Source organism: Loxodonta africana, chromosome 12 (genome assembly GCF_030014295.1).
Source record: "Loxodonta africana isolate mLoxAfr1 chromosome 12, mLoxAfr1.hap2, whole genome shotgun sequence".
NCBI classification, from domain to species: Eukaryota; Metazoa; Chordata; class Mammalia; order Proboscidea; family Elephantidae; genus Loxodonta; species Loxodonta africana.
The window spans coordinates 86,576,826-86,647,856 of NC_087353.1; the positions used below are offsets into that span (position 1 = coordinate 86,576,826).

A 71,031-nucleotide genomic window follows, 5' to 3' on the forward strand; every position below is an offset into this window, starting at 1 on the left:
TTCTCCTTCTTGCCCCTGGGCTGGTGTGATGTTTTATTTTTAGAACCCTCTGTTAGATGCTAGAGATATATAGTAAGAGTCATTTATTGATCACTTTTTACATGCGAGGCACCTGTACAGAGGTTGAAAAGTCTGCTTCTAAGGGCTCAGTCTAGTGGGGTAGTCCTATGTGGAAATAGACCATGACAATGTGGTGTGTTCTGGGAAGTGCTACTTGAGCCCAGAGGAAGGCACACCTTATGGGTGTACTTGTACAGGTAGGAGATTTCAGGGTATCCAGAGCTCAGGAGCCAGCGTGTGCTAGGGCACCAGCTGTGAACAAATACTGTTGCTAGCATCATGGAGTATGTGAAAAGGATAATGGGAGAAGAAGTTGGATAGGGTCATTAAGGGCCAGACTGGAAGAGTTTAGATGTCCTACTGTTAAGAGAGAGTGAGTCCATACCATACCCATGAGTTAGCTTTGATCACTCAGGACCTTGGAAGTAGACAAGAAGCAAGGATTACCAGTTAGCAGGTCTGTTGCTGGTGATACACTAGGCATGAGCCAAGTGGGGGCAGTAAAGTTGAAAATAGTTGGATGTAAGTTGGAAGAGCTAGACAGAACTGTGGCTGAATCTGGGCATTATGAAAGACACTAGGATTTTTTCTGAGTTTGTGTTTAGGCTGCTGCTGTTGCCAAATGTCAAGATAGATGGTAAAAGAAAGGCAACTTTGGTTTTGAAAATGGTTAGGTCCTTGTGGATGTGTCTTACCTAGTGCTGCTATAACAAATAGCACAAGTGGATGGCTTTTACAAAGAGGAATTTATTCTCTCTCAGCCTAGAAGGCTAGATGTCTGAATTCAGGGTGTCAGCTCCATGGGAAAGCTTTCTCTGTCAGCTCTGGGGGAAGGTCCTTGTCATCAATTGTCCCCAGCTGAGCTCAGCACAGGGTCCCTGGGTCCAAAAGATTAGGTATTCTGGGTCTTGTTGTTTGTGGTATGAGGTCCCCCTGTCTCTCTGCTCATTTGTCTCTCTTGTATCTCAAGAGATTGACTCAAGATGCAACCTAATCTTGTAGATTGAGCCCTGCCTCATTAACATCATAGAGGTGGGATTTACAACATATAGGAAAATGTTATCAGATGATAAAATGGTTGACTATCATACAATACTGGCAAACATTTTTGGGGGATACAATTTAATCTGTAACATACCACCCTTTGGCCACTCAAAAATGCATATTCTTGCCACATATAATACACATTGACTCCATCATATCATAGCAACAGTCTTAACTCCAAGTCCAAAATCCAAAAAATAACTGTCTTCAGAAATCAAGAATATAAGTTATCTGCTTCTAAAGTACAATGGTGGAACAGGCACAAACTAGACATTTCCATTACAAATGGGAGAAATTGAAGGGAAAGAAGGGATAACAGGATTTGTAGGGAAAAAACATCACAAAGTTTCGTAAAGCAAAAATTTTATTTGGGATGTATTGAAAAAGGCAAAAGTGGGAAGCTGACAAGCATACTGCTGGAGCTTATGTCTGCCCGAGTCCAAGGAAATTATAGATAAAAAGTGGGAGAACGGACAAGCATGCTGCGAAAGCCATGTCTGCCTGAGTCCAGGAAAATTACAGAATAAGAATGGGAAAATGGATGTATATTAATGTTACAAATGGGCAAAACCACTGAAAGCTTCACCTTTTCACAGGCTAGAAACTGATCCGACATTTTGAATTGTCTTGATAATTGGTACAGGTTTCAATAATGACAGGAGGGCCCTCATCGGTCCAACAAATTTTCTATTCACTAAATGCTAATAGAAAAAGATAGGAGTGGAAAGTTTTTGTGTTCTGTTTGTTTGGTTTATGTGAAAGTTTCCCTAAAGATATTTTACAAGATTATCTTAGCTATTTATACCTCAGGTCCCAGTTGATGTGTCCTTGTAAGTCCAGCTTCAGCTGGGTCACATTTTAGGACAGGGAATAATGATTCCAATATTATTTCCTAAATCACAGGCACCAAGCAAGTCAGCAGAACACTCTACATTAGCTCTCAAGGCTTAAAAATAATCCTCTGTTCTCTTGAGACCATTTAAGACAATGGCCCTGCCCTCCAGACTCTAGGAGTTGGCCACACTCTTCAGATTGTGAGTGAAGGCCCCTTGACCTTGGGCTTCAGTCCGTCTTCCAGGCCCACTGAAATGGTAACTCTGTCCTCTCGAATTTGGGTGGCCCCATTCTAGTCAATCTGAGTGGTGACTCTACCCTTTGAGACCCCAGAAGTTGTGGCCCTACTCTTTGAGACTGAGGCAGCTCTGTTTCCTGTGTTCCTTGTTTCTTCGGCTTCTGCTTCCTGGTTCCATGGCTTCTTGGCCCCTCGGGCCTTACCGCCTGTGTCCGCCCTGCTGCGGTGAGTGTTCCAGAACTCTGTAGCTCTAACCATAAGTGCTTGGAGGTACCCACTCCACCAGTAAGGGCACTCAGCTCTCACTCCATGGGTCAGCTCCTGAACCATCTAGCACAGGTCTCCTGGTTCTGCTGCTGCTGTTTTCCCTGCTGCTGCGTTTCTGTGATGTTGCTTCTCACTGCCATCTGCGCCATCTCCGTTGTAACAGCTCTCCACATTTTCTTGAGTCATCACTAGAATTGTCTGATGTCCATAACTCCAACAGTAGTCCTGTCAAGGCAATCTAGGCTTTTACTGTTAAAAAAAAAAAAATTTTACTGTTAGGCCGCTTTAAAACATCCAGCTTCCACCCATCCACAGTTTCAAAACCACTTCCACATTTTAGGTATTTGTAAGAGCAGCATCCCACTCTCTTGGTACCAAATTCTGTCTTAGTTAACTAGTGGTGCTATACCAGAAATACTACAAGTGGATGGCTTTAACAAAGAGAAATTTGTACTGTCAGTCTAGGAGGTTGGATGTCCAAATTCAGGGTGCCAGCTCCAGGGGAAGGTTTTTTCTGTCAGCTCTGGAGGAATGTCCTTGTCATCAGTTTTCCACGGTCAAGGAGCTTCTCAGCGTAGGGACCCTGGGTCCAAAGGATGCGCTATTCTCCTGGCTCTTGTTTCTCGGTGGTATGAGGTCCCTGTCTCTGCTCACTTCTCTTTTATATCTCAAAAGAGATTGACTGAAGTTACAACCTAATCTTGTAGATTGAGTCGTGCCTCATTAACTGCCTCTAATCCTGCCTCACAGGATTTACAGCGCACAGGAAAATCATCTCAGCTGACAAAATGGTTGACCATCACAATACTGGGAATCATGGCCTGGTCAGGTTGACACCCATTTTTCAGGGACACAATTCAATCCATAGCAGAAGCATCTCAGGGAATTGAACGAGGTTTGAATTATAAAATGCAAAAAAATTTGAGAGAAGAGGGTTGAAGATGGCATGGGGAGCACCAAATTTTATTGGCTGGCTGGCTAAAGAAAGATGAGCCCACAGGATACACTAGTGTTAGGGCCGATTCCCCTTGATGAGGAAGCTCAGCCTTTCTCTTGGAGCTCCAGGTGGCACCAGGAGCAGTCCCATGTGGTCGGATCGTCCTCCTGTAGCAAGCTACTTGTTTCTCCTGTCGTTCTGGTGATCCAGTAGATTACAACAGGGAAAGGGTTACACAGACTAGAACCGCCCTTGTATTTCTGGAGGAGTGTAAGCACGCTGCATTTGCTAGTTTTGTGTGATCTAGTTGAGCTGTACAAATAAGCTTTGTTCATTGTGGGCTGATGTAGCATTGTGAATGGCACAGAGCTGAGTGCCTTGCATCCTCACACCTGGATCCTAAAGAGAGGATGTTGGGTCTGCTTGATGCCTACTTGCTGCTTTGCATACTATCCTGCCCATTCAAGGCTAGATAGGGTTTGGGTGCAACCCCTGGTTCCTTCAATAGCGTCTGGAAAGGGCCCTTAAGTGTTGTTTCCCATAAATACTCCTGTTTCACCTTCTAGGCAAAAATTAATTCCATCAAGAAAAGAAACGAGCTGTGGTTGGCATTTTTCTGGTCGGAGTAACTTATATAGCCTCTTTCTCTGGGAAGTGGGGTGAAGCAGAGGGAGCAATAAGTCTGCTGATGTCAGTGCCAGTGCCAGAAGGGACCCTAGAATTGGTAGGTTGTGTTCTTTCATCCTACATGTAGGTAATAGTCTTTCTATTGCTCTAATTCAGCAAATTTATTTTTTCCGTGGCAAAAGTAAGGTAGAGAAGCTATGTAGACTAGTCTATTTCCAAACGCCCCTGACAATCAGCCCTGTATGGTTATGTGGCAGGGTGGGGTGGGGGGAGCGCTGGTAGCGCAGTGGTTAAAGCCCTTGACTCCTAACCAAAAGGTCGGAGGTTTAAACTCACTAGCTGTTCGGGGAGGGGGGGGGGGAATGTAGCAGTCTGCTTCTGTAGGGATTACAGCCTTGGAAACCCTATGGGGCAGTTCTACTCTATCCTGTAGGGTCGCTATGAGTCGGAATTGAGAGCACTGGGTATGGTTCCTGGCATGTGTGCACGCTTCCACTTTAAAGCTTAGACCTGCACCATAAGGATGTTAAAACTAAAATCTCAAGGGGGTACCTCTCAGGGGTAGTACTGGAGGGGCCACCAGATGATGAATGAGGAGGAAAGAGTCCATGGTGACTGAAGCAGAAAGGATTGAGGAAGCATGGTCTGGGGAACCTGATGCCATGACCTGAATCTGCAGTCTTTGGGATTTTAGCTTAGTTCTTTCTTCAAGTGCTTTCAGGCTGGAAGGAGGAAAAACACACACGAGTACAAACTGGTTTTTCATATATTGTGTATAAAAAAATCAGACTCAGAGTGAGTTAGCTGGAACTGCCAGGGGCTGGATGTGGGACCGCTGCTGGGGAAGACACCTCAGCTCTTCTCCAGGTCAGACACTAGGAAGGGCTGGGTGTCCCTCAGGGCCTGAAGGAGCAGGTCCTTGCAGGTCAGGTTCCAGGCAGGAGTAAAGCTGAAAAGCTTTCTCATCTTCATCGGATTGGTGGCCTCTGCCAGCACTGCCTGGTACTGCTCCTCGGTCAGAACCTTCCCATACAGGGCATCCAGCACCCCATCCACTGCCGTGACCCGTGTGATGAGGGCTGCCCGGTGCTGATCCACAAAGTGCGATGCTGGGGGTGGGAAGGAGAGCATGTGAGCTGGCACCCAGGCTAGGTGCTGGGGTCTGTCCCTGCTGAACACCGCTTTCTTCAGAAACTTCTGAACACAACCCTAAGGGGGTAATCCCACCAGGACTCCAGAGATAAGTCTTCCTTGCTCCCTCCCACCAGGCCTGGCTCAAGGAGGTGTGTGTGGTGTGTGGGTGGGTGGGAAGGGTTAGCCCAGCCTTGGTCTCTCCTGGTGTGCCTGGCCTGGCATTAGAAGACAGGCTGTGCACGAGAGTGTGTGGGAAGGGGCAGGAGAGAGTCCAGGCAGGTGAATTTGGGTGTGGTGGCCTCACCTGTCTTGACTGCCATCTGAACAGGGGCTGGACGGGCGGATGCAGCTAGTGCGGCTGGTGCGGCTCCAGGGCCTGTAAGAAAGTGTTAATTGTTCCCTTCCTACAGTATCTTTCCAGTCTCTGGTGTCGGGTCCTCTTTGTAAGATGCCAGGTCAGGGCCAAGGGCGGAAAGCCTTCCTTCCCAGCAAGAGGAGCCGTTTTTTGAGGGTAGGAGGAACAGGAAGTGAAAGAGCGCGAGGGGGTAGACGTTCGGGTTCTGCAAGGGGAAAAAGTTTGCCGCAGAAGGGATACTGCGGGAGGCTTGGGGGCGGCTTGGGGGCCTGGACTCCCGCCGGGTGTGGGGAGGGGCGCTCACCGTTGATCTGCATCTGCAGCTGCTCGGCGGTCTCCCGCATACCAATTTCGCGCAGTACCACCGCCGTGAGCTCGGCGCCGTACTCCTCCAGATAAAAGCTGACAATCTTGTCGGTGAGATCCACGGCGTCCATGGGCAGCAGCGACCCCCGCGGGATGCGCCCGTAGCCGTCGCGCAGCTGCACCGAGAGCAGCTTCATCTTGAACCTCCTGAGCTCATCCGCGGTCAGGTACTCCAGCGCCTCCAGGATGGCGTCGCGCGCGCGCCACATCGTTCCGGGGTCCCCCGCCGCTGCCGCAGCTCACCCGACCTGACCGAAGCTGCCGTCGACCAGGAAGTCTTCTCCGGGGCGGGTCTTGGAGCTCCCCGCCTTCCGGGGACTCTTGCCTGCGCCCCAGCCGGTCACCCTAGGGCAAAGCCTACCCTCGACTATACCGTTGGTTCCTGCCCACTGAGGCCTCCGGACTCGGGACCCTGGCCATTGGGGGGCGCCAGTATCCCATTCTCGGCCTGGTCTGCGAAGTCGGCCTCGGAGCCGGGGCAGAGAGGAGGTCGTGGATGACACTTGAGTCTCTGGCCATGACAGCTCTCAAAGACCAGGAACCTGGACTCGCTCTCACCGAGCTTCTTAGAGCGCCAAAGCTTAGAACCCTGGAATTCTAGAACCCTGAAATCTCCACGTTTCCCTGAACCTTAGCATCCTCTCTCACATGTTATAGAAATCATACCAGCCAGAAAAATGATCTCCCCAAATTCTATGCACGGGGTGGCGGGGGGGCTGTGTTTTAGCTTTCTGAGCCTTAGTTTCCTCATGTGTAAAACGGAGATAATGACACCCACCAAGCTGACCAGGAGGGAAAAGAGGCCAAACAGAAGGCAGGTGCTACATGTGCACCTCTCACCTGCTCTTCTGGGTCAAGCCCCTTGGGCCCAGAGTGGCTGTCCATCCATGGCTTTCCCTCCAGATAAGAATTTTCCCAACCATTACAAGTGGTTCTTGGCATCACTTCCCAAGAAATTTAGCTTCTGGGATCAAATCCTGACACCCCCAGGAAACTTTTGGTAAGGTCTCAGTAGCTATCAGATACCCTGAGTGAGTGTCCATCCCTTGACTAGAATGTGAGCTCTATGTCCTTGTCCATCTGTCTTGTTCATTGCTGAATCCCCAGCATCAGGAGACTGTTGGCACATAGTAGGTGCTCAGTAAAGTTTTGCCAAGTGAAGGAATGAAGGAGGTTGTGATGCAGCTGTATTCAAGAACAGCCCTTGTGTGTGTTGTCCCACACAGGCTGGGGTAGTACTATATGTCAACATCTTTACCATGGGTGGCACTCGTGGTCCCACAGCCAGTGTCTTCTGGCTCATGTTTGTTATCATGCCTCTTTACTGGTGTTTGCCCTTCCAGAATCTCCAACTCATTCCATGTGCTGCAGTCAGAAAGATAACACCTTCCTAACCCACACATAGGATCCTGGCCCTCCTCGTGCTCAGAAACGGCCTCAGTGGCTCCTCAGTGCCTCAAATCAAGTCAAAGTTTCCTGGCCTGGCCTTTAAGGCCCTCGTCAACCTCCTCAGCTGCACCTTCCACCCTGTTGGCCTTTGGACCCTTGCATAAGTGGCACCTGCCCTCTGTTTGGCCTCTTGTTCCTCCTCGTCTGCTTGGTGAGTTCCTGCCTATCCTCTAACACTCATCAGGAGTCACCTTTTCTGAGAAATAATAGAAATAATTTGAGCCCCTGTTTAGGATGTGATCCTTCTCATGCGTTCTTTCTAAGCCTTTCAACAATCTCTTTGAGTTAGGGGATATTGTTACCGCCCTCAAGTTGGCCCCCGACAAAAGTTACTTTGTTAAAGACTATTGGCAACCCCATGCACAATGGAGCAAAATGCTGCTTGATCCTGTGCCATCCCCACGGTTGGTTGTGGATTGGACTGTGGTGATCCACAGGGTTTTTCATTGGCTGGTTTTTGGAAATAGTAGCCTCACTTTACAAATGATGAGAAAACTGAGACTCAGAGAGGTTGAAGGGGTTGCCCAGGGTCACATAGCAGGGGTCGTTTAGCTTCTGAGTCTGTCCTCTGTGTACTTTGTCTCCTCTGAGCAAAACTAATGATTCCTTGGCCATCCCCCCAGGATGCCCCTATGATGCCTCTACCAAATTTGTTTACTTGACTGTTTTCCCACCAGACTGGGAACTCCTTGGAGGTAGAAACCAGGCCTTGATGCTGTCTGGTCCACCATACCCAGTACAGGGCTTGGCACAGACCTGGCCTCGATAAGCCTTATGGAATGGCAGAAGAACCCTCAAACCTAGAATCACAGAAACCTGCTGGTTGCACGTTTAGTTGAATCTTAGAAGCTTTGGCGTTTAATTCACAGAATCTTAAAAATGATTGCCGAATTTAACCCCTACACAGAGCAAGGATCCTCTCTGCCGCTTGGCCATTTGACTGCATTTCCTGAACACTTTTGTTCAGGGGTGGCCTTTGCTTTAAATAAAATCAATACAACGTATTTCAGCAGAATCTTTGGGGCTGCAGGAAATTGCACCTAGGGGAGTGTGGCATTCCAGCTTCCTGGGTGTAAGAGAGGTGAGAATGTGTGCCATGGTGGGTACGACACTGTGCCCCTTCTCTTCCTCCTGGGTATCCCCACCCACGACCTTTCCTTTTGGGCCCAGATTGCCCCTGGCATGTAGCCCCAGTCATACTGTTCACACACACATTCAGATACAGACTCAGAACACCCTGGCTGTGATTTTCCCCCTTGATATCCCCACAGAACAAGTGCTAGCACTTTGATGTGACAGTACAGGGAGGCAAGGGACAAAAGCTGGGGAAATGCAGCCATTTCTCTTATAGAGCTGGAAGCCTTACTCCTGCAGTGGTTTCCGGCCGGACCGCAGTGTTCTCAAGCAGTGCCTTTTGGCAGGAGTGCAGGCTCTATGAGCATGCTGTAAATTCTGAACTCAAATGAGTAGAGAAGGGAAGAAAGTCTTTGGAGAATCTACTTTATTCTAAAAAGCTGTATTAAGGATATATTAGATGCCCAGCCCCATGGTAAGTGCTGGTGAGAGATGGTAATAATAATAACTTTAGTTTCCAGTTTTTGAATCTTATTACGTTCCAGGCACTGTGTTAAGCATTTAACACACGTAATCTCATTTAATTCTTCCGACAACCCCATGAGGTATGTGTATTTATCCCCACTTTACAGAGGAGAAAGCAGGTTTTCAGAAATTACTGTGTTAACGTGATAGTGATTTACAGATTGAATGAAATGTTGATCAAAATTCTAACAGCCTTCTTTACAGAAATGGAAAAACCAATCCTCAATTTTATATGGGATGGCAAGAGGCCCCAAATAGCTAAAAGAAATTTTAAGAAGAACAAAGTAGGAAGACGCACACTTCCTGATTTCAAAATAGACTGCACAGCTACAGTAATCAAAACGGATGGTACTGTTATAATAGTAGACACATAGACCAATGGAAGACAACTGAGAGTACAGAAATCACCCATCTGTGGTCAAGTGATTTTTGACAAGGATGTTAAGACCATTCAATGGGGAAGAGCCTCTACAATAAATGGTGCTAGGAAAGTTGGATTTCCAAATGCAGAAGACTGAAACAGGATCCATGCCTCACACCATGCACAAAAACCAATTCAAAACAGATGAAAGACCTAAATGTGAAAACTAAAACCATAAAATTCATAGAAGAAAATACACCTACTTTTCACTTACCCTTTATCTTTTTATCTGACATTTTGCATTTATGATGATAGTAAAAAAATCTACTATCCCACTATTTTGCTCATTAATGACGTACATCTGGCAGTAACGAACTCCAAGGTGTGAGGCAAGAGTAATGCCGGCTGTGATGGTTAAGGTTATGTGTCAGCTTGGCTGGGCCATGATTCTCAGTGGTTTGGCACTTAAATAATGATGTAATATGGCAGTTAAGTAATGATGTAGTCATCCTCCATTTTGTGACCTGATGTGGTCATCCTCTATTTGTTGCATAATGTTGATTTTCACATAAAGACCTGATCTTTGAAACCTAACCGTGTTGATAAGTGAGGAGTGGGTGTGCAGGGGCATCGTTTTTGGGTCTAGCTTTTAACAATGGATTATCTACTATAATAACAAAAGCATGAATAGCAAAAGAGAAAATAGATAAATGAGACCTCATAAAAATTAAATACTTTTGTTCATCAAAAGACTTTACCAAAAAAGCGAAAAGACAACCCACAGATTGGGAGAATATCTTTGAGGACCATATATCTTGTAAGGGTCTAATATCCAAAATACATGTAAACTTCTGCAACTAAACAAACAAAAAGACAGTACAATTAAAAAAATGGACAAAGGACTTTTAGACATTTCATCAAAGAGGATATTCAAAAGGCCAACAAACACATAAAAAGATGTTCAATGTCTTTAACCATCAGAGAGATGCAAAGTGTAGTACAATGGATAGCTTTTATATGGACTTTCTTGCCATTGTCTTTTACCTCCTACCAAGTGACTGGGTGGGGCTATGCAAATGAGAAGCTTGTGGCCCACCAAAGGGGATTGGATAGCTTGCTACTAATACAGATAAGGTGCCTGGCACACTTGTAGGGGTGGGACCATGCAAATAAGGTGTATGGAACCCTAATGAGGGGATTGGTTAGTTTTGTCATCCACTAAGAAAATGAACCATCCCAAAAGTGGAAAGGGGGGACCTCACTACAATCAAGAAAGAAGAGCTGGGAGTGGAACGCCTCCTTTGGACTCGGGTCCCTGCACTAAGAGCCTCCTAGACTCAGGAAAGGCAGAGAGCTGTAACATGGAAGACAGAGAGAAAAGGTGAGAAGCAGCAGCAGAAAAATGCTGGCAGCAGAGACAGCAGAATCAGGAGACTGGTGGGAGATGGTGTGGTGGGCTTCCTGGCCCACAGAGTGAGAAAGCAGAGCACCTTCGGGCAGGAGACTAGCTGGTGGAGTGGAGTGCCTCTGGGCACTTGTCAGTGCAGCTAGTCTTGCCGACCATGGGGTTAGAGAGCTGAACGCCTTGGGGCTGAGGCTTACTGGCGGAGTGGGGTGCCTCCAGGCACTTATTGGCAGAGCTGAACAGCTTTGTAAAACTTATCCTAGAAGGGCAGAGGCTGGGCCATCCCAAGAGTCCTGAGGAGCTATGGGGCCAAGGGGCTAGGGGCTGAGGGGCTGAGGGCCAGAGAGTGGTGTGCCTGCAGGTATGGCTGAGAAGAGGCTGTCTTGATCAAAGAACTGTATCCTCTGTCTTCCTGACCCTGAGGTGTAACCTGCTACTTCCCTACAAAACCCCATAATCATAAGTATTGTTTGTAAGTTCTGTGTGGCCTTGCAATGAATTGTCAAACCCAGCAAAGAAGTAGAGGATGCCGTAGGAGGGATGGCTGGTGTTAGAACTGGTAAAAAAATTTAGAGAGTGGAGGTGTAGCTGACCTTTGCCTCATAGGACTCAGCTTTGGGCTGTTGGTCTTGATTCTCCTTCCTCCTCGTGAAGTTAGAGGATCTCTGATGCAACCATGCCATTTTTATACAAATCAAAACCACAGTGAGATACCACTTCACTCCCACTAGGATGGCTATGATAAAGAAAGGAAAATAACGAATGTTGGCAAGGATGTGGCAAAGTTGGAACCGTTATTCATTGCTGGTGGGAATGCAAAAAAATTGTTGTGGAAAACAGTGTGGCGGTTCATAAACAAACTAAAATAGAACTAACTGCCATATGACCCAGCAATCCCACTCCTAGGTGTATACCCAAGGGACTTAAAGCAGAGATATGAACACACATATGTATGTCAATGTTCATTGTAACATTATTCACAATAACCAAAAGGTGGAAACAGCCTAGGCGTCCACCAACCAATGAACTGATAAGTAAAATGTGGTATACACATACAATGGAATACTCAGCCAGAAAGAGAAATGAAGTCGTAACACATACTACAACATGGATGAAACTTAAAAATGTTGAGTGAAATAAGTCAGTCACAAAAGGACAAATATTGTATGATTTCACTTATATAAAATGATAAGAATAGGCAAGTATATAGAGACGAAAGTTTTAAGTGGTTACCAGGGGCAGAAGGGAGGGGATGAAGGGGAGCCATCGTTTGGGAAGCAGTGAGTTTCTGTCCATGGTGATGAGAAATTTGGCATTGATTAAAGGTAATGGTCGCACAACTGATTAATGTGATTGATATCACTAAGCTGCCAGAAATTCAAGTTGGATTTAGAAGAGGACGTGGAACCAGAGATAATCACTGCTGATGTCAGATGGATCTTGGCTGAAAGTAGAGAATACCAGAAAGATGTTTACCTGTGTTTTATTGACTATACAAAATGCATTTGATTGTGTGGATCATAACAAATTATGGATAACATTGCATAGAATGGGAATTCCTGAACACTTCATTGTGCTCATGAGGAACCTGTACATAGACCAAGAGGCAGTTGTTTAAACAGAGCAAGGCGAAACTGCATGGTTTAAAATCAAGAAAGATGTGTGACCGGGTTGCATTCTTTCACCATAGTTATTCACTCTGTATGCTGAGCAAATAATCTGAGAAGCTGGACTATGTAAAGAAGAATGTGGCATCAGGATTGGTGGAAGATTCATTAAAAGCCTGCAGCATGCAGATGACACAACCTTGCTTGTGGAAAGTGAAGAGGACTTGAAGCACTTACTGATGATCAAAGACCACAGCCTTCAGTATGGATTACATCTCAAATAAAGAAAACAAAAATCTTCTCAAGTGGACCAATAAGCAACATCATGATAAACAGAGAAAAGATTGAAGTTGTTAATTTAATTTTACTTGGATCCACAACCAACGCCCATGGAAGCAGCAATCAGAAAATCAAATGACATATTGCATTGGGCAAATCTGCTACAAAAGACCTCTTTACAGTGTTAAAAAGCAAAGACGTCACTTTGAGGACTAAGGTGTGCCTGACCCAAGCCATCTTCAATCTCCTGATATGCGTGCAAAAGCTGGACAATGAATAAGGAAGACTGAAGAATTGATGCCTTTGAATTATGATGTTGGTGAAGAATATCGAATATACCACAGACTGCCAGAAGAATGAACAAGTCTGTCTTGGAAGAAATACAGCCAGAGTGCTCCTTGGAAGCAAGGATGGTGAGACTTCGTCTCTTGTGCTTTGGACATGTTATTGAGAGAAACCAGCCTCTGGAGGACATCATGCTTGGTAAAGCAGAGGGTCAGTGAAAAAGAGGAAGACACTCAATGAGATGGATTGATACAGTGGCTGGAAAAATGGGCTTAAACACAACGATTATGGGGAAGGTGCAGGACCGGGCAGTGATTCCTTCTGTTGTACCTAGGGTCGCTATGGATCGGAACTAACTTGACAGTACCTAACGACAACAAGCTGTATACCCTGAAATGTGTTGAATTGGCAAATGTTGTGTGATATATATTTTTACAACAACAACAGAAAAGGGCAGATGCTGATGCTGATGCTGCTTCTGTATAACCAAACACCTCATGGGATTTATTTTCTTGGTTTAGAGGTTTAGGGTCACGGCTTCATGAGAATTCCAGTTAATTGGCCTAGTATCATTTTTAATGCTTCTGTTCTACCTCCTAGTTCATTGTGTAGCGCCTGGGGCCTTAAAAGCTTACAAGCAGCCATCCAAGTTTCAGTAATTGGTCTGTATTTGCCTGGAGCAGCAAAGAGAGAAAGTCAGGAATAGAAGAAGGAAATGGAATGTGTGGCTAATTGCCTCCATAAACAACTGCCTCCTTTGCCATGAACCCAGAAGACCGGGATGGTGCCTGGCTACCATTGCTGAATGTTCTGATCAAAGATTCTATAGAAGAATTCTGATCGAAAGAGGGAAAATGTGGACCAGAATTTCAAGTTTTCATAGAATCCAGAATTTCTGGAGCCACTGAGGCTGTGTGAACCCCACAACCATAGTCCTGAGATAATCTTTAAACCTTAAACTTGAAACCAAAGCTATCCCCTGAAGTTTTCTTTAAGCCAAACAATAGTTTAGCTTAATTAGTAAAGAATGTCTGCCTGGAGCACTGTGTTCCTTTAAAGAATTATCTATATGGGATCAAATTGACAACAGCAAACTTAAAAGATTAAATGAGAAGCTTAGGGGGCAGTGAGTATACGTTAATTGTGGCGGAGTAATTTGGAAAACGATGGCGAGACTGAATGTACAACTTGAAGAGTGTAATCCACGTCATGGAATTCTACGCGTAAAAATTGTTGTATTTGTGTAGGTTTTGCTGCCTGTATCTTCACCCCCCCCCCCCAAAAAAGAAAGAAATTACTCTGGAAGACTACACTGCTAGTAAATAATAAAAGACAGATTTGAATCCATGTCCATCTGACTCCTAAACTCAAATTCCAACCAATATCCTTTTTTTTAATTGTACGTTAGGTGAAAGTTTATAGCTCAAATTAATTTCTCATTCAAAAAGTTATGCACATATTGTTTTGTGACATTAGTTGCAATCTCCACAAGTGACAACACACTCCCTCTTTCCACCCCAGGCTCCCTGTGTCCATTCAACCAGTTCCTGTCCCTACCTGCCCTCTCATTTGGCTTCTGGACAGAAGCTGCCCATTTGGTCTCATGTATCTGATTGAGCTAAGGAGCACATTCCTCATGTGTACTGTTTTTTGCTTTATAGTCCTGTCCAATCTTTGTCTGAAGAGTGGGCTTCAGGAATGGTTTCAGGTCTGGGTTAACAGTGAGTCTGGGGACCATAGTTTCAAGGGTCCAACCAATATCCTAAAAGTTTCACTCTCTGCTCTCAACAATCAACAAATTACTTGTAGAGATTTGCATATAGGAAATATGTGCCTCCTTCAGACTCTCCGCAAACGCTTTTAGGAGGCTAGGTGTTGCAATAATGGTAATAATAATATTAACTTTCTCCTAGAATTTACAAAGTGTATTCAGAAAATTATGGAATAGTGGAGAAAGCAGGAGATGAAGGGTGTCAGACACATCTGGGTGTGACTTCCAGACCCTTTCCTTCCTTGCTGTGTGACTTAGGCAGGTCACAGCCTCTCTGAATCTGGATCCTGTGTCAATAAAGTGCCCACCTCACCAGCCCGTAGGGAAGTCAGAGCTCCAAGAAGGGCAGTGACTTGCCCACAGTCCCCCAGGGATGGGGAGACAGAGATTGCCAGGGTGGTTTCCACCTGGGGAGGTAGAGAATGGGAGCCTGGGGCAGCTCTCCAGGAAGCCACTGTAATCCCTACTCCCCTGGCCCCCCTCTTTCAGGGTGAGGTGCTCAGAGCTCTGACTTTTGACTCGGGCAGGACAGGACCTTGAGGGCTTATCTCAGGCTCACCCCTTGTCGCTGGCTGGACTAGAGCTAGATAAGTTGGTGGAGATAAGATGCTTTCTGGGTGTGACCCCCACCCAACAAAGTAATCGTTTGATTGCTGGAGCCAGATAGCTCCTGCTGGAATCTGAAGGATCATTGGCTGCCAGGACCTTGAACAAGTCACTCAACTTCTCTGTACCTCATGGCTGCCCTGTAAGACAGGAACAGTGGTGGAGCTATGATGTCTACATTGTGATGGTCTTGGAACAGGGTCTTGAAAGCCCTAGCTTCCTGGGACTTTTCATATACTATGGGAATTAGATCTGTAGTTCTTTGTATACCTCTGATCTGAAAGAATAATAAAACTCTTATATCTTCCTGAGAGGGCCAAAGGGTTACAGGTCAGGCAAGGCTCCTAGGTTAAGCCCCCAAGGGGCCAGGAAGACTGGAGTAGCTCTCTTCCTAAGTGGGCCAGCATAAGCATGAGATATGAGCATGAAGCCAGCAAGAGCTGCATTTCAATAAGGAGTAAGTGAGCCTCAGCTCTTGGAGACAAATCCTAGAACACAAGGGGCTATCTGGTTTCCGGGGAGATTTTATTTACGTACCAGAGAGTTGGACTAAGGAGACCCTTTTAGCAGGGAATGGAAACAGCTGTCTCCTTCCCCTTTATAAGCAGGGAAAACATTTTTCCTTGTTGCTCACCTATAGGGTGTCTGGCTACTGGCTTAGGACAATTGATCTGGCTCCTCTTGTGCTGCCCTCGGGGCAACAATGAAGACAAAGTGGGACTGAATCATTTACTATTTACTGCAAGGTATTTAATAAAAAAGTCTGTCTCTGATCCAGAACATCTTGTGTGCATAAAAAAAAAAAAAATTCTGGTGTAAATGAATAAAGTTAAATATTAAGAAATCAATAGAGGCAAAGAGAGAGTCCAAAGGGGGAGATTAAGAGACTGGAACAGAAACAGAAACTCAGACCAAGAGAGGCCGAGAGCAAACCCAGGTAAAGGCTGAGGTAAGCTGAGAGAAAGAGCAGGTGAGAGAGCAAAACAGAGGGACTGAATGAATCTGTATGTTTATTCATTCATCACAGCTATTGTGCGCCACACACTTTATTCGAAGCTGGAGACAAATAGTGAAAAAAAAGCTTATAGTCTGGTGAGAAGAGACAGACAATGAACCAATAAATAAATAAAATATATTGCATGTCAGTGGCGTGGTGGTTAAGTGCTACGGCTGCTAACCATGAGGTCGGCAGTTCAAATCTGCCAGGTGCTCCTTGGAAACTCCATGGTGCAGTTCTACTCTGTCCTATAGGGTCACTATGAGTTGGAATTGACTCGACGGGAGAGGTTTTTTTTTTTTTATTGCATGTCAGATGGTGATAAGCGTTATGGAGAAGAATAAAGGAGAAAAGGGAAATGTTGGGGAGATGGGAGATTTCAAATCAGGGAGTTAGGAAAGGCCTCATGGAAAAAGAGACATCTGAGTAAAGATCTGAGGCAGGAGAGGGGGAGAGCCATGCAATAAGGAAGGACAGCAAGTGCAAAGGCCCTGGGCTGGAGATAAGCAAGGGGGATAAGCAAGGGGGAGAGGGGTGAAAAAGGAGGTCAGAGATGAATGGAATCAGGGAAGACAGGACCTGGTTGGCCACAGTGAGGACTTTGGTTCTCATTCTGAACGCAATTTGAACTGAAATCTGAAGGATAACCTTGAAAGCCGGAGGCTCCGGGGGCAGGATTGAGCTCTGGGCTGCAGGCTCTGAATTTGGTTCATTCATTCATTCATTCAAGTGTCCCTCTATCATTTATTCCCCAAGCATTTTATGAAAGCCAACTTTGTCCAGGGCTTGTGCTAGGCACTGGGGAGAACAACATGAAAAAGACCCTTCCCTCAGCCCTGGAAGAAGAAAATCTTTCAGGGTGGGGTGGGATCCTGCCCTCCTGCAGATTGGGATATGACTGTCAGGGTGGCCTGGATGAGCTATAAGCTTGGGGAATGAGTGGGTGGAAAGTGGGGAAGGGGCTCCACAGGAGGAGGAAGAGGGAGGTTGGAGAGTGTGGGGGTGGGGGGAAGGGGGAGAAAGGGAAGAACAATAGGAGTCATGTTTCTGTCTTTTTGGTGGTGTGGGAGGCCCTGTCTCCTGGCTGGCTCTGAGCTTCGGCTTCAGGCTGGACAGGGGAGGAAACCGTGGGATGTGCCAGGACAGGTGGCCCTGACATGTGATGCCTGCCTGCTGACCACTCAGTCAACACTTCTAGAATGGTTTCCAGAAGTGATGTGAAGGGGCAGGCAGGGCAGCTAAATATAGTTCTGGGGCCATGCCTCAGGCTGGCTTCCTGTCTGCTGGTTCACTATGTGCCCATCCCCCATGATGTCCACTGCCAGCTGCTCCTGTGAGCCTTGTCCTCCAGTACCCATCTCCCCCTGCTCTGAGCTTGCTGCTGGATCTTCACCTGTCTTCAGACACAGTTCTGACCCGCCTGTGGCTAGGCCTGACCCTGACTCGGCCTCGCTGAAGTCTTTTTTAGCCTAAGGTCCCCAATCAGACCTGTGAGTCTTGTGGGCCTGGAGATGTGGGGAGGGAGGGCTGGGAAAGCTGGAGGGGTGGGTGAGAGGAGAGGTGGGGGCTCTGGAAAATTTGGAACTGTGGCAGGGCCTAGGACCAAGGCCTGTGTCAGAGGTTGAGGCCTGTGGCTAAGATGGGGTCAGTGGGTAAGACTGTGTTTGGGACGCAGGTTCGTGCTTAGGAACTGGAGTTGAGAAAAGGGGCCTGATAGGGGCCATTTTGTGTCAGGCAGAACTGCAGTTGAGGCTGCCTTTGGGATTGAGACCGAGTATCCCTCCCCCCCTTGGCCAGAACCAGAGTCCCTTCCTGTATGGGATGTGAGAGGGCCTTATGGCCTGGCCCTTCTCACTGCCGGGGGCTGCAGACCAGGCTTGGGGCTGGGCTCGGAGCTGGGCTGGGAGCGCGACCTCGCTGGGCTCCCTTGACCGACCCCTCCTCCACCCAGACCCGCCATGTCGGCTGCGCCCGGCCTCCTACACCAGGAGCTGTCCTGCCCGCTGTGCCTGCAGCTGTTCGATGCGCCCGTGACGGCCGAATGCGGCCACAGCTTCTGCCGCGCCTGCCTGGGTCGCGTGGCCGGGGAGCCGGCGGCTGACGGCACCGTGCTCTGCCCCTGCTGTCAAGCACCCACGCGGCCGCAAGCGCTCAACACCAATCTGCAGCTGGCGCGCCTGGTGGAGGGGCTGGGGCAAGTGCCCCAGGGCCACTGCGAGGAGCACCTGGACCCGCTCAGCATCTACTGCGAGCAGGACCGTGCGCTCGTGTGCGGTGTGTGCGCCTCGCTCGGTTCGCACCGTGGCCACCGCCTGCTGCAGGCCGCCGAGGCCCACACGCGCCTTAAGGTGCGATAACCTGGTGAGATCCTGCGGGGGCGGGGCCAAACAGGACTGCTGGAGGGGGCGGGGCCCGACAGGCGTGCCTTGAATTCTGAGCATCAGGCGTGCAGGGGCTTCCGGGATTGAGGGGGACGGGGGCGGGCCCACGTGGCCAGGGAACGCGGTCACAAGACCTGAAGGCAGAGAAGCTGAGCAGAGAGGGGTGTCTTGAAGAGCCGCGCGTTGCAGGTCTTGGGGGTTTAGGGGCGGGTCCTGGCGGGACGCGCGCTGCGTAAACTTGCATTTCCTCGCTTCCAGCGCTCAGATGCTCCTGGAGATGCAGGAGCAGACCTAGAGGAACTTAGGGCGAAGCCTGGCCGAGCAGGGAGGCAGTCAGTGCGTGCGACCCACGCGCTATTGCGTGGGCTGGGTGGTCCTGCCAGGTTGGCAGGTCTGCTTGGCCTCGGCCACGTAAGTCAGGCGGTCGGGTGCGGGGCTCTCTGGGTCTAAACAGCTTCAGGGCATAGGTCCAGGAGCCTTCACCTGGCGGTCGCCAGGTGGTGCCTCACCAAAAGGGTGGTGAGGAGAGGAGGGCACGGCTGGACCTGCTTCTGTATACGTGGGAGACCCAAGTACAGGCTGTTTTTCTGGTTGGAGCTGGAAGTTCTTAGCACACCACTGTGTGTGCCCGGAGGTTTGAGATCCCCGCAAGAGCCCAGCAAAGACACCAAGTCATTGGATAACGGAGACGCGCCCGCATCTCTGCATATACCTCCACACTTGCAGTTGTGTGCACGCGCACTCACGGATGCCTCAAACGCACGCCACAAACACGGGCACACACGCATGGACAACCCTCCAGAGGTCTCCAAGGACACACAGGCACACCCTGATGTGTACGCATCCCACGGGTGGCAGACGCTGGTGGACACGCGTACACATACATGTAGACACGGCGAGTGTGCGTCCATGAAGACCCAAGAAGGTCTGTCATGAAATACTTATTAGACTGTGGAAGAATAAAGGACAGGTGCAGGGACGGGAGGGGCGGGATCAGCACGATGGAGACCCTGCCGTCGTTTCCCGGGGCTGGTACTGAGGCAGGCTTCTGGTGGGTAATCTTTGCCCACACGCATCAGCGTTGCACTGCTCCTCTCCTTGGCCCCTAGACCCCTAGAGAGGGTAGACCCTGTCCTCAGTTTGGCATTAGAGGCACCAGACTCTCCTAGGGCCCAGCATCGCTGTCCCTCCCGCTCCTTTCTTGCTCAGTCCAACCCCCAAGCCTTGGCTGGTGGTCTCCTCGCCCAGCGCAGGAGACTCCTCCTCCCAGAACCCCTTCTAGCCCAGGCTCACCTCTGCTGACGATCCCAAAACGCCTAACCTCGGCCGTCTTTACCTGCAAAGAGAGAGCAGAGCCCGTGAAATGGGACCGGGTGCCAGGAGGTCCAGGACCCTCGACGGGGCAAGTAGAGGTGGAATATAGCCCGCCCCAGGCGGCATCAGCCCATCTCGAAGCTGTAGTAAGGAACAGGCCTGAGGTGTGTAGGGGAACTCCAGGAAGGAGCCCGAGGAAAGAGAGGGCAGGGAGGGGCCTGGGGCGGGAACCAACGCCTGGATCCTTGGTGTGGAAGAGGGCTTGGGACCGGAGACCAGGTGCCGGACTTGGAGCTGTCTAATGGGGACCCGCCCGGCGCTGGGGACTCACGCGACTCCCTGAAGCCACACTGCCTCCTCCTGCATGCCCATGTCGATCAGCACGGCTACCGTGAGCTCGGCGACATAGTCCTCACGGTAGAAGGCGACCAGTTTGTGAGGTCCACAGCGTCTAGCGGCCCGAGAGCCCCCCGCGGGATGTTCCGAAAGCCCTCACGTAGCTGCACCACCCCCAGCTTCAGCTTGAACTTCTTGAACTCATCCGTGGTCAGGCTCTCCAGCGCCTCCAGGATGGCGTCGCGCTTCTTTCCCATGGCTCAGCCCTGTGGCCTCTGGACCTCCGAATGCCCGGCGCAGTGAGCCACCAGGCCTGCCCTGCCCCGCAGCAGGCGGGGCTGCCACCTGGGAGGATGTCCCAGGGAGGAGACTGACCTGGCCGCCGGCCAGGAGAGCCCTTGGTCCAACCCAGGGGCCCAACGGAGGGGGATTCAGCCTGGGCAAGCAGTGCTTTGAAGGGGCTGACTGGTGTCTCCCAGTTTCCCCAGGGGTCAGGGGAGTGTCAGTTTGTCACAACTACAGGTGAGGTGGGGCTTGATTGCCCTTCCATTCTTCAGAGAAGGAAACTGTAGTTGGAACCCATGGAGGCAGGACTGGAACCCTGTGCTGTCTCATTCCAGGGTGGGAAGCCTTTCAGCAAAGAGTGGCTTTGGCAGGAGCTATTAGGATTTCTCCTCTACCTGGCTAACAGGAGTCACAAAAAGACAGGCCTGGGCAAGGACCCTGCCCATAGATGTGTTTGGTTGGTCAGTGCAGCAGTCACTGTTAGTAAATTGTCTCCCCTCAGAGTCCATGAGTTTTCAGGGAGTGTTCTGATGATGTACTGCCCTTAAGTATGGGGTGAAGGCTAAGAACAGGGAGGTCGCATTTCTTCTTTCATACACCCTCCACTCACCTCCCTGAAGCCTGGTGTGTGTCAGGCCCTGTGATCTCCCAGCTGGTAGTGGAGGCTGATAATGACCACATTTGTCATCCTTACAAGGACCTGTGCTGGGGGCTGACTGCTGAGGGGATGGAATCAGGAAAGGCCAGGCTAGGGAGGCGTTAACAAAATAGACCTTGGGGGAAGGGCAGGCATTCCAAGCATCAGGAATGATCAGTTGCCAGCCTGGCTGGAGGAAGAGCTGGCATCGAGGCTGAGCTGGAGAAGGTAGGTTTAGGGTGGGAGGTGTGGGTTTGGGGGGTGGTATCCTCATCACTTCTTCACGCACCACCCCCCAGACGCAGCTCCCCCAGCAGAAGCTGCAGCTGCAGGAGGGACGCATGCGCAAGGAGAAGAGCGTTGCTGTGTTGGAGCATCAGCTAACGGAGGTGGAGGTGAGGGCACAGCCTGGCGGAGTCTGTGGACTTGGGGGCCCAGGCTGGGAGTCCCCAGCCAAAGTGCTTTTGCCGTCTGCCCCCTCCCCAGGAGACAGTGCGTCAGTTCCGGGGGGCCGTGGGAGAGCAGTTGGGCAAGATGCGGGTGTTCCTGGCTGCACTGGAGGCCTCATTGGACCGAGAGGCAGAGCGTGTCCGGGATGAGGCAGGAGTCGCACTCCGGCGGGAGCTGGGGGGCTTACGCTCTTATCTGGAGCAGCTGCGGCAGATGGAAAAGGTGCTGGATGAGGTGGCCGACAAGCCACAGACTGAGTTCCTCATGGTGAGTGATTAGTCCCCAGAGACCTCATTCCATTGTCAGAGGCCCAGAGAGGGGCAGGGATGAGCTAGGGTCACACAGTGAGGAGGGGTGGGCTCCAAGACTGCCATTATGGTTGTTTAGGTTTAGCACTGCACAAGGACACTATATTTAAGAGTCCACCATTTGCAACAGAGACATAGTAAATTTGTGTATGTATTAGGACAATCTTCTAACAGGTGGAAATAGAGTTTTTTGGGAAGGGGGCACCTTTTCTAAATCACACAGAAGTAAAGGGCCAGGAGTAGCCTCTAGTTCTGAGTTTCTTTTGGCTTCTCTGATTCTTCCTGATCCCACACCTCATCCTTGAAGATCCCCAGTATCCCCCTGCCTGCCTTACCTCTATTCTCTATTTCTCTCTCTCCAGAAATACTGCCTGGTGACCAGCAGGTGAGATCAACCTGGCCCTGCCCTTTTCCCCAAATGGTCCCAGTCACCTAGGGACACCACTGTGCCTGCACATCTTCATTCAGTCCATGGCTATTTCACTGTACCAGGTTTTATGTTGAACACAGAAATGAACCAGAACTGGTCCTTACCTTCACGGACCTCTTGGACTCTGGGCAGGGACATGGGCATCACTGTGTGCTCCACGCTGCTGTGAAGGGAAGGGGTGGGCAGGGAAGGCTTCTGAAGAGGGACCCTTGCTTGAGTGGTACCCTGGAGAAATTACTAGGAATTGGCTAAGGAAAGAGTTGGAGGAAGAGTACTATAGGCGGAGGGAACAGCAAGTGCAAAGTCTGGTAAGTGGGAGAGCAGGTGAAAGTGGTGTGGCAGGTGGGGGCAAACTGTGCAGGGCTGAGGAGGTTGGACCTTATCTCAAAAGAAGGATTTTTAAGTTGGGGTGTGATGTGGACAGGTCTTGGAACTCCACCATAGCCCTGCTCCTCCTTGGGGTACTTATTCCTGCTCCTCCTCCAACTTCACCCCCTGCCTCCTCCAGGAAGGCTTCTCACAGACACCTTCCCCCACCTTCTCATTCTCAGGCTACAGAAGATCCTGGCAGAATCTCCACCACCTGCCCGCTTGGACATCCAGTTGCCTGTTATCTCAGATGACTTCAAATTCCAGGTGTGGAGGAAGATGTTCCGGGCTCTGATGCCAGGTACTGGGAGGGGCTGGCACCAGATTTGTGTGTGTGACTGCACGGTTGATGGGAGGCTCCAGCCATACATAGACAGGCCTCCCAATCTTAACTGGGGAAGTTATCAGAAGGGTGCCCTTTGCTGCTTTACCTCTGGGGTCCCATACTCCTTTCCCCTAATCCGTGGTAGTGCTCAGAAGAGAAAGACTTTTGAGAATGTGGGGTCTACAGGTGGGTGATTGACATGGAGACGATGCTCCTTACCCCAGGAATGCTGCTGCTGGTGGAACTAGGCATGGGAGACTGGGGCCTGGGTTTGATTCAATGTGTCATCCCCACTGACTTCCTGTATCATCCATGGTAGATGATAATCCCTGCTAGTTGAGGGCTGAGAATTTGCAGAGCTCCTGGGGACTGCCCTGGGTCAGACACTGATTGTGGTGGCCTGTGACTGGGGAAGCCTGAGGGCTTAGCCTCCCCTCCTAAGAGCTAGAGTACATCTGGTGCTATGGGTTACAGAGCTCTAGGACATATATCCATGGCCCATGGAACCCTCATTGCCTTAGGGAAGATGAGAATGGAAGAACCCCATTTTATCCAAGAGGAAACTAAGGTCCAGAGACTGGGTCAAGTCTAGCTGAGGTCACACAGCCAGGTGGGGCAGAGGCTGGCCTAGGACCAGGGTTCCTGACTCGATTCCTGCTCTGTGATCTTGGGTCTTGGGGTGTTTTTGGGCCTCAGATGGGGAGTTATATGTATCAACCTAATCCTCCCCACAACCTGGAGGGAGGCAATTATGACCTTAGTTTACAACTGAGCAAACTGAAGCTCAGAAGGGTGCAATCTGTAGCCCAAACCAGTAAGCAAAAATCTCACCTCCCAGAGATGTTGGCAGGATTAGAGAAGATAAAACCAAAGAAACCCACCTCTGTGGAGTGGATTGTGATCCTAGCTACCCTATAAGACAGAGTAGAACTGCCCCATATATAGCCAAGGAATGCCTGGAGGATTCCAACTGCTGACAGCTCTTAACGGCCACCAGGATTTCAGAGGAGATGAGGCTAGCCATAACTCAGAGTAAACTTTGGTTGGAAAGGGGCACAACAAAGGCCAAGGTGCAGGGGCCTGACAGTTGTCCTTCTGGCAGCGCTGGAGGAGCTGACCTTTGACCCGAGCACAGCACACCCGAGTCTGGTGGTGTCACCGTCAGGTCGCCGCGTGGAGTGCTCTGAGCAGAAGGCGCCGCCGGCTGGTGAGGACCCGCGCCAGTTCGACAAGGCCGTGGCGGCGGTGGCGCACCAACTGCTTTCTGAGGGCGAGCACTACTGGGAGGTGGAGGTGGGCGACAAGCCGCGCTGGGCCCTCGGCGTTATTGCTGCCGAGGCCAGTCGCCGAGGCCGGCTGCACGCTGTGCCCTCGCAGGGCCTCTGGCTGCTCGGGCTTCGCGACGGCAAGATCCTGGAGGCACACGTTGAGGCCAAGGAGCCGCGCGCACTGCGCACACCGGAGAGGCGGCCGACGCGCATAGGTCTCTACCTTAGCTTTGGCGAGGGCACCCTCGCCTTCTACGACGCCACCGACCCTGACGCGCTCGTGCTGCTCTTTGCCTTCCACGAGCGCCTGCCCGGGCCGGTGTACCCCTTCTTTGACGTGTGCTGGCACGACAAGGGCAAGAATGCGCAGCCACTACTATTGGTGGCGCAAGATGGGGAGCAGGCCTGAGCCACCTGGCCAGGTTGGGGAGGGATGCCGGGTCCTGGCAGTTTGGCGCTCAGGCCTTGTTCCTCAGGTCTGGGGGGAGGCAGACAAGAGCAGATGTTGCCAGGGCTGAAGGCTGTGCCAAGGGGGCCAGGGATTAGGGTCTCCAAGAGCTCTGGGAAGGGTGGGGGGCTGATTTCGGTAAGTGCTTGGAGTGAGGCTGTGAACAGGACCCGGCAGGGAAGGGACATCTGAAGGTAGGTCAATAAGGACATCTGAGTTTGGGGGCAGGAAGGCCCAGGGGTCCAGGGGCCTGGAGTGGGCAGTCGGGGAGGCTCCCAGGGATTTTAGGAGGAAACTGAGGTTAAGAGAGGGAGGGAAAAGGGGCAGCTCTGGGGAGGATAGAGGGAAGAGCTTGAGAGCTCTGTAGAGTAAGTGGTCCCTTCAGCCTTAGACTCTCCCCCTCTCACCCTGCAGTAGCATTGAGGCAGGGTGTCCAGACTCTGCCATACCAAAAGGCCTTCACCTTGACAGTGGTTCTCCAACTTGAACATGTATTAGAATCATCCGGAGGATCTATTAAAGCACAGATTGCTGATTTTCTGACTCAGTAGGTCTGGAGCAGACTACACATTTGCATTTCTAACAAGTTCCAGATGGTGCATGTCCAAGTCGAAGAACTCGGTCCCAGGGTCACACTTTGACAATTGCTGACTCAGAGAGCTCCCTGCCTGTTTAGTTAGCTATCACTGTGGATTGAGACATAGAAAATCCAAAATATGTTCCTCCATTCAACTGACATTTTTAAAATTTGCCAGACCCTATGTTGAATGCTTCAGAGATGAATTAACCTACCCCCAACTTATTCCCTTTGCGTCTGGAATATGTTTACCGAGTGTCCTGGACACTGAAGAAATTCCCCAAATTGTCAACTCAGAGAAAGTGCCTGATGCTAACCCCACCCTGGGCGCTACTGCTTGTGGAGGATAGAAGGTCCCTCTCCTCATGAGATGGCCTCTCACTGCTTACTTGCTGGTTCACAACTTCTTTGGTTTTAACTCAAAGGCCTGTTTCTTGGTTTTTGGAGTAACCATTGAGGCCCAGAGTAAGAGTCCCTCTCTCTTGGAGGGAAAGGCCTTTGGGGATTCTGGTAGGTAGGACTTTAGTCCTATCCTCAGGGCAGATGATGGCATGGGGTCATCTAGTCTCACAGGGTTGTTGTGCTGTGCTGTGTGAAAGGGCCTGGAGACCCCTGGCAAGAGGTACCTATGTGGGGATTTTCATGGGAGGATGGTGGGGGACGGGACTAAGAGATGGGGCAAAAGGAAGGTGTAGATGGGTAAGAAAAGCCTGGCTGGAGTTGAGGGTTCCTGACTGCATCTTCTATAGGAAAGCCTAGTTAGGCCCCTGGCCCTTGGTGACAAAAGAGAGGATTATTTTGAGTAGCTTGTTTATGCTAGAAAATAAAACAATAAAATTAAAGGATTATTTGGCTGTAAAATTCAGCACTACTAATAAAAACTGTTGTATTCTGACTCCTTCATTAAATCTGTGTGAAGACACAAGTGACCTAACGCCAGGTCTCTTAATTGCCCTCCTAGCCTTCAGTCTTGCCCCATCTAATCTTTCTAGAAGCACAAAGTTAGATAGGTGACTCAGTTGCTCAAAACCTTTCAGTGACTCCCTGCTACCTGCAGGATAAAGCCTGAAGTCTTTGACTTTGCGTTTGAGGCATCCTCTATTTCCTAGCTTCATCTTGTACCACCACTCTGTGTGTCTATATTCTGGCAATTCCTGTACACACCACACAACTCTGCTAGGAATCTCTTTTTCCCTCCCACTCATCCTTTAAGACTCTCCTGAAACACCACCATTTTTTATTCTCTCCCAACCTCTAGTCCCCCAGCTAGGATCTCTCCAGCACCTCCTTTATAACATGCATTGAATTGTCTACATATAGGTCTCCTTGTCATGGACATCTGGGGAGGGGTGGTGGTGTCCAAGAGCCCAAAGTTTCCTTCTGAGGAAGTGAGCCCTCTGAGATGCAGATGCCAGGACAGGGTTAAATGTTCAAGGAGTTTATTAGGGAAACTGCCTGTGAGAGAGAAAACTGGGCGGGGGGGAGGTCACTAGGGGAGCCGTCAGATTGTGTGCAAGCCAGGCCATGAGTGAAGGAGAGAAGGAGGGTAGGTTGGGTGGAGGTGTCTTCGACTGTTATGGGGAGTCTTAGTTATCTAGTGCTGCTGTAACAGAAATTCTACAAATGGATGGCTTTAACAAACAAATTTATTCTCTCACAGTTTAGGAGGCTAGAAGTGTGAATTCAGGGCACCAACTCCAGGGGAAGGCTCTCTCTCTCTCGGCTCTGGGGGAAGGTTCTTGTCATTAATCTTCCCCTTGTCTAGGAGTTTCTCATTGCAGGGACCCCGGGGCCAAAGGACATGCTCCATTCCTGGCTCTTGCTTGGTGGTAATGAGGTCCCTCTCCTCTCTGCTCAATTCTCTGTTTTATATCTCAAAAGAGACTGACTCAAGATACAACCTAATCCTGTAGATTGAGTCCTGCCTCATTAACATGACTGCCTCTAATCCTGCCTCAATAATATCATAGATGTTAGGATTTAGAACACATAGGAAAATCACAAAATGGTGGACAACCACACAGTTCTGGGAATCATGGCCTGACCAAGCTGGCACACATTTTTGGGGAACACAATTCAATCCATAACAGAGCCCTCGAGCCAAAGCTGCCCTCTTTTAGGAGTCATGTGGCCTGCCTTAGTGTTGTGCTCAGTTGTTGGCTGGCAGCCGCCCATGGGAACTGCGGGTTTCACAGCCTTTCAGCTGTGGCTCTTGGGAAGTTATGCCAAGTTGGAGTTATATCAGGAAACAATTCTTTTCACAGCTGCCACAGGCACTTTCTGCATAAAGTTGCCCTGGATTGAGCCATGTGCATTGAGGGAAAATGACCCTGTAATCTTGTCTGTGGATGAATGGCTGAGGAATGGGGTCCCTGAGCCAAACTCATGGTGGGGTGAGTTTGTTGGAAACTCCATCTAACCAGGGTGCTCCTAGTTGGATGATGGCTGCCGTATCAGGCAGGAATTACCAATGCTGTTTTCTTTCTCAGTCAAATGAGGATACTGACCATTAAAAAAAAAGAAGGTAAAACAACCAGGAAGTAGCAAAGCCAGTTCTGTCTACCTCAGAGCCAGTTTATAGCTCAAGGTCCTGAGGTGAATTCCATCTCCAGATGAGATGTTCTACCAATAATGTTGATGTTGTTAGCTGCCATCAAGTCAACTCCAACTCATGATGACCCCAAGGACAACAGGATGAAACCCTGCCTGGTCCTCCATTGGCTGCAGATTGGACCATTGTAATCTATAGAGTCTTCACTGGCTGATTTTCGGAAGTGGGTCACCAGGCCTTTCTTCCTAGTCTGTCTCAGTCTGGAAGTACTGCTGAAACCTGTTCAGCCTCACAGCAACACACAAGCCTCTATTGACAGATGGGCGGTGGCTGCACATGAGGTGCGATGGCAGGGAATTGAACCCAGGTCTCCTGTATGGAAGGCAAGAATTCTGCCACTGAACTACTACTGCCCCCACTTCCAGTGATTAGTTGATGGTTTTACTGGGACACAGACTTGGCATCCATTAGTGACTCACATATGAGACTGTTCTCTTTTCAGTACTCCTATGATCCTTCCGATTCAGTCCATGAGAAGATCTCCGTTTGAGATTCTTTGGCCTTTACACCTCTGTGACACTTACTAATCTTTTTAACAGAGCAAGAGTGCAAATCTCAGGCTCAGAGCCTTTGGCAAGGAAAGGTTTCTAGGAATAGTTTAATTTTGCTCTTTATATTTATTTTTACTGTTGTTGTTAGGTGGTGTCAAGTCGGTTCTGACTCATAGCAATCCTATTCACAACAGAACGAAACACTGCCTGGTCTTGTGCCATACTCACAATTGTTATTATGCTTGAGCCCAATGTTGCAGCCACTGTGTCAATCCATCTCGTTGAGGGTCTTCCTCTTTTCCACTGACCCTGTGCTTTACCTAGCACGATGTCCTTCTTCAGGGACTAATCCCTCCTGACAACATGTCCGAAGTATGTAAGACGCATGGGTAGAAGACATTTGCGGTGATGACCAGGGCCAGGAAGCCTGGGGATGCTGTGTGATTTTCACAGTCAAGTCTCCTCTCTGAGTCTCAGTTTCCTTACCTGTGGTGGGGAGGGGCTGGACTAGATAATTTTCTGAGATTCCACTGTCTTAGTTTGGGTCGCCCCAGAATCAGATCTTCAGACAAAGATTCCAGTGAAAGCAGGCTTATTTGCAAGGTGCAGGAAACACTTGCAGGGGAGTAGGGAGGCGAGACCAGAAGGGGAGGCCACCAGCGAAGGTACAATATGAAGAAAGTGTCGAAAGAAAAATATCTGATGAGTAAGTCACTTATGTAGCCTTAAAAGGTTATTGGGTGGAAAAAACTGTGAACAGGGAGTATCTTTCTGGAGAAACGAGCTTGTCATGTTACAATCTTGATTAGCTTATATAAAGTACAAACTCTTAGGGTGTTCCCAAAAAGACATTTAAAATGATTGCTTGTCATTCACTTAATCAGCAGGAGGCAGCTGGGATTGGTTTATTAAGGTTTGCGTGTCTGCATTCTATAGACTGTGGTTGTTGTTGTTAGGTGCCATTGAGTTCGTTCCGACTCATAGTGACCCTATATACAACAGAACGAAACACCTCTCGGTCCTCCACCACCCTCACAATCATTGCTATGTTTGAGACCATCATTGCAGCCACTGTGTCAATCCATATCTTTAAGGGTCTTCCTCATTTTTGTTTACCCGCTACCTTCCGTGTCATTAAGGCTGACTCTACTTTGAGGAGGCAGATCTTCCCCAGTGGTATTTTGAGTGCCTTCCAACCCTGATGGTTTAGTGGTTAAGAGTTTGGCTGCTAACGAAAAGGCTGGCAGTTCATATCCACCAGACGCTCCTTGGAAACCCTATGGGGCAGTTCTACTCTGTCCTATAGGGTTGCTATAAGTCAAAATTGACTCGATGGCAACTGGTTTTTTTTTTTTTTTTTTGGTCCAACCTGAGGGGCTCATCATCCGGCAGTATGTCAAACAACGTTTCGCTGCTATTCATAAAGTTTTCACTGGTCAGGTCCTTCTTCCTACTCTGTCTTAGTCTGGAAGCTCTGCTGAAACCTGCTGGTATTTGAAATACTGGTGGTATAGCTTCTAGCACCACAGCAACACTCAAGCCACCACAGAACGACAAACCGACAGATGCAAGGTGGGTTCTATAGACTAGCTAAGGCTAATCTAATTATTTTAAACTTTTCCCAGAGCTGTCTTTGTCACAAATTTTTAGTTTCCTTGAAGGGTTAGGAGTTAAGTTTAAACAAGGTGGGCCATATTCTTTAACACAGGTTAGCACTGTAGGAGATTGAAACTTCATTCTACAGAGAAAAAGTGAAAAAGACACGGGCTTCATCCCACCTGAGGGCAAGCGATCTGGATTCTTGTCTTACTCATCTAGTGCTGCTATAACAGAAATATCACAAGCGGATGGCTTTAACAAAGAGAAATTTATTCTATCACAGTCTAGGAGGCTAGAAGACTGAATTCAGGGTTCCAGGAGAAGTCTTTCTCCCTCTGTCGGCTCTGGGGGAAGGTCCTTGTTATCAATCCTCCCAGGTTGAGGAGCTTCTCCATGCAGGTACCCCGTGTCCAAAGAACATGCTATTCTCCTGGCTCTTGTTTCTTGGTGGTATGAGGTCCCCAAACCAAACCAAGGCTGTTGCTATCGAGTCAATTCTGACTCATCGTGACCCTCTAGGACATAGAACTGCCCCACAGGGTTTCCAAGGAGCAGCTAGCTGGTGGATTCGAGCTCCTTACCTTTTGGCTAGCAGCAGAGCTCTTAACCACTGTGCCACTAGGGCTCCAAGGACTGCTCCAAGGGGAGTTAATTCTGCTGCACTTCTAGCCTACTCTTCACAAAGGCAGAGTCAGCTTCTGAGGCTTCAAAGAAAGGGCCCAGGCAGGGAGAAGCAGATAAGGCAGTGGAAAGTCCCTGGAGCACACAGAAATGATGAAACCCAAGGGATATGGGTGGGGCCCGACAGTGTCAGTCACAGCCTCCAACTCTGATTTGCTTAGTCTCCAAGCCTGAAGGTGGAGGCAGCAGAAGGGCCCCCAGAGGACTCTTAACTCCATGAATGTGAGCAAGACAGAAAGGGAGAGGCTGAGGACAAGTAGAGCTGGCCTGGGAGGGCACAGCACCAAAGCAGGCATCCCTGTTGAAACTGAGTAGCCCCGGAGAGTATGGTGCTTTTTCCCTACTGAGGGCCAAGCTACACTCTTTCTGGAGCTGCTGGGGCCTGGCCTTGCCTGTACCTGAGTGTCTGGAGTAACATTCGAGGGTTGGAGAAGGGAGTGTGTAGGTGGCTCTGTGGAACATCAGCCATTAGACTAGATTTTTTAGGGACCGAAGCCAGAATGGATTTCCCAAGCATGACTAGCAGCTAGGCCAGAATGCCTGGGTTTCTGAATGGGGAGCACGTACAGCGGAGTGGGAGGGAGCCTGAGGGGCAGGTGTTGGGTCTGGGGCCCTAGGGGGAACGGGATGAATACCAGTTCTACGAGAGAGAAACCAGGAAGGAATGGAGGCCAGACCCACGGTCCTGGAAGGAGGAGGTGGGTAAGAATCAAAGGGTGGGCCCTGGTGGAGGAGATGATGGGGTGAGGGATACAGGAGGGCTGGACATTAGATCTCTCTGCTGTTGGGAGGGGCTGGAAACCTGTAACCAGGGATACCTGTTGTGTTTTGTCCCTGCCCAGTATTCAGTCATCCTTCCTCTCTTAATAGGAGCTTCACCAATAATTTGGCTTAAATTACTCATTTTGTTGGTGAGGAAACTGAGGTCTAACCACAGGAATTAGTTTTCAAAGTAATGAGACAAGTTAGTGACAGAACCAAGGTCAGGAGGCAGATCTCCCAACTCCTAGTTCAGAATCCTTTTTGGAACATAACCCTCACTTTTAGGAGAAGTGTAAGATTCCCAGTGCAGATACCATACACTTTTTTTTTTTTTAATCCTTTAGTGCACAGAATTGGATTAAGCATGATCTTTCGTCTCCACAACATCAATTGGTCTATGCTTGCCCTTGTTTTTGAATTGTATAAAAGGGACATGACAAATACATTGTCATCTGGGACTGGCTTGCTTATTTTAAATAATTTTATTATATTTTCAAACCCACAAAACAATGAAAGAATATCATGAACCTTTATATACGCACCACTTAGCTTCAGCAGCTATCAAGATTTGGCCACATTTGCTTCATCTATCACATTTTTCTTTCTCTTGAAATATTTTAAAGCAAATCCTAGAGATCTTATTTCACTTGCGCGTACGTCATACTCACCTCTAAAAACAGTTGACATTTTCTTATATAGTCATCATTATCATACCTAACAAAATCAACACTAATTCTTTAGCACCATCTAATCCCAGGGACCTGCTAATTTGATTTACCGTTATGAAACTAGAATTCATCTGTGGTGTCCTGTTTGGTTGTAAAATATTCTACTTATCCATTGTGTCCGTCCATTCTCTTGTCAATGGGCACTTGGGTTATTTCCGTTTTTTTTTCTTTGCCCTTATGGACAGTGAGTATTTTTGCATATATATGTCTCTTGGTGCATATATGCTAAAATTAATTTTGGATGTTACCTAAAACTGGAGTTGCTGGGTCAAATATTGTGCAGTGTCCAAACCTGTGTTTTCAAAAGTGGTTCTATCAGTTTTGACACTAACCAGCAATATATTCAAAATCCCATTGATTTACAACCTCTCTAATACTTGCATGTGTCTACTGGGTTGTAAAGTAAAATTCATGTTTTTACTGTGGTTACATTCAGAAAAGTTTGAAGAACATTGGTTTAAAGAGTCAAATACTTACCTTAGGTTGTTACAAAACCCAGCAGTCCTTGGGTCCTCCTTCCATTCCCCACTCCCCAGAGACAATCACTCTCAGCTCCTTTAACTGTTTATTTTGTATTTATCTCCGTAACTCTAAATAACACACTTATAATGTTGCTTTTTAATTTTTCAGTTTCAAGTGCTGTTTGTTATTCTTTCTACTATGGAAGATGAAGGTTTCTGCTCTTGTTTTACCACTCCCTCTCCCTTTCCTCCATCATTCCTGTATAGTTCAATCTTTATTTTCATTAATTCGGTGTTCCAGGTTCACATGATTCCAAGTCGAAGTCAGTTGCCGTTGAGTGGACTCCAACTCGTAGCGTCCCTATAGGACAGGATAGAACTACCCCACAGGGTTTCCAGGGAGTGCCTGGTCTATTTGAACTGCGGACCTTTTGGTTAGCAGCCGTAGCTCTTAGCCATTACGCCACCAGGGTTTCCTTACGTTATTAAGATTATGTAAATGCAATCCATGGCTGAGACGTGTAATATATTCTGTTTTCTTTTCCTTTCTTGCGTAACTTTTTGTTTTCTCTACAGTTAATAATCATCTTGTTTATTTGGTTTCTTAGTTACCTTAGTAAACTACCAGTCGCCTCTGAGTCGACTCCTACTCATGGCAACTGCATGTGTGTCAGAGTAGAACTGTGCCCCATACGGTTTTCAAGGGCTGGTTTTTCAGAAGTAGATTGCCAGGCCTTTCTTCTGAGGTGCCTCTGGGTAGACTTGAGCCTCCAACCTTTGGTTAGCAGCTGAGTGCGTTAACCATTTGCACCAACCAGGGGCTCCGGTTACTTTAGTAGTTACCAATACATTAGTTGCAAAACTCTCTGCCAGTTGTCTAAATCACCTCTCAATATGTCCAGACACACCAGGTGTTCCACCCAGTGAGCTATTTGTCCTTTTCGTCTTCTCTTCTCCTTGTCTTCCTCAGTCCCAGCCCCCAAGGCCATCACCCCTCTCTCTCTCTGGTGCAGAGATCACACTACTTATTGTTCGAGCCACTGCAGTCTGGTTTTCACACGTATCACATCTTTCTCAAGGTCCTTTTTGTATTTCTAAACTCAGTGGATACTTTTCTGGTTCTCACCTTAACCACTCAGCAGCATTTGACATGGCTGACCTCTGACTTCCTTGAAGCAGTCTCCCCACACCTGTTTATCATCTGTCTCTCTGCCTTGGTTTGTGTTCTTCCAGAAGCAGACCCTGAAATAAGGATTTAAGTTCAAGTAGTTTATTTGGGAGCTGCAAGGGTCACTGGGAGAGGAGCAAGGATCTGATGCAGGGAAGGGAAGGCAGCCAATAATGGGTGAATTATTAAGCCTGCTATCTCAGTGGGTGACTGAACCTAAGTCCAGTGGGGAAACTCTGGGAAACAATGAAAAACACACACTTCAGAATTATCCCACCTAAGGTGTGAGGCAGCTGGGGTATTTATATACTGACTTCTCAAAGTAATTGGTTAAGAGAAGCTTTGGGAGTAGGGTAGGGGTTTAATTCCCTTGTACTTTTAGTCTGATGGTTGCAGGCAGAGCAGCCTTCTGGAAGTTGACCGGAAGGGTCTGAGGGGTGTTAGAATCTGAAGGATGGAGAGAGAGGCACTGACAGTGTCTCCTATAATCCCCGTATAGAATGTAAGTTCCATGAAGGCAGGGACCTTGTGTGTTTTGTTCAATTCTAGATCCCCAAATGCCTGGCGTATTAAAAAACAAAACAAAACCCAAACCAGTTGCTGTTGAGTCAATCCTGACTCATGGCGACCTCGTGTACATTCAAGTAGACTTGTGCTCTATAGGGTTTTCAATGGCCGATTTTTTGCAAGTAGATAGCCAGGCCCATCTTCTGAGGCACCTCTGGGTGGACTCAAACTTCAAACGTTTTGGTTAGCAGCCATACACATTAATTGTTTGCACCACCCAGGGACTCTGCTGGCACATACATATTATTTTCATGAATAAATGAATGAATAAGTGAATTCATTAATTCAGTTGTGAAGGTCCAGCAAGAGGCTAAACAAACTGCAATGGTAGATACTGGGGAAGCTAACGCTTTAGGTAAGGGAGACTTATTTTTTAGGGAAAAAGAAGTGAGGAGAAACTTTACAGTAATAAAGAGGAACTTGGCAACAATTCAGCTCAGGCTATTCATGGACTTCAAATGAAATGAGATGAAGTCACTGGGCCCTTAATAATACCACTGAGCTGCTGAATTAGTCAACCTCAGAGACTCCCTCTAGTCTTGTACTGTGATATGTTACCCTTGTTATGGTTTTAGTTGAGACAACTATTATTTGCAACCCAAAGCGTCCCTACAGATATAAGCTCTATTGTAAAAACTTGGTATATAATTATATAACTTCTATGTGTTTTAGTTTCTTCATCTGTAAAATGGGGATAATAATACCTCCTTTATAGAATTTCTATGAAGATTGAGTTAACATATTTAGACCTGTGCTTGGCACAGAATAAATGCTCAATCAATGTCAGTTGTCATTAGTGTTTAATTATTATTTTAAAAAACACAACATTTAAAAAAATTTATTTTTATTGTTGTTGAGAATATACACAGCAGAACAGACACCAATTCGACAATTTCTGCATGTACAATTCAGTGACATTGATTACATTCTTTGAGTTGTGTAACCATTCTCACCCTCCTTTTCTGAGTTGCTCCTCCATCATTAACATAATCAACATTTTTTATACTATGTGTTAACTAATTGTTCTATGTTCTTAAAAGTTGCAGTTTCCCAGAATTAAGTATTTTTAGTTGAATTTCCAATTAAAAAAATTTACATTAATATATCATGGTCACAGAATGTGGTATGTATTATTTCTGCCCTTTTTGGCATAAAATTGGAATGGGTTTTATAAAAATGGGTTTAGTGATGAAACAGTTATATTCTATTTCTGAAAGTTAATCTTCAAAATACATTTATTAATGCTACATTATTAATTGTGTTGTTCAGACCAACCAGTTAATTCCCATATATAATTAAATCTGAATTTGTCCTCCCTTTTCAACTTTATAATCTTTCCAAGATCTACCTCCCCTTCTTATATTCTAATCGGGCATCATTTTAACTTCTCAAATTCTGGTTTGTTTCTATACTCAGTTCCTCACCTCTGAGACCTTCCTGTTCTCTAGCCTCAAAATAATTTTCATTATCAGTATTCTGGAAAATGACTCCCAGCCATGGCTCTCCTACTCCTACTCCTGGGCCCCTTATTAAACAACACTTCCTCTTGCTCTATTGTGAGCAGGAAGTGTCTGAAACCAAAGTTCCTTCTTTCTAGACACTGTCAAATTCCAACCCTCCTCTCTCCCCCATCAGCCAATGGTCCTGGCACTCAGTCTCGGGCCCCATTATTGCTCTGGTTTTCTGCTGCAATGGTTATTACACTTTTATATCTGAAGGCTAATTTTTTGAGGGCAAAAGACACTATGGAACTACCCACTTTATCTTACTTAGGTTTCATTGGCATTTTTATAATGGAGATAGGGAGAAGAGTTTTCAGTGTGAACTAAGGAGCCAGGAGCTAGACCAGTCCTGCAGTGATATCTTTTGCACTTCTCTCTGTTGTTTCCTTCTTTCCTGACCCTTCTTTACTCCCCAGACCAGTGGCATTTTTTGTCTTCCAGAGCTGAATTTTCTATTATTTATATGTTCAGTTAACATTTGCTAAGCTCCTTTAAATGTGTCATGTACCATGCTCAGCCTTGGGCATGTACCTGTAGATAATTCAAAATTATTGCCTTTAATAAGCTCATAGCATCGTGAGAGAAATAACCTTGTGAACACTTAATAAGATCACAGTGTGAGAACTGCTAATAGAACTATAGGCAACACAGCCTGGGTGGGTCTGGGTAGGAAAATCAAGTCAGGCTTCCCAGGAGAGGTGACAGTTTGAGTTGGTCCTTGGAAAGCAAGTAGGAATTTCTAAGGATGACAAAAGTAGCAGAAGGCTAGCATTCCAGACATGTTCAATGATAGGCTGTGTTAATTATCTAAAGCTGCATAACAAATGACCCCAAACTTAGTGGCTCAAAACAACAATAATCATTTCTTATCTCTCATGATTTCTGTGGGTCAGGAAATTGGAACTGACTTGGCTGAGCAGTTCTGGCCCAGGTTCTCTCATGAGGTTGTGGTCAGGTGTCAGCTGGTGCTGCAGTCATTTGAAGACTTGACTAGAGTTGAAGGATCTACTTCCAAAGGAGCTCATATGGATGGTGAGTTGGTGCTGGCTGTTGGTGGGAGGCCTCAGTTCTTCTCCATGGAATTCTCTTGACAGGAGTGTTGTGAGGCTTGTCCTCACAACATGGTGGCTGGTTTCCTCCATAGAGAGGGTAATCCAAGGGAGCAAGGCAGAAGCTGAAATGTCTTTTATTCACTAGACTTGGAAGTCACATGACTTTACTTCTATATTCTATTGGTCACATAGGCCAGCCATAATTCAGTGTGACAAGGGACTGTACAAGGGTATAAATATTAGGAGATGAAGATCATCGGGGGCCATTTTGGATGCTGGCTACCACAGGCTAGGCATGGCTGAGGTAGTGTACTTGGGTTCTGAATGGATAGAAATGAGGCTGAAAAGCTAGTTGTGGGATAAGTTGTCAAGAGCTAAGGAGTTTGACATTTAAACAGTCCTGCCGCAGACTTTGTGAGAGTTCAGCTGTTTCCATCAGGGTCACATTGAGGGTGTGGTTGGCCAGAGATCACTTGCATGGCAGGGTCAACCATACACTGCCCCCACCCCTGAAACAGTTCTTCCTGCATCACACCCTTGAAAGCAGAAGTAGCTCAGGGTCTGACCTGAGCAGGACAGTGGAAAAAACTACTCTTTCCTGGAGTAAGACAGGAAGGAAGTTGCACTGGTTGGGGGAGAAGAACCACAAACATTTTTATGTGGTTTCTTTTGCTTCTGGAGCTGAGGAGCTTGAATGCAAATGTCAAAGGGCAATAATTTCTTACCAGTTCCATGGGGCAGGTCATTTCTGGAGAGCGGGTCAGATATGTCTTAAGATAGTTGACTCTGTTCAATTCCAAAGAGGTGGGCACAGGCCTAGGAAACCACAGTAATTGTATTATTTTCCTCCCAGTCATATTGACTATACAAACAGTATTATGACAATATTCAAGAAAATAAGAAAAAGCAACACATAGTCCCACCACCATAATATATCAGCTTTCCTATACTCACTGACAGGCCTCATCCCTGCTCAAGTATCATTTACCAACTTGTGATCAGACAGGTTTAATTCTGTATCATGGCTTTGTTGTTTAACACTTTATCATAAATAGTTTCATGTAGCTCCATAAGGCTTATAATTTTAATGGTTATATAATATTCCATTAAGCCGAGAGATTTTACTATTTTAGGCAACTCTGCACAGAATAATTTTCTACATATAGTTTTTTGCTTCTTAGGAATTCCTTCCTCAGGTTATCATTTTTAAGATGACACAACTGGGGCAAATTGGATGCACATTTTGAGACTTCTTACTACTCACTACCAAATGATTTTCCAAATGGGTTGTATGACATAAATTCGATTTGTCTCCTCTAAATTTTATTTATTTTGTTGTACATTCTATTTTTAAGCCAACATTTGTAAAGTACTTAATAGTTTCAACAGTTTCATGTATTTCATATCAAGCACCCTCACAAAGTCTGTGGCAGGACTGTTTAAATGTCAAAGTCCTTAGCTCTGACAAGTTGGTATGACTTCTACTTCCTGAGGCAGATACTTTAGTGGGTTAACTCTCTCTTCTGTGTCTCTCCCCAACAGGCAGACTGGAAAAGCTATGTACATGCTTTCTCAGTCTGTCTTACAGCTAGGAGTGGTCATGTGATTCCGCTCTGGTCAATGAGATGTAAAGGAAGGTCTGCAAGGGCTTCTGGGAAAGCACTGGCTTTCCTGATGGGCAGAGGGGTTGATACCTCCCCTCCCTGCACTTCCTGCCTAGAATGTGTAAGTGATGCTTGCAGCTTCAGCAAACTAAGCTATGAAGGAGCAGAAGTAATAGGAAGGGAAGGAAACTGATTCACAGAGGAACAGATATACCGTAAGGAGGCTACATGGTCCCTGAGAGAGTGGTGGAGAGTGAGCCCTGGAGCAGCCTGGGCTCTGGGGGTGTTTTCCAATATTAGTCCTGTTCCCTCACATGGTCACACCTGAGCACACAAGTATCTTCACATACAGTCCTCATTTTCTTGCAGAAATTTGGGCAGGTCTCTATTCCTAGCAAACAGTCAAGCCTGCAGGGAACATGGCTGTTTTCTTGAAATTTCTACTCCATGTCAGTGGACTCAAAGGATCAAGGGCTACTAGGGATTTTATTTTGCCCAGTTCACATGAGGAGAGGTGGGTGTTCACACCAGAGGCCCCTTGTTTGCTGTCTGAACTACTTGTGGCCTGCAGGTAGTGTGAAGGATGAAGCAGCCTGTAAGGATGACAAGCAAACTTCCCTGATTTTCCAACAATTTCAACTTCAGTATTTTGTCCTGTTATCAAAGTATGCCCTCAATTTGTAGCCAAATAAGGCCAAAAGCAACAGGAAAAGGGGCTTCCATTTAATCCATCTATATACCATCTTAGAAGCAGCATTAGTCAGTAGAAAGCCGATCAGGCACAGGACTGCTCTATGGAGACTCAGATATAACCGTGCCTGCTCTGTACCACTGGAATCCACCCAACATAATGGTTAAGAGCATGACAGTGCATCAGGGTTCAATCACTGGCTCTGCCTTCTATCAGCCATGTGACTTTGGGCAAGTTAACTTACCTTTCTGAGCCTCATTTTCTTTATCATATAATTGGAGATCATATTACCCATTGTGGACATTTTTTTGTTTTTAGGCCACCTAATGTCCATTCCTCCCTTCTTTTGTTAATAGCACCCAATTTAGTTTTGGGCAATTATCTCTCCACCATTGTATGCAGTCTTGGTGACATAGTAGGTGTCTTGCCCTTCCTTAACTAAGTGGTTGGTCTCTTGCCTAAAGCTAGGTCAAGCAAACTCTCTAATTTTTAATTTTGAGTTTTGAGCACAGTGATGCAAGGATAGAAAATTAACGTTTGTTTTCTTTCTTCGCAGTGACAGCATCCCAAAGAGACTACCAGTTCCCTGCTGGCAGCAACTGCAAAACCATGGTTTCTGTCTCTTCTAAGTCTGCTTCTTCAACTTGCCCTCCTGTTCTGTGAGGCACCCCATTTCTTTCCAGTAAATTCTATTTTTTACATCTTACCCAGAATTTGTTTCTGTTTTTTTACCCAAAAGGCCCTAACTAATGAACTACTTAACAAAGATTTGTGATTATTAAATTAAATAATCTATGTGAAAAACTTAGCACAGTGCCTGGCGTATAGGATGTGTCCAACAAATGGTATTAAAAAAAATTGTTTTCAGTGAAGTTCTACACAGCAGCTTAGGTTTCCATTCAGCAATTTCTGCACAAGTTGTTCTGTGACATTGGTTACATCAAAGAGTAAATTTTCTGAGTCTGTTAAAGTAAAAACAAAGAGTTTTATTGATGGGGACGCAATTTGTGAATTGGGAAATAGTGCGAGGAGGAATCTACACAGTGCTACAAATTGTGGGGGAATGAGAGAGATATTTATATAAGGAAAAGGGGGAGCTTCTAGGAAAAATTCTGATTGGTTGACATTTACTTTACAATTACAGAGTAGCCATGAAACAATCACAGGGTGATCTAAGGCTCCTTACTCAAATTATATCTTGTTTAACACTAGATAGTTCTACTTTCTAAAATCCTGCTTGTATACATTGCACTATTTTTTCTGAGAACAATTGTTTTTCAAGACTTAATCTTTAACTACAGGTTTCTATCTCTCCTGTTTATCTTATTTAGGAATTTTCTATTAGGGCAGTCAGGGGCTTGAGTCTTAGCAAAGATTCACTACAGGAGCAAAGATGGAGTCTACAGAGGCTAACTTAAACAAAATGGAGTCCAGTGCAGGCCCTGGGCCAGGCATCTCCATTGTGCTAAGGGCCTCAATTTAAGTGTCCTTACACAGTCTCTATTTCTGATCATGAATTTCCATAGAAATTCTTTGATCACTATTATAAGAGTGTCTTCTTCTGCATGGACTTAGTCAATTTTATCTTATTTCTTAGGTGTTTGGTTACTTTAGTGAGCTTTCAAGACCTCATACATTACTCATAAAATGGAAAGTGGACACTATCTAGTTTTTGGTCTTCATCACGCTATGGCTTGGATCTCTGCTTCTGTGATCTTTAAATCTGAGTAAGTGTATGGCAAGGCTACATAGGAGAGACTGATTGGCTTACTGAGAAGGCTGTCCTCAAGGGGTAATATCAGACTCATTTGGAAACCTAGTTTTAAAGTACATAATTCTTTGCATGGCTAATCGTTTTGAGATATGGCTGCCAAAGTTAGATAAGTAGTACACAATACTTTTAATAAACCTTATGGTAACAATTAACCAAAACCCACTGCAGTCGAGTCCATCCTGACTCATAGCGATGCTATAGGACAGAGTAGAACTGCTCCATAGAGTTTCCAAGGAGCACCTGGCAGATTTGAGCTGCTGACCCTTTGGTTGGCAGCCATAGCACTTAACCGCTATGCCACCAGGGTTTCCGTGATAATAATTACAATGACTAAAAAGAGTAAAACAGCCTAAAATAGATTGTAAGTAAGAATTAACATTTTGAGGGAGCAAGCTGAAAAGATTAAAAAAGAAAGGAATAGTCATAGGAGGAATGATGAGTAACTAGATGGCCTTAAGGTGCGTTTTAATAATATCTTGTTCTACTTTTCTAGAGATGTTAATCCATGAGCAGCAAGAGGTATTGGTGATAGCACAGACTCCTCTTTGTTGTGCTAATAAAAAACTAAAGCTATTCTCTTATCAAGGACTACCTTGATGAGGGATTCTAAAGATTTTTGTTGAGTTGTCATTCCATCGGTAATATTATTAGCAATTTGGGCCTTGGTAACAGATACAATGTGAATAGACTTCTCTAATTGTAATATGCTATATGTGGGAACAAATGCCCAAAGAAATGACTAGCCCCATCCAGGTCTATCAGTGATGGGATTATTTGGGAAAATAAGTTCTCTCCTGTGTGCAGTTATTAATTTTAATTCACTGGTCTAATATAAACTATCATTACATGAATGGATATTTAATAGAATTCTGAGGGTACCTGCAGTGCAATGACCCTGCATATTCCAACCATCTAAATATGGCAAGACCTAATTAAAAAAAACCTGTTGCCATTGAGTTGATTTTGACTCATAGCGACCCTAAAGGACAGAGTAGAACTGCCCCATAGGGTTTCCAGGGAGTACCTGGTGGATTCAAACTGCCGACCTTTTGGTTAGCAGCTGTAGCTCTTAACCACTGTGCCACCACGGTTTCCAAGGTCTAAATATAAGGTTCAAAATTGGATTTCTTTCTTAAATAAGTAGATCCCATAGATAATAGATAAGAAAAACATATCTATATGGAGCAGATAATGTGTCAATCCTGGTTTGTTTATTGGGAAAGGAAATGTTTTGATAGACTTTTTGAGCCAACCTTCAGTTAATGAATTGTTATAAATGGACAAACCTCTAAATTCTAGATGGTCTCTGAGTTGGGTACAAATTAGAAAAATTTGGTCATTAGCATGACTGCTATTTACTAATGAAGGCTAATATTGGGAATTACCCATTAAAAAAAGGCATTGTTCAGGCCTGGAGCATCTGGTGGGATCTACTCAAAAATGAGTGAGGTTAAAACAAGGTGCTAATGGATAGGTTGATAATTCTGGAGGATGCTATAATTTGACATGAATGACTCATTTGAATAGTTTTTCAAAATCAATAGTAAAGTTAGGTATGAATTTAAAACTGGGAAGGCAAGAGGATAAATAAGGTCTTGTACAGATTGAGGAGAGGAGTGACATATGCAACAGTCAATTAAATTGCTGGTGTTACCAAATGACTGAGCTAACTTAATAAGGGCATTGTCTTTCTAAGTGTTAATGGAGGTTATTAGAAGCAGTAAGGTAAAATTCAAGTAAAGCTTTATAATGAAGAAAAACTATTCAGAAATAATACAATAAGGCAAAGAGTGTAAGAATAATCGCAACAATAAAGCAGGTTCTACAAATATCTATCATAAAAGCTACCAGGAAATAAACCCAAGTTGGTGGAATAAAGCTTTTTCAAATACTGTAAGTATTAAACAGAGTGCAATGACTTCAATAATTAGTATTACCGAGGAAGTAAATTGCAAGAGTGAAGTATAGCTAATAAATAAGAAAAGCTACTATTATGAAACACCAAAAACAAACAAAAAAACCAAACTAAACCCGTTGCCGTCAACTCGGTTCCAACTCATAGCAACCCTATTGGACAGTGAAGAACTCACCCATAGGGTTTCCAAGGAGCGGCCGGTGGATTTGAACTGCTGACTTTTGGTTAGCAGCTGAGCTCTTAACCACTATGTCACCAGGGCTCCATTACAAAACAAAGTCTAAAAATTTCCACAAGTTGCCTGAGGCCTTGTTCCGTGATCTTGGGAGTAGTCATCTAATTTAGATGTCGTTTGCATCTGGCCACAAGGGTGTTTAAGGATAACCTTCAAGTTTCCAGGTGGCTGGTAAGCCTAAGCTTCTACCTAGTGTGAAAACCTGCAGGTCACGACAAGCATGTATTTATAGCCATTTGAAGGTGAGAGCTGTATGAAGTCTAGTTGCCATTCTAACATAGGCCCAAAGGGTAAGGGGTATCACTTAGGTGAGATTTTAAGACACTTCGATGAGTTGTGATGACAGCAGGTGAAATAATGTGAAACTTTATGTGCTGCGGCTTCAAAATCTTATTACTAATTTTTTTTTTTAAGGTTTCAATCATCTTATCCTAGGTGAGTATTGATATGTAGAGGTCGAATCATAGGGACATAGAGGGATCTGGGCAAAATGAACTTCTGATTGGGTCCTAACCATAACTTAGTGGTAGGATCTTGGTAACAATCTTCCTTTTCCGTATTTCGATTCATCAAGCTGAGCTAATAGCTGTCATTTTAAAGGACTTTCTGAAGTTATTTCATGAAGACTGGAGTCCTCTATGAATAAACCTGAGGGACTTCTTTTTCAAGAGTCCCTTCCATAATGTCCCCAGCTATTACAGGGGTCATGATAATTTTGGATGTAGCCTGCTTTGCTGCTTTATCAGCTAAATTATTTCCTCTGATTACTTTGGTCTGAGACACTCTCTTTGGCTGACCAGGAAGGAATTTTTATAACAGCTATTTCAGAAGGGAGTAAAAAAGTACCTGATAATTAGGGAAACTTAAGGCATGGGTATTCATTAAAGCTTACTACAGTTTGATTACAGCTTTCCGATCTTCTGAGTTAATTTGGAAGGAGCCTGGCTCAGAGGCCTTTAAGTACTTGTATAAAGGCTGAGCTAAAAGAGAAAATTTGGAATCCAGGTTCAGCAGTAGCCACAGAGTCCTAGAGATCCTTGCAGTTGTTTCTTAGTTCCAGGTATAGGGAAAGAAAAAATAGCTTTTTTTTCATTTAGGATCAATAGAAATACCTTCTGCAGAGATTAAATAACCTAAATACTTAACAGAAAGCTGCACCAATTGTAGTATTTTTTTTTTTTTTAGAAATTTTGTGTCCTCTGGCAGATAAATGTTTTGACAAGATTACACTATAGTTAAGGCAAGGCTGTTGGGAGCCAGAACAGACTAGTGAATCTTCAACATATTGCAGCAATGTGGACTTACTGGCAAAATGTAAGTACTTAAAGGCCTCTCTCTGCCACTTTACCAATTCTGACACCAACCATCCCTCCCAAGGCACTCTTGATTTCTGTGCTGGGTTTGATAATTAATTGGAATGGCCACACAGAACGCACAATATGTGGTTTATTAGGGAAATAACAGGTTACAATTCAAGGAGAGGAATGCTCAGAATACAGCTCTTCCATCAGGATAATCTCTTCTCAGCTGTGCTCACAGACATGCTTCTCTCTGGCCTTTCAGCCTTTTCCCTGCTTGGGCAAGTTTTACAAACCCCTTTTAGCTCTGCTGATGAGTGTCCTGAGGGACTCCGCTCTGCCAGTAAGCCTTGGCCTGAAGGTGCTCAGTGTGAACTCTGTGGGTCAGGAAACCTAGCTCCACCAAGTACCTGGAGGAACCCTACTCCTCCAGCAAGCCTCCTACCTGAAGGGATTCAGCTTTCTCACTCCTTGGGATGGAAAGCCCACTTCGCCATCTCCTACTGGTCTCTCCTGCCATTGTTTCTCTGCCACTGATTCTTACCGTCTTCAGTGTTATGGCTCTCTCTCTCTCTTAGTCTCCTGGTTCCAGGAGCTTCTCAGCACAGGGATTCCAGGTCCAAAGGACGTGCTCTGCTCTAGGCTCTTCTTCCTTGGTGGTGATGAGATCCTCTCCTCCCCGCCTCTGAGATGGCTTATTATAAGTCTAGTGCTATGATAAAACTGACTAATCCCCTTGGGTTGGCCATGATCACCTTATTTGCACAGTCCCACCCAGTCACTTGGGTGGGAGTTACAAGAAAGTCCACACAAAAGCAATCCATCACACTGCAGGCCACCTCCTGGCTTTTCTAGCCATGGTTCTTTCATAGTTGGGAATAATTTCCCCCTCCTAATCATTTTATCATTCCAAAGCAGTCATTAATAATTACTCCTTCAGTAGGGCAAAAGAGACCTAAGGGTGAGATTACTCAGGTACCAGCCCTTCAGGTCTGCTGCAGGTGTCTGTCTGATCCAGTCAGGCTCTTCAAAAGTCATCTCAGCTTCATCCTTTCTGGTGTCTGATAAAATTTAACTGAGAGAAGATTATTCCCTTGCTCTGAGCCTCACAAGATGTCAGCATAGCAAAACCTTTAAGGGACTTTAGGTTTGTCTAGCAGTGCCCCCTCCCCTTAGTCTACTCTTTCACTGTTACAGCTTCTACAATTACAGTTTTTACAATCACAATTAACCCTGTTAACAATCAGCATCCACAAGTGAGTCATATAATCCTATCAGCATCTTCCCCATCCTCTCTTCCCCAAACCCATCAGGAAAAGAGGAATCTATTCAGTGGGAATCCTCCTTTGTCCCCCCTCTCCATTTTGAATGTAAACATGCCCATGAAAACATGTAAGCCAGACACTTCAAGCCTTTAGCTCTCCCCATTTTAGAAAGCCAATGTTTAAATTGCCCATCACTATCAAACCAGTACTCTAACGAGATAAGCATGTTCCTTTATACTGAAGAGTCTTCTGATCTGGTTGGAACTTTGAGCATCTGCATCTATAAGCAAAGTCCAGTCCAGAGCAAGCCATCAAATTGTAAAAATCTACACCAGATTGTTGTCAGACATCTTTCTCTTTGTTCGGTTTGGTTTTGGTCAACTTATCCCTAGCCATTCAAGCTAGGACACAATGAGTAGCAGCCTTAGGCTCGAGAGTTCACACACACATCCTGGCACTTCAAACAGCCCCTTCACACTGTCATCCCTAGACCCCTTGGGCTAGGTCAGTGAGTTCCACTCACAAGCTCAGGAGTCCACACACAACTTCCTGCACTTCTGACCAGCCAGCCCTTCCTCTCATTCTCTGGTCCTTAGCCCCTGTGAGCTAGGTCAACTCGTTCCAATAGAATATGTCTTAACTCAGTCCATCTCTTCAATGCAGTACTTCCCCTACTTCCACTCATTAGTGGACCCAGGTGGTTACCCAAGGTAGGCAGACCAAGCTGTCTTCTCACTGTCTCCCTTTAACTTCCAGTCCTGGGAAGAGGTTCCTTCTGATGGGTACTGACTTTTCCTGCCTCAATGCCCCAACAGCAAACCACTTGCTCGAAATTCAAAAAGTGAAACAGTGGTTTTTTTTTTTTTTTTGCAGGTTCTTCCTTCAAATGCATATCTTCTGTTCTCTTAGCCATTCTAGGTGGCTCTGCATGTCTTTTTCAAAATGCAAATTCTGGGTGGGTCTTAGTTTTTTGACTAAGTCCCCACTCTATACACAGGGCTACTGGCTTGAAACAAAAAAATCCTAGTTTCTCTTTTAGCATATCCAATCAAGTACTGGGTGAAGGTGGAGTTACGTGTTCTCTTTAATCTATAATACCTGATACTCATTTCTATCACACATTTAGGTTTGTTTTACAACACTAGATGGGAGAAACATTCAATATCCATAGTATATGCAGATAAACACATACCCTTTTTTAAAAACATTCCAGTTTCGTCTTCTCTTTTCCACCCCTTGACTGTCTTCCCATTCCTATGTATATGACCTTGGGCCTCTAAGGTTTGAGAGAGTTCATGAGTCATATTGGCCAATTCAGCAATGGGGGCTGTCTTCTAATGAAAGCAGTGCCTTTTTTATTAAGGTTGAAAGTTTGGGTTTGAGACTAGATATGAATACTGCATTAAAACCTTGCATGGCTCCCAGGGCTAGAGGATCCAGCCCAGAATGTTCCAAAAACTTTTGGAGCAGTCAAGTTTGATAATCATACACACTCTCATCTTTATTCTGTACTCAAGAGAAATTTAGTCCAATCTATTATTGAAGGAAAGCTTTGGGAATGGCCTCAAGTAATCTTTTACCCATAGCTCAAATATCTTCAAAGAGGGTAAAAGAGGGTAGCAGCTGTTTTATTCATATCTAAAGCTAGGCTGTTTTTAGAATCCTTTCAGTCAGCATGCTTCGACCATAATTTGGCTTCTCGGAACCAGTTAACATATAAATTGACTGGTATAAATCTCGCAAGCCAGGGTGGTAAGCTTTAATACCAAACCAAACCAAACCAAACCAAACCAAACCAAACCAAACCAAACCAAACCAAACCAAACCAAACCAAACCAAACCAAACCAAACCAAACCAAACCAAACCAAACCAAACCAAACCAAACCAAACCCAGTGCCGTCGAGTCGTTTCCGACTGATAGCGACCCTGAAGGACAGAGTAGAACTTCCCCATAGAGTTTCTACGGAGCACCTAGCAGATTCGAGCTGCTGACCCTTTGGTTTACAGCCGTAGCACTTACCTACTACGCCACCAGGGTCTCCTAAGCTATAATAAGGATCTTAAATTCTTCACCAAATTTATATGGGTCCTCCAGTACTTTTGGAAAATCCTTAACAACATTGGGTAACTCTGTGTGAGCCCAAGGAACAAGACATAGCAGGGTTATTAGGAGATTTCCGGGTGCCCATCCTGGAATCTGCAGAGCAGAGTTTAAAGGGTATTTGGAGAATGGGCTTCTGATTCTCAGTAGGTTCTTTAAGAACGAAAGGAAGCTCAGATAAAGTGCAGTTAGGAGATTAAGAGGGAAGAGAGGGATAGAGAGAAACGGTTGCTGGCAGGGGAGCAGAAGGCTCAGATGCAGGAATTTGACACTGTAATTCTTTGTTCTGCTTGATTAATTTGGAAACAGCATCCTGCAAGGTGTTGATTTTGCTATCTTGCTGTCTTTTAGAAGCCTTTGTGTACCAATAAAAATATGAATCCTATTGAGGCTGCTTGATCCAGATGTCTCTTTTCTCTAATTTACTGCACAGGAAAACTATCTTAAAAAGATCAAAAGATTCCCACAGCAGCCACTGGTTTTCTAAATGACCCCTAGTCAGGTGATGCCAACTACATAAGAAGGAGCATATTATGGGACCAAAATGCTTGTTCATATAGTCAGTAGGGTCATCCAACTCTAATGGATGGGAACTCTGAGCTACTCTTAGATTTGGCACAAACTTAAAAAAAAGAAGTTATTTTATTTTATTTTATTTTATTATATTATTTCCTTTGAGATTCCTGAGGTTCATGAGCTCAAACCAACCCCTTTGGAAGTCCTTAATGTGCACACAGAAATAAAGAAATCAAGAGCAGAGCACTATTTTTGATTTCTCAGAGTCAAAACAAATTCCTGATAGGGAACTGCCACAGGGTTTGGACAATGTTTTGCTTATACCAGTGTGTGTCTTTTTGTTACATGAGAGTTTTCTTGTGGACAGTGGGCAGCCTAATGCTCTTGGCCCATCTCACAACTGGCTTATCCAGTCACGAGTGTCTTCATTCAGCCAAAGCTAGGAGTGAGGGCCCTAATGGCTTTTAAATGGCTCAACATCTGCTTGCATTTTTATTTTGCTTCTTATAAGACTCTGAGATTCCTAGTAGTGAAAAAAAATGAAAACAAAAGAAAGACAAAGACAAAACCTTAAGTAAAACTTGGAGAGCTTCAATGCAAGGAAGCAGAGGATTGAACCTGACCGGTAATTTACCTTGGGTGACTCCCGAGAGGTCCGTGGAAATGCAGAGCTGAAAAGTGGCTTTGCCGGTACCATTAGCCCTATTCCTTGATGCCTCAGGGGGCTGCTGAAGATAATTCACCTTCAAACCCCACTCCTGACACCAAGAAATGTCAAAGAGTAAAGTCTCTGAGTTTGTTAAAGTAAAAACGAAGAATTTTATTAAGGGAGATACAATTTACAAATTGGGAAACAGTGCAGAGAAGAATCTACACAGTGCTCCATACTGTGGGAGAATGATGGGGTATATTTATACGTGAAAAAGGGGGAGCTTTTAAGAAAAATTCTGATTGGTTGACATTTACTTTACAGTTACAGAATAGCCATAGAACAATCAGAGGATGATCATAAGACCCCTCACTCAAATTTTACTTTGTTTAACATCAGTTAGTTCTATTCTGTAACATCCTGCTTGTATACATTGCACTATTTTTTCTGAGAACAGATTTGCTGCCTCTCAGAAATCTTTAACCATGGGTTGCTGTCTCTCCTGTTTATCTTCTTCAGGAATTTTCTTTTAGGGCAGTCAGGGGTTTAAATCTTAACAAAAATTAACTACAGGAGCAAAGATGGAGTCTACAGAGGTTAACTTAAAGAAAATGGAGTCTGATGCAGGCCCTGTACCGGCCATCTCAGTTGTGCCAAGGGCCTCAATTTAAGTGCCTTTACATAGTTACATTCTTCACATTGTGTGAACATTCTCATTATTTCTGTTCTGGTTGTTCTGTTTCAGTTAATCTAGTTTCCCTACCCTTTTTCATTATCATCTTTGTTTTAAAGTAATTGTTGACCATTTGATTTCATATAGGTGATTTTTAAAATGAGCATAGTACTTAAAGGTGATAGTCATTATTTTCTGAGCCAATTTGTTATTTAGCTCCAAGGAGACCTCAGGAGTTAGTTTTTGCTCAAGGTTTGAAAAGTATCTCAGGGCAGTAGTCTTGGGGAGTCCTTTAGTCTCAACCAGTCTAATAGGTCTTTTTTTTTTTAATGAATTTAAAGTTCTGTTCCACATTTTTCTCCCATTCTATCAGGGTCCATGTACTGTGGTCCTCGTTAGAATGGTCAGTAATAGTAGCCAGGTGCCATCTAGTTCTGGTCTCAGGGTAGATGAAGCCATGATTCCTGGAGACTCTTTGTCCTGTAGATTAGTTTCTTCTTTGAGTCTTTGGTTTCCTTCTTTCTCTTTTGCTCTGGATGTGTAGAGACCGATAGTTGTATCTTAGATGGCTGCTCATAAGCTTTAAGATGCCAGGCACTTGCTCACCAAAGTAGAGTGTAAAACATAACTTTATGAAGAATATTGTGCCAATTGACCAAATGTTCCACAAGACTATGATCCTAACCCTTCAAACCCAGAAATCCAGTTCCATGAGGTGTTTGGTTATGTCTAAGAAGTATCCATTACTGTGTCTTCTATGTGCTTTATTATATATATGAATATATGTGCATATAATCACATAGATGCATATACATACACCTATATATACACATAGAAACCCTGGTGGTGTAGTGGTTAAGAGCCACGGCTGCTAACCAAAAGGTTGGCAGTTCAAATCCACTAGGTGCTCCTTGGAAACCCTATGGGGTAGTTCTACTCTGTCCTATAGGGTCACTATGAGTCAGAATCAACTTGATGGCAATGTTTTTTTTATACACACATACATACCAACATACGTACATATATACCTGCACTTACATTTTTTGGTTGTTTGAAAATTATATATGCCATGGGAATTACCAACAATTCATTTTTTCTTGTGTACTTTTTGTGACATTGTTTTCTTCCTTCAAGCTGTGTACACGTCACCCTCAGTTGGTGTCACCTCTCCCATCACCAAAATAGCAAGTGTCTACTACCTAGAGAGTGAATCCCTCTCCCTACCTCCCCATCCCTGTTATCTACCTGTTTCCGTATATTTACTTGTTCATGTCGTTTCGATAAGGTGAGAACATACTCTCTCTCTATATGTATTTTTTGTGATTGACTTGTTTTGCTCAACATAATGAACTCTGAGTTTATCCATGTTCCAAGACGTTTTGGGAACTCGTCTTTCTTTATCATGGAGTAGTATTCCGTTGTATGTATGTACCACATTTTACTTATCCATTCATCCATTGATGGGCACTTAGGTTGTTTCTATCTTTTTGCTATTGTGGATAATGCTGCAGTGAACATAGGTGTGTGTATATCTGTTCATGTCGCTTCTATTAGATCCCTAGGGTATACATGTAGGAGTGGAGTATATATTCCTAGGAGTGGAATTGCTGGATCATAAGGCAACTCCACCTCTATTTTTCTGAGGAACTGCCAGGTAGGTTTCCACAATGGCTGTATCATTTTGCATTCGCACCAGCAATGGATGAGGTTTCTAATTTCTCCACATCCCCTCCAACACTTGTTATTTCTGTTGTTGTTTTCTAATCTTGGTCATCCTAGTGGGAGTGAAATGGTATCTCATTGTGGCTTCAATTTGCATTTCTCTGATGGTTAATGACCTTGAACATCTTTTCATGTGCCCGTTGGTCATTTGAATACCCTCTTTGGTGAAGTATCTGTTCATGTTCTTTGCCCAGTTTTTGATTGGGTTATGTATCTTTTTGTTGTTAAATTGTAGAAGTTTTCTATATATTTCAGATACTAGACCCTTACCAGTTATATTGTTCCCAAATATTTTTTCCCAGTCTGTAGGTTGTCTCTTTATACTTTTGATAAAGTATTTTGATGAACATAAGCATTTAACTTTTATGAGGTCCCAGTTATCTACTTTGTATTCTGGTGTTCATGCATTTGTTATTGTGTTTGATAATCTATTGTTGAAAAAAATTAGATCCCAAAGCTTTGCTCCTGTATTTTCTTCTGAGAACTTTATGGTTTTAGATTTAACATTTAAGTCCTCGATCCTTTTTGAATTAGGTTTTGTGGATGGTGTGAGGTATGAATCTTGTTTCATTTTTCTGCATGTGGAAATCCACTTTTGCCAGCACCATTTGTTGAAGACATTGTTCCTTCTCCATTGAATGCATTTAGCACCCCTGTCGAAAATCAATTGACCATAGATATCTGGATTTATTTCTGGATTTTCAATTCTGTTCCATTAGTTTATGTGTGTATCATTAAATCAGTACCAGCCTGTTTCAATTACTGTAGCTGTGTAAAATGTTTTGAAGTCAGGAAGTGTGAGAAATCCTACTTTGTTCTACTTCAAAATTGCTTTGACTGTCTGGGATCTCTCAATATAAAATTGAGGATTAGTTTTTCCACTTCTGTAAAGAATGCTGTTGGAATTTTGATTGAGGTTGTGTTGTATCTGTAGATCACTTTGGGTAGTATTAACATCTTGACTATACCAACTCTTCTAATCCATGAGCAGGGAACTTCTATTTAGGTATTTTTTAGTATCTTTCAGCAGTGTTTTATAATTTTCATTGTACAAGTCTCTCACATTCCTGGGTAAGTTTATTACTAGATATACTATTCCCTTAGATTCTATTGTAAATGAAATTGTCTTCCTAATCTCCTTTTCAGATTTCTCATGGCTATTTTATTGTATAGAAACCCAGCTGTTTGTTGACCTTGTATTATGAAACTTTGCTAAATTCCTCTATTAGTTCTAAAAGCTTTCTAGTAGATTCTTGGGGATTTTCTGTATGTAAGATCATGTCAATTCCCATATCCCTGGGAATAGTGTTCATTTTGCCTCTTACTTTCCAATTTAGATACATTTTATTAACAAACAGTAATTTGTATTGGTTAAGACTGAGGTTCAACTGCTATAACAGACCCAAAATAAAAGAGGCTTAAACTAGACATTCCTGTTTACAATCCAAGCATTAGAAGTTCAGGGAGGTTATAGAAGCTCCACAGTGTTGGAGACCCAGGCCCCTTCTAACATGTCATTCTGTCATCCCTAGGGTTCTGTCCTCATCCACATTGTCAACGATAGTGCACCACTATGTCCACATTCTGAGGCAGAAAAAGTAAAGAGAGGAAGTGGTGGGTATGCCTCTTTCTTTTAGGGATGTGACTGCACACATCATTTCTTCTCACATCTCATTGGGCAGAACTTAGTCACGTATGTGTACAGCTGCAAGGAAGGCTGGGCTGGGAGACGTAATCTTTTTTTTTTTATGTAAGAGCTTTATTGATTTATAATTAGCATACTGCAATACTTAGTGTATAATTTGATAAACATTAACATATGTATATACTCATGAAAACATGATCACAATGAAGAATGAATGGATCAGATCCATTATTCTCAAAAATTTCCTTTGTAAAAGTTTACTGGGAGATGTAGCCTTTATTCTAAGCCACCAGGTACCTAGCTTAAACTGGAGTTGTATTACTAAAGGAAGAAGAGAACAGACACTTGAGGACAACTAGCTCTTTCTGCCACATTGTCATTATCATTAATCTAAACACCCTCTGGATGGAACATCTTGTACAATTTGACAAAGTAACCATGATCCTTAGGTGTCCTTGACCTGATTCTGTATTATTACTATCACATTCAGCTTTAGAGACTTCCTCATTCAGGACTTTATGGGCCTTAGGATTTGGGAAATGGCTTCAGGTACAAGAGCTTTCCTCCAGAAAATTTTATGTGGCTCAAATAAGATTAAGGGAGATGGCGGCTGCATGGTTCCACATGAAGGAACACAGAGGTTAGAGAAAGGACTGAGATGTATATTCCCTGGAGAAGCAAGGGAGGTGGATGTTCCACACTCCAAAGGCTCCTCAGCAGAGAAAGGGGCCATGGTAAAGCTAAATGCCACCCCCAGGAACACCTCGCACCTCAGCTTCTGGGGGAACACGAGTAAGAGACGGATTCAGGCTGCACCAGAGTGAGACTAGGGCACCTCCCACCAACAATGGGTGGCCAGGCATGTGAGGGACTCTCTGGCATCTATACAATTTTTTCCTCCCAGTCTTCCACCCTAGAGGAGCTAGAATCAGAAGAAGGAGGAGGAGAAGGAAGAGGAGTGAAAATGCGGATCATAACCCCTGTTCCTGCAAAGTCTCTGGAATCACAAGTAGACCTTTTGGCATGGCAAATTATGTATACCTTTCCCCCAGACTATTCATTCAGCAAATACTTACTGAGGATCTACTATGCTTCAGACGCTGTTCCAGGCTCTGAAGATACAAACGGGAACAAAGGAGGAAAAATCCCTATCTTCAGGGAGTTTACGTCTCAGAGGATAGTGCACTATGCTTTCCTTTAGAGAAGGCTCTCAAGGCTGTTCATAGCTCTGCTCCAGGGGTAAAACTGTATTAGGTTGAGGCTCAGCACATGTCAGTTAGGTGAACCACTTCCCAGTTTTGATTTTGTGTTAGGCATTTGTGGTTGCCTTCCCAGCATCCAATTTTCCCCTTCCTAGCAACTTTCAATTTCAGTTTGGAGGACCATATAGTTTGGGGAGAGCCCTGGTGGTGCAGTGGTTAAGAACTCGGCTGCTAATCAAAAGGTCGGCAGTTTGAATCCATCAGCCGCTCCTTAGAAACTCTATGGAGGCAGTTCTACTCTGCCATGTAGGGTCGCTATGAGTCCGAATCCACAAAACGACAATGGGTCTGTTTTTTTGTTTTTCTTCCTGTTTTTTGTTTAAGTTGTTTGGAGAAAACTGACTCCACCCCCAGCTCCAAGGGTGGAAGCCTGTTAACTAAGCTAAGCCGGTCAGCGTATTTCATCTCCCTGACTTCGGTGATTGGTTCAAGTACGATGTGAATCCAGACCAATCAAAGTGAATCTCGGGGCTTTTTTTTTTTTCTCTTCCCAGTGTAAAGTAAAACCTGGAAGCACTACAGCTATTTTTGCTACTGGGAAGAAAGTCCCATCTGAGGGTGAACCAACACACCACACAAACAGAGCCAGAGCCCTCCTGAAAATGTAAATGTGGCTTAAGCCACACATGAAGTGCTTGCTACCTTGGGACTTTCCAGCTGCATGAGTCAATAAATTCTTTTTATTGCTTAAACTGTTTTGAGTTGTATTTTTTATTTGCAACCAAAAGTATCCTAACTGATACAGAGATATTAAATTTTAAGTAGTGGAAGAATATCAAGGTGACATGTGATGCAGCCTAATTAGTCCAACACAAAATGAAAGCATGGGATGTGCAGACATCTACACGAGGTTCCAAATAACCCAAAGAAAGAGTAGAAAGCACACATCAGACATCTCTGTGCTGCCAAATTTGGATAAGAGACAGTTCATCCCTCTAGATGTCTTCCTAAAGCCTTTCAATATTTCCTTACCACCAAAGATCTAACCAGATTGTGGTGGATGGCGTTCAAGTGAAGACGTTCTTCGCAATTCAGCGCAATGGAAAGAAAATCCTTTGTTATTTGTACTTCCCAGACCTTTTCAAAAGGATGGATCTTGTGTAGTTAGTTCTTTGAATGTGGTCAAACAAATTGGAGGGGTTTAGATAGACAGATAGATAGCTGCCTTTGAGTCAACTCCCACTCGTGACAACCTTATGTACAACAGAATGAAATACAGTCCTGTCCTGCGTCATCCTGTCTCCTACATGTTGAAGTCCATCGCTGCAGCTATTGTGCCAGTCCATCTCACTGAGGGTCTGCCTTGCCCTTGTTGGCCCTCTACTACACCAAACATGATGTCCTCCTCCTTTATGGCTGAATAATAGTCCATTGTATGTATGCACCACATTTTATTAATACATTTGTCTGTTGATGAACACTTGTTTTTTTCCCACCTTTTGGCTATTGCAAATAATGCTGCAAGGAACATTGGTGTACTAATATCTTTTTGAGTCCCTGCTTTTCAGCTATTTTGGATATATATCTAGAAGTGGAATTGCTGGGTCATACAGAATTCTTTGCTTAGCTTTTTGAGTAACTAGCACGCTGTTTTCAACAGGGTATGGATGAGCTTTCCAATTTCTCCACATTCTTGCCAACACTTGTTATTTTCCATTTTTCTGATAATAGCTGTCCTAGTTTTTTTTTTTAGTGTAGGGTGAAATGATGTGTCATTGTGGGTTTTTTTTTTAATTGCAGTAAAAATATACACAGTAAGACCTTCACCAATTAAAAAATTTCTACATGTGCAATTCAGTGACATAGACTACACTCTTCATGCTGTGCAACCTTTATCTCCAAATTATTCCACTGCTATTAACAAAAAACTCAATGACCCGTAAGCAAAATCTTCCCCTTATCACCACCCCCCCAACCCTGGTAACAACTAATAATCTTTGGACTCTATATATTCATTTCATAAAAGTGAGATCATGCAGTATTTGTCATTTTGCAACTGACTTATTTCACTCAGCATAATGTTTTCTAGTTTCATCCATGTTGTGGCATGTTTTAGGACTTCATTTCTCTTTATAGCTGTGTAATATTCCATTCCATAATTGTGCTCATGTGGAACTTGTACATAGACCAAGAGGCAGTTGTTTGAACAGAACAAGGAGATAATGCATGGTTTAAAATCAGAAAAGATGTGCATCGGGGCTGTATCTTATTCAATCTGTATGTTAGGCAAATAATCTGAGAAGCTGGACTATATGAAGAAAAACTCAGCATCAGGATTGGAGGAAGACTCATTAACAACCTGTGATATGCAGATCACACAACCTTACTTGCTGAAAGTGAAGCAGACTTGAAGCACTTACTGATGAATAACAAAGACTATTGCCTTCTGTATGGATTACACCTCAACATAGAGAAAACAAAAATTCTTGCAACTGGACCAATAAGCAGCATCATAATAGAGAAAATATTAAAAGTGTCAAGGATTTCATTTTACTTAGATCCACAGTCAATGCTCATGAAAGCAGCAGTCAAGAAGTCAAAGGATGTATTGCATTGGGCAAATCTGCTGCTAAAGACCTTTTTAAAGTGTTAAAAAGCAAAGATGTCACTTTGAGGACTAAGGTGCTCCTGGCCAAAGCTGTGGGATTTTCAATCACTTCATATGCATGTGAAAGCTAGACAATGAATAAGGAAGACTGAAGAATAATTGATGCATTTGACTCATGGTGTTGATGAAGAATATTGAGTGGACTGTGGACTGCCAGAAGAAAGAACAAATCTGTCTTGGAAGAAGTACAGCCAGAATGCTCCTTGGAAGGGAAGATGGTGAGACTTTGTCTCAGGTACTTTGGGTGCTGGAGAAGGACATCATGTTTGGCAGAGGGTCAGTGAAAAAGAGGAAGATGGAATGGATTGACACAGTGAGTCCAACAATGGGCTCAAACATAACAACGATCTTGAGGATGGCGCAGGGCTGGGCAATATTTTGTTATTTTGTACTTAAGATCTCTATGAATTGAAACTGACTTGGCACCTAACAACAACAACAATATTCCATTGTATCTATACACAGTGAAACCTGCGACAGCTGAAACTCCACGGGACTGCCTTGTTTTTCTGGGTCTTGCAAGTTTTTCACTTTTGTCAGGGTGCTGTCTTACCGCTTTTCTATCTCCTTTTTTAGTGGAAAATACTTAAGTTCTCTTTCTCTGACAGGCTTCCGCCTTACATAGGTTCCAGCTTTTGCAGGTTTACTGTACTACGTTTTATTTATTCATTCATCTGTTGATGGACATTTTGGTCATTTCCACCTTTTGGCTATTGTGAATAGTGCTGCAATGAACACTGGTGTACAGGCTTCTGTTTGTGATCCTGCTTTCACTTCTAGGATTGGGCTTGCTGGGCCATATGGTAGTTGTATATTTAACTGTTTGAGGAAGTGCCAAATTGTTCTTCACAGTAGCTGTACCATTTTACATTCCCACTAGCAATGGATGTGGGTTCCAGTTTCTCCACAACCTTACCAACACCTGTTGGTTTTCATTTTTTTGATTGTTGCTATTCTAAAGGGGGTGAGGTGGTATCTTATTGTGTTTCTGACTTGCATCTCTCTAATAACTAATGGAATTGAGCATCTTCTCATGTGCTTTTTGACCATTTGGACATCTTTTTTGGTGGAAAACCTATTTAAGTCCTTTGCCCACTCTTTTGGTTGGGTTGTGTAAGGTGGTGTCTGAACTCATCTAACTTCAGAAGGAGGGATGAGAATCAAGATCAGCACAAAGCTGATTCCTTTGAGGTGGAGGTCAGACATACCTCCACTCTCCAACTTTTTCACCATTTCTGACACCAGCTGCCCCTCCTACAGCACTCTCTACTTCCCTGCTGGGTTCAATAATTCTTTGCAGTGGCCACACAGAACTCACAGGTCATACAATTATGTAGTTTATTGGGGGAAGTAACACGTTACAGTTCAGGATCAGAGTCAATTTGGAAGTAAAAAGATACAACTCAGGGACAGGATACAGTTCTTCAGTCGGCACACCTTCCAACCAGGACAGCTTTCAGCTTCTTCTCAGCTGTGCTTGCTGGACAAGTGTTACAGCGCTTTAACTCCACCGACAAGTGCCTGGAAGCACCTCGCTCTGCCAGCAAGCCCCCTGCCTGAAGACACTCACCTCTCTCACTGTGTGGGTCAGGAGGCCCGTTGCAGCCGCCTTACACTGGTCTCCTGGTTCCTGCCACTTGCACTGCTGCTGCTGTTTCTTCTGCTGTGCTCTGCTGTGGTTGTCGTAGTTTCTCGCCATTTTGTGTTGTCTCCAGTGTTAGAGCTCCGTCTCTGGCTGTGCCATTTTATTTACCCATTCGTTTGTTGATGGACATTTAGGCTGTTTCTGCCTTTTGGCTATTATGAATAGTGCTGCAATGAACATTGGTATACAAGTATGCTCATTTTTTGATTGGATTGCTGGTCTTTATGTTGTTGAGTTGCAGGAGTTTTTAAAAAATATAGTTTGGATATATGGTTTCCAATATTTTCTAGGTTCTCAGTTCAGGACCTTGGGTCCAATGGATGCACTCTGCTCCAGACTCTTCTTGGTAGTAGTGAGGTCCCCCTCAATCTCTGTGGGATTACCTAGCAGGATAGCAAAACTGATTAACCCCCTCAATAGACCACAATCAGTTGATTTGTGTAATAGTGGAACAATTCCTACCAGGTCACTTAATTGTGGTCAGTGGTTTTACCCAACCTATTTACATCTTCTCTTCTCTACCCCTTGACTATCTTCCCATTTATATGTATATGGCCTTGGGCATCTGGCTGGGTCAAACCAGAAGACCCTGACCCGCTATCAATCATCTTGCTTAACCTGCTGACTTTTACCCCAAGCCACTCCATGTGTGGCTTTCCTATCTTCAATTTCCCTATGTTGCTCCAGCATAACAGCTCTTATTATTTCATTTTAGCCATTACAGATAACAACCAAAGTAACTATCCAAGAATCGAAAGTTCCACATCTTTCATCTTTCTTTCCCAAAATCTCATGATTCCACAATGAATCCCGCTTCTGATGCCAACTGTAAGCTACAAGTGTCTGAACTTGTTTAACTGCAAGAGGAAGGATGAGAATCAAGGTCAGCACAAAGCTGATTCCTATGAGGTGGTGATCAGACATATCTCCACTTTCCAAATTTTTCACTATTTCTGACACCAGCCATCCCTCCCCCCACCCCATGGCACTAGTTACTTGTCTGCTGGGTTCAATAGTTTGTTGCAATGGCCACGTAGAACTCACAGACCATTCTCACAATTATGTGGTTTACTAGGGGAAGTAACAGGTTACAATTTGGGATCAAGATCAGCTTGGGAGTTAAAGGACAGAACTCAGGAGACAGGATACAGTTCTTCAATCAGGACTGCTTTCAACCAAGACAGCTCTCAGCTTCTTTTCAGCTGTACCTGCAAGGCAGGCAGGCCTCTCTCAACTGTGCCTGCTGCCAGGCCTTCTCTTGACCGTGCCCACTGCTGGGCAAGTGTTACAGCTTTTTAGCTCCACTGACAAGTGCCTAAAGGCTCCCCACTCTGCCAGCAACCCTCCTGCCCAAAGAGGCTCAGCTCTCTCTCGCTCTGTGGGTCAACAAGCCCACCGCAACAACCTAGTGCCAGTCTTCTGGTTCCCGCCACTAGTACCGTGCCACCATTTCTTCTTCTGCTGGGCTCTGCTCTGGTTGCTACCATATGTTGCCATCTCACGCTGTCTCCAGCATCACAGCTCTCTCTCTCCTGTGTCTAGGAGATTCTCAGAGCAGGAATTCCAGGTCCAAAAGATGTACTCCACTTCAGACTCTTCTTCCTTTTCAGTTTGCTCATTGCTGATGTATAGAAACCTAATTTTGGCGTGTTCACCTTGTACCCCACTACTTTGCTAAATTTCTTCATTAATTCTAATAGTTTTCTTGCGGGCGATCTTTTGAGGTTTCTATGTATAGGATTGTCTTGGTCATCTAGTGCCACTAGAACAGAAATACCACAAGTAGATGGCTTTAACAAACAGAAATTTATTACTTCACAGTAAAGTAGGCTAAAAGCCCAAATTCAAGGCCTTGGCTCCAGGGGAAGGCTTTCTTTCTGTTGGCCTTTTCATCAATCTCATCTGGGCTAGGAGCGTCTCCACACAGGGACCCTGGGTCCAAAGGACGTGCTCTGCTCTTGGCACTGCTTTCTTGGTGCTATGAGGTCCCCAATTCTCTGCTTGCTTCTCTTTCCTTTTATCTCTTGTAAGATAAAAGGGGGTGCAGGCCACACCCCAGGGAAAAAAGCTCCCTTTACATTGGATCAGGGATGTTATAATCACTCCCTAATCCCCTTTAACATAAAATTATAATCACAAAATGTAGGACAATCACAGAATACTGGGAATCATGGCCTAACCAAGTTGATACACACATTTTTGGGGGGACTTAAGGATCATGTCATCTTTGAAGAGGGGTAGTCTTACTTTTCCTCCTTCCCAATTTGGATACATTTTATTTATTTTTTCTTGCCTTGGAGCTCTGGTTAGGACTTCCAGAATGATGTTGAATAGCAGTGGTGAGAGTGGGCATCCTTGTCTTGTTCCTGATTGTAAGAGAAAGCTTCAGTCTTTCTCCATTGAGTATAATGTTAGCTGTGGGTTTTCCATAAATACCCTTTATTATATAGGGTTGCTATGGGTCGGAACTGACTCGACTGCATCAGGTTTTATATTGAGGGATTTCCCTCCTATTCCTGTCTTGCTGAGTGTTTTTATCAAGAGAGGGTGTTGAATTTTTCCAAATTTCTTTTCTGCATCTATTGAGATGATCATGTGGTTCTTTTCCTTTGTTCTGTTAATGTACTATATTATATTGATTAATTTTCTAATGTTGATTCAGTCTTGCATTGCTGGGATAAATTCCTACTTGATCATGGTGTATAATCCTTTTGATATGCCTTTGGATTCGGTTTGCTAGTATTTTGTTGAGTATTTTTGCATCTCTAATTATTGGTCTATAGTTTTCTTTTCTTGTGGTGACTTTGCCTGGCTTTGGTATCAGGGTAAGGCTTGCCTCATAGAATGAGTTAGGGAGTGTTTCCTCTTCTATATTTAAAAAAGCTTAAATGGGACTGGAATTACTTCTATAAAAGTTTGATAGAATTCCCCTGTGAAGCCATCTGGTCCAGGACTTCTCTTTGTTGAGAAGTTTTGATTACCGATTCAGTGTCTTCACTTCTTATGGGTCTGTTGAGATCCACAGTTTCTTCCTGAATCGATGTCGGGGATTTATGTTTCTAGGAAATTGTCCATTTTCTCTCACTTATCTAATTTGTTGACATACAGATGTTCATAATATTCCCTCACAATCCTTTTTATTTCTGTAGAATCGATTGTAATGTCCCCACTTTTGCTTCTAATTTTAAATATTTGCATTCTCTCTTTTTCTTTGTCAGACTAGTCAAAGTTTTGCCGATTTTATTGATCTTTTAAAAAACCAACTTCTGGTTTCATTGATACTCTCTATTGTTTTTCTATGCAGTAATTCATTTATTTCTGTTCTGATCTTTATTATTTTCTTTCTTCTAGTAATATGCTCTTCTTTTTCTAGTTGTAGAGTTAGGCTATTGATTTGATATCTTCCTTCCTTTTAATGTGGGAGCCTATTACTACAAATTTTCCTCTGAGAACTACCTTCTCTGTGTCCCATAGGTTTTGGTATATTGTGTGTTCATTTTCATTTAACTTTAAGAATTTTTAATTTGTCTCCTGATTTCTTCTTTGATCCATTGATTGTTTAGTAGTATGTTAATCTCCACATATTTGTGTGTTTTCCAGTTTTCTTTTTCTTATTAATTTCTAGTTTCATTCTATTGCGATCAAAAAGGATATTTCGTATGATCTTATTTTATTTTTTTAAAAAATTTATTGAGACTAGCTTTGTGTCCTAAGATAAGGTTTATCCTGGAGAAAGATCCATGTGCACTGGAGAAGAATGCTTATTGTGTTGTCGTTGGGTGGAGTATTCCATATGTTTGTAAGGACTAATTTGTTAATAGTGTGCTCAAGTATTCTATTTATTAATCTTCTTTCTAGTTGTTTTGGTGGATTTTCTTTTTTTAAATTGTGTTAAATATATACATAACAAAACATTTGCTTTTTAATATTTTTCACATGTACAACTTAGTGATATTAGCTATGTTTATCATGTTGTTCAACCATCACAATTATTTGTTTCCAAATTTTTCTATCATTCTTAACAGAAGCTCAGTGTCCCCTAAGCAATGACTCCTTTTCCCTTCCCTTCTGCCTGCCCTTGGTAACCACTAATAAACTGTGGTCTCTATACACTTGCCTATTCTAGATATTTTATATATGTGGAATCATACAGTATTTGTCCTTTTGTGATTGACTTATTTCACTCAGCATCATGTTTTCAAGGTTCATCCATGTTGTAGTATATATCAGGACTTCATTTCTCTTTATGGTTGACTAATATTCCATTGTATGAATGTACCACATTTTGATTATTCATTCATTTGTTGATGGACATTTAGGCTGTTTCCACCTTTCGATTATTGTGAATAGTGCTGCAATGACCATTGGTATACAAGTACATTCACTTTTTAATTGGGTTATTTGTCTTTATGTTGTTGAGTTGTAGGAGTTCTTTATATATTATGGTTATTAAATCCTTATCAGATATATGGTTCCCAAGTATTTTCTCCCATTCTGTAAGTTGTCTCTTCATTTTTTGATAAAGCCCTTTGATGTACAAATATTTTTAATTTTGTTGAAGTCCAATTTATCTATTTTATCTTTTGTTGTTCATGCTAAGAATTCATTGTTGAAAACTAGGTCCTGAAGCATTACTCCTATGTTTTGTTCTAAGAATTTTATGATTTTAGTTCTAAACATTTAGTTCTCTGACCCATTTTGAGTTATTGTATATGGTGTGAGATATAGGTCCAACTTTATTTTTTTCATGTGGAAATCCAGTTGTCACTGCACCATTTACTGAAGAGACAATTCTCTCCCTACCTTTATGCAAAATGAATTGGCTATAGATGTATGTGTTTACTTCTGGACTCTCCATTCTATTCCATTGATCTATGTCACTATCATTATACTAGGACCAGACTGTTTTGATTACTGCTAGAAATGGGATTGTGTCTCCTCAAAATAAGCATTGTAAATCCTAACCTCTGCCTGTGGTTATAATCCCACTTGTGAATGGATTGTGTTCATTATATTAACGAGGCAGGATTAGGTTATGTAAATGAGGATTAAGTTAGGTTTGTTATGTTAATAAGGCAAGATTGGGGTGTATCTTGAGTCAATCTCTTTTGAGATATAAAAAGATTAAACAAGCAAGTGAAGGAAGCAGAGATGGGAGAAGAAAATGCCAAGCCACATGAGATTGCCCAGGAACAGAAGTTCAGAAGAGACAAGGACCTTTCTCTAGAGCCAACAGAGAAAGCTTTCCCTTCAAGTTGGCACCCTGAATTCAGGTGTCCAGCCTTCTAAACTGTGAGAAAATAAATTTCTGTTTGTAAAAGCCATACGTTTGTGGTATTTCTGTTATAGCAGCACTAGATAATGAAGACAATTACTGTAGGTTTGCAGTATGTTTTGAAATGGGGAAGTGTGAGTCCTCTACTTTGTTCTTCTTTTTCAAGGTTGCTTAGGCTGTTTGGGGCCCCTTGTGCCTCCATATAAATATGAGGATTGGCTTTTCCATTTCTGTAAAGAAGGCTGTTGGAATTTTGATGGGGATTGCATTGAATCTATAGATTCCTTTGGGTAGTATTGATATTTTAATAACACTAAGTCTTGCATTCTGGAAATAAATATGATGTTGGATTTGGTTTTGTTGAGGATTTTTGCATTTATATTCAGAAGTGATACTGATCTGGAGTTTTCTTGGGGTGTCTTTGGCATTGGTATCGTAGTAATTTTTGCCTCATAGAATAAGTCAGAAAGTTTTTCTTCCTCTTTGATTTTTTTTTTTTGGAAGCATTTAAGAAGGATTGATTCAATTCTTTTGTAAATATTTTGTAGAGTTCTCATGTGAAGCCATCTGGTCCAGAACTTCTTTTTTGTTGGGAGGTTTTTGATCATCAATTCCATTTCTTTACTTGTTATGAGTGCGTTGGCGTTTTCTATTTCTTCTTGAGTTCTAGGCAGTTTATGTGCTTCTAGGAATTTGTCTACTTCATCTAGGTTATCTGAGTTTTTGGCATACAATTGTTCATAGCATTCTTTTACGATCTTTTTTTATTTCTGTAAGATTGATCGTAATGTCTCTACTTTCATTTCTGATTTTACTTATTTGCACCCTTTCTGTTTTTTCTTGGTCAGTCTAGCTAAAGACATTGATTTTATTGATCTAAAAAAAAAAAAAAAAAAACCTTCTGGTTTCATTGATTCTCTGTATTGTTTTTATATTCTCTATTTCATTTATTTCTGCTCCTTTCATTGTTATTTCCTTCCTTCTGGTAGCTTTGGGCTTCGTTTGCTCTTCTTTTGCTAGTTCCTTAAGTTGTAAAGTTAATTTATTGATTTGAGATCTTTCTTCTATTTTAATGTGTGTTTACCACTGTAAATTTCAGTCAGAACACTGCCTTTGCTGCATTCCATAAGTTTTAGTAAGTCATGCCTTCATTTTCATTTGACTTGAAATATTCTCTGATTTCTTCCTTGATCCATTGATTGTTTAACAGTGCATTGTTTAATTTCCTCATATTTGTGTATTTTCCATTTTCCTTTTGTTTTTGATTCCCTTGTGGTCAGAGAAGATGCTTTGCATGATTTCAATCTGTTTAAATTTAGTGAGACTTTTTTTTGGTAACCTAGTGTGTTTTTTTTTAGTGTGTAGTCTATCTTGGAGAATGATCCATGTGCACTGGAGAAGAATGTATATTGTTCTAATATTGAGTGGAGTGTCCTATATTATCTGTTAGGTCTAGTTGGTTTATAAACCCACCCACTGCCAGCAAGTCGATTCTGACTCATAGCAACCCTATAGTACCCTATAGGACAGAGTAGAACTGTCCCATAGAGTTTCCAAAAAGCACCTGGTGGATTTGAACTGCTGACCTTTTGGTTAACTGCTGTAGCTCTTAACCACTACACCAGCAGGGTTTCCCATGTTGTTTAAATCTTTTTTTTATTTCCTTATTGATCTGTCTAGATGATCTTCACATTTTTGAAAGCAATGTATTGAAGTCTCCATTTTTTTTTTTTATTGTAGCATTATTTCTCCCTTTAGGTCTATCTGTGTTTGTTTCATATATTTTGGGGCTTACATACTAGGTGCATACATATTTATAATTGTTATATCTTTCTGATGAACTGAACCTTTTAACATTATATGATGTCCTTCTTTGTCTGTTGTAACAGAGTTTGACCCTCACATGTCTGTCAGTTTGTCATACTGTGGGGGATTGCATGTTGCTGTGATGCTGGAAGCTATGCCACTAGTATTCTCTTACTAGCAGGTTCACCCATGGAGGACAGGTTTCAGCTGAGCTTTCAGACTGAGACAGACTAGAAAGAAGGACTCAGCAGTCTAATTTTGAAAAGAATTAGCCAGTGAAAACCTTATGAACAGCAGTGGAACATTGTCCGAAATAGTGAGGAAAGATGTGCCCCCCAGGCTGGAAGGCACTTGACAGATGACTGGGGGAGAGCAGCCTCTTCAAAGTAGAGTTGACGTTAATGATGTGGATGGAGTCAAGCTTTCGGCACCTTCATTTGCTGATGTGGCACGACTCAAAATGAGAAGAAACTGCTGCAAATATCTATTAATACTTGGAACATGGAATGTATGAATCTAGGAAAACTGGAAATCGTCAAAAATGAAATGCAACACATAACCATTGATATTCTAGGTCTTAGTGAGCTGAAATGGACTGGTATTGACCATTTCGAGTTGGACAATCATATAGTCTTCTACGCCGGAATGACATCTTGAAGAGGAGTGGTGCTGCATCCATCATCAAAAAGAACATTTCAAGATCTGTCCTGAAGTACAACACTGTCAGTGATAGGATAATATTCATATGCCTATAAGGAAGACCAGTTAATATGACTGTTATTCAAATTTATGCACCAACCACTGAGGCCAAAGATGAAGAAATTGGAGATATTTATCAGCTTCTGGAGTCTGAAGTTGATCGAACCTTGCAATCAGGATGCATTGATAATTACTGGTGATTGGAATGCAAAAGTTGGAAACAAAGAAGAAGGATCGGTAGTTGGAAAATATGGCCTCGGTAATGGAAACAACTCTGGAGATCAAATGGTAGAATTTTGCAAGACCAACAACTTCTTCATTGCAAATACCTTTTTTCCCCAACATAAATGGTGACTATACACATGTACCTCACTGGATGGAATACACAGGAATCAAATCGACTACATCTGTGGAAAGAGATGATGGAAAAGCTCAATATCATCTGTCAGAAGGAGGCCAGGGGCTGACTGTGTAGCAGACCATCAATTGCTCATATGCAAGTTAAAGTTGAAACTGAAAAAAATCAGAGCAAGTCTATGTGAGCCAAAGTATGACCTTGAGTATATCCCACCTGAATTTAGAGACCATTTCAAGAATAGATTTGACATGTTGAACAATAATGACTGAAGACTAATGAGTTGTGGAATGACTCCAAAGACATCACACATGAAGAAAGCAAATCGTCATTGAAAAGACAGGAAAGAAAGAAAAGACCAAGATGGATATCAGACGAGACTCTAAAACTTGCTCTTGGATGTTGAGCTGCTAAAGCAAAAGGAAGAAATGATGAAGTAAAAGAACTGAACAGAATATTTCAAAGAGTGGCTCAAGAAAAGAAAGTAAAATATTACAAAGACATGTGCGAAGAGCCGGAGATAGAAAACCAAAAGGGAAGAACACGCTCAGCATTTCTCAAGCTGAAAGAACTGAAGAAAAAATTCAAGCCTTGAGTTCCAATACTGAAGGATTCTATGGGGAAAATATTAAACGACACGGGAAGCATCAAAAAAAGATGGAAGGAATACACAGTGTCATTGTACCGAAAAGAATTAGTTGACGTTTAACCATTTCAAGAGGTAGCATATGATCAGGAAGAAGCTCAAGCTGCACTGAAGGCATTGATGAAAAACAAATCTCCAGGAATTGATGAAATATTAATCAAGATGTTTCAACAAACAGATGCAGCACTGGAAGTGCTCGGTTGTCTATGCTAAGAAACTTGGAAGATAGCTACCTGGCCAATTGACTGGAAGAGATCCATATTTATGCCTATTCCCAGGAAAGGTGATCTAACCAAACGTGGAAATTATCAAACAATATCATTAATATCCCATGCAAGCAACATTTTGGTGAAGATCATTCAAAAGTGGCTGCAGCTGTATATCGACAGGGAACTGCCAGAAATTCAGGTCAGATTCAGAAGAGGACGTGGAACCAGGGATATCACTGCAGATGTCAGTTGAATCCTGGCTGAAAGTAGGGAATACCACAAGGATGTTTAGCTGTGTTTTATTGAATATGCAAATGCATTAAACTGTGCGGATCATAGCAAATTATGGATAACATTATGAAGAATTGGAATTCCAGAACACTTAGTTGTGCTCATGAGGAAACTTTACATAGATCAAAAGGCAGTTGTTCGGACAGAGCAAGGGGATACTGAGTGGTTTAAAGTCAGGAAACATGTGCTTCAGGGTTTTATCCTTTCACCATACCTGTTCAATCTCTATGCTGAGCAAATAATCCAAGAAGCTGGACTATATGAAGAACGGGGCATCAAGATTGGAGGAAGACTCATTAACAACCTGGGTTATGCAGATAACTTAGCCTTTCTTGCTGAAAGTGAAGAGGGCCTGAAGCACTTACTGATGAAGATCAAAGACCACAGCCTCCAGTATGGATTACACTTCAAAATAAAGAAAACAAAAATCCTCACAACTGGACCAATGAGCAACATCATGATAAACAGAGAAAAGATTGGAGTTGTCAAGGATTTCATTTTACTTGGATCCACAATCAACAGCCATGGAAGCAGCAGTCAAGAAATCAAAAGATGCATTGCATTGGGCAAATCTGCTGCAAAGGACCTCTTCAAGGTGTTGAAAAGCAAAGATGTCACCTTGAAGACTAAGGTGTGCCTGATCCAAGCCATGGTGTTTTCAATCACATCATATGCATGTGAAAGCTAGTCAATGAATAAGGAAGACCAAAGAAAAATTGACGCCTTCGAATTATGGTGTTGGCGAACAATATTGAAGGTACCATGGACTGCCAAAAGAATGAACAAATCTGTCTTGGAGGAAGTACAACCAGAATGGTCCTTAGAAGCAAGGAGGGCAAGACCGTGTCCTACATACTTTGGACTTGTTGTCAGGAGGGATCAGTCCCTGGAGAAGGACATGATGCTTGGTAAAGTACGGGGTCAGCAGGAAAGAGGAAGACCCTCAGTGAGATTGTTTGGCAAAGTGCTGCAACAATGGGCTCAAGCATAACAACAATTGTGAGGATGGTGCAGGACCAGGCAGTGTTTCGTTCTGTGGTACAAAGGGTTGCTATGAGTCAGAACTGACTTAATGGCACCTAACAACAACAACAACAACAACAGATTTTGACTTGGACTCTATTTTGTCTGATATTCATATAGTCACTCCAGTTATCTTTTGGCTACTATTTGCATGGAATATTTTCCCACCCTTTTATTTTCAACCCGTTTGTGTCTTTGAGTCTAAAATGTGTCTCTTGTAGACAGCAACAGGAGCCCTGGTGGTGTAGTGGTTAAGTGCTTGGTTGCTAATTGAAAGGTGGGCAGTTTGAACCTACCAGCGGCTCTGCAGGAAAAGATATGGCAGTATGCTTCGGTAAAGATTTAAAAAAAAAAAAAAAAAAGATTACAGCCTTGGAAAACCTATGGGGCAGTTCTACTCTGACCTATAGGGTCACTGTGAGTTGGAATAGACTCAACAGCAACAGGTTGTTTGTAGACAGCATATTGATGAATAATTAAAAAAAATTCATTCTGCCAGTTTCTGCCTTTTAACTGGGGAATTTAATCCATATACATTTAAAGTAATTACTGGTAAGGAGGCACTTGCTTCTGCCATTTTGCTGTTTTTTTTGTGTGTGTGTCTTATACCACTTTTGGTCCTCATTTCCTCCAATACTGTGTTTAGTTGTTTTTTTTTATAATGAAACTTTTTGATTCCCTTCTCATTTCCTTTTATGTGCATTTTTGGATATTTTCTTTTTGTTACCATGAGAATTACATTTAACAGCCTAGCATTGTAAACAAAAAAACCAAACCAAACCCATTGCCGTCGAGTCGATTCCAACTCATAGTGAGCATTGTAACAGTGTAGCTTATATATTGATGCCAATTTAATTTCAATAATGTATAAAAGATTATATTCTTATACTGCTCCTACCCTCTTTAAGTTATTGCTACCACAAAGTACATCTTTACACATTATTAGCCCAATAAGATACATTAACAATTCTTTTTTATGCATTTGTCATTTTAAATCATGAAGGGAACAACAATTAGGGTTACAAACCAAAGAATATCATAAAACTGGCCTTTATATTTGTCCATGAAATTACCTTTACTGGAGATTTTTTTCCTCATGTAACTTTGAGCTGCTGTAGTGTTCTTTCCTTTCAATCTGAAGGACTCCCTTTAGCTTTTCTTGTAGGGCTAGTCCTTTCATAATGTTTTTATTTATCTGGGAATACTTTATTTCACTTGCTTTTGGGAGATAATTTTGCCAGATTTAGAATTCTTGGTTGCCAGTTCTTTTCTTTCAGCACTTTAAATATGTCATTCCATTGCCTCTGGCCTGCAGTGTTTCTGAGGAGAGATAGACACAAGCTTTTTTTTTTTTTTTTAAATTTTTATTGTGCTTTAAGTGAAAGTTTACAAATCAAGTCAGTCTCGCATACAAAAATTTATATACACCTTGCTATATACTCGTAGTTCCTCTCCTCCTAATGAGACAGCATACTCCTTCTCTCCACCATGTATTTCCATGTCCATTCAGCCGGCTTCTGTCCCCCTCTGCCCTCTCATCTACCCTCCAGACAGGAGCTGCTCACGTAGTCTCATGTGGAAATATACACAATCTTACCGAGGATTTCTTGTATGTAATAATTCAACTCTCTCTGCTTTTAGGACTCTCTTTTTAATTATGGTTTTAAAAAGAGATTATAATGTGTCTCAGTGTGGATCTCTTTGGGCCTATCCTACTTGGAGTTTGTAGAGCTTCTTGGATTTGTAGATTCACATATTTTGTCATATCTGGAAAGTTTTCTGCTATTATTTTTTCAAATATTCTTTCTTTCCCTTTCTCTATTGCTTCTCCTTCTGGGATTCCAATGATACATATATTGGTTCACTTGATTGTGTGCCACGGTTCCATTAGGCTTTCTTCAGTTTTCTTATCCTATCTCCTGGTGCTCTTCAAACTCAATAATTTTGATTGCCTAATCCTCTAGTTTGTTAATTCTTCTGTCAGCTCAAATCTGCTGTTGAGTTGTCCAATAAATTTAGTTCAGTTGTTGCATTTTTTCAGCGCCAATATATATATATTTAATATTTTCTAACTATTGAAATACTCATCTTGTTCTTGTGTTGTTTTCCTGATTTCCTTTAGTTCTTTGTTCATGTTTTCTGTTAGTTCTTT

General features: G+C 43.7%; 2 protein-coding genes and 1 long non-coding RNA gene across 4 annotated transcripts; 2 read left to right on the forward strand and 1 right to left on the reverse strand.

The window, feature by feature from the left end:
• Nucleotides 1-1,145: 1,145 nt before the first annotated feature.
• LOC100664299 (apoptosis-associated speck-like protein containing a CARD) lies at nt 1,146-6,205 on the reverse strand. 2 transcript variants are annotated; one of them, XR_010323523.1, is made up of 4 exons: nt 5,801-6,205; nt 5,446-5,517; nt 4,560-5,116; nt 1,146-2,692 (listed from the first exon to the last, which is right to left on the reverse strand). XR_010323523.1 is itself a non-coding variant. In XM_010598539.3 (3 exons), the coding sequence occupies exons 1-3, from the start codon at nt 6,069-6,071 to the stop codon at nt 4,860-4,862; spliced, it is 600 nt and encodes a 199-aa protein (XP_010596841.1). In that variant the 5' UTR covers nt 6,072-6,205; the 3' UTR covers nt 4,381-4,859. The 2 variants fall into 2 exon arrangements, 1 of the variants encoding a protein (XP_010596841.1); XM_010598539.3 differs by lacking the exon at nt 1,146-2,692 and having other exon boundaries at nt 4,381-5,116.
• Nucleotides 6,206-17,180: 10,975 nt separating this feature from the next.
• Nucleotides 17,181-29,805, forward strand: TRIM72 (tripartite motif containing 72). Its single transcript, XM_003418870.4, has 7 exons — nt 17,181-17,711; nt 18,173-18,569; nt 21,474-21,569; nt 21,661-21,891; nt 22,295-22,317; nt 22,914-23,032; nt 24,159-29,805. Exons 2-7 carry the CDS (start codon nt 18,180-18,182, stop codon nt 24,731-24,733), a joined length of 1,434 nt encoding a protein of 477 aa, XP_003418918.1. The 5' UTR covers nt 17,181-17,711; nt 18,173-18,179; the 3' UTR covers nt 24,734-29,805.
• A 530-nt stretch (nt 29,806-30,335) lies between these two features.
• Nucleotides 30,336-45,163, forward strand: LOC135232903 (uncharacterized). The gene is made up of 3 exons (XR_010323527.1): nt 30,336-31,429; nt 36,813-36,951; nt 39,823-45,163. It is a non-coding gene; the product is annotated as an uncharacterized LOC135232903 (long non-coding RNA).
• The last annotated feature ends 25,868 nt before the right edge of the window (nt 45,164-71,031 follow it).

What these genes read in the sequence shown, in the direction of transcription:
- TRIM72 (XM_003418870.4), top strand. Translation starts at nt 18,180, where the DNA reads ATGTCGGCTGCGCCCGGCCTCCTACACCAGGAGCTGTCCTGCCCGCTG. An exon ending in AGGCCCACACGCGCCTTAAG is followed by an intron (nt 18,570 to 21,473) that starts GTGCGATAACCT and finishes ACCACCCCCCAG; the next exon opens with ACGCAGCTCCCCCAGCAGAA. An exon ending in GTTCCGGGCTCTGATGCCAG is followed by an intron (nt 23,033 to 24,158) that starts GTACTGGGAGGG and finishes TCCTTCTGGCAG; the next exon opens with CGCTGGAGGAGCTGACCTTT.
- LOC100664299 (XM_010598539.3), bottom strand. Translation starts at nt 6,071, where the DNA reads ATGTGGCGCGCGCGCGACGCCATCCTGGAGGCGCTGGAGTACCTGACC. An exon ending in GCTGCAGATGCAGATCAACG is followed by an intron (nt 5,518 to 5,800) that starts GTGAGCGCCCCT and finishes ACTTTCTTACAG; the next exon opens with GCCCTGGAGCCGCACCAGCC. An exon ending in TCAGATGGCAGTCAAGACAG is followed by an intron (nt 5,117 to 5,445) that starts GTGAGGCCACCA and finishes TCCCACCCCCAG; the next exon opens with CATCGCACTTTGTGGATCAG.